The sequence below is a fragment of the Rhipicephalus sanguineus genome, chromosome 3 (genome assembly GCF_013339695.2).
Source record: "Rhipicephalus sanguineus isolate Rsan-2018 chromosome 3, BIME_Rsan_1.4, whole genome shotgun sequence".
In the NCBI taxonomy this organism is placed as follows: domain Eukaryota; kingdom Metazoa; phylum Arthropoda; class Arachnida; order Ixodida; family Ixodidae; genus Rhipicephalus; species Rhipicephalus sanguineus.
In genome coordinates, this window is record NC_051178.1 from 90,396,616 (window position 1) to 90,455,203 (window position 58,588).

General features: G+C 44.1%; 1 protein-coding gene across 1 annotated transcript; it reads left to right on the forward strand.

The window, feature by feature from the left end:
* The first annotated feature begins 1,811 nt into the window (after positions 1–1,811).
* Positions 1,812–34,585, forward strand: LOC119386839 (uncharacterized). Its single transcript, XM_049413262.1, has 4 exons — positions 1,812–1,847; positions 2,378–2,434; positions 4,118–4,257; positions 34,252–34,585. Exons 2-4 carry the CDS (start codon positions 2,383–2,385, stop codon positions 34,573–34,575), a joined length of 516 nt encoding a protein of 171 aa, XP_049269219.1. The 5' UTR covers positions 1,812–1,847; positions 2,378–2,382; the 3' UTR covers positions 34,576–34,585.
* The last annotated feature ends 24,003 nt before the right edge of the window (positions 34,586–58,588 follow it).

Here is a 58,588-nt window from a genome sequence, read left to right on the forward strand (position 1 = left end):
TTTTTTCGGGGGGGGGGGGGTACATGCTCAAAACCTTGACTTTTTGAGAAAAACACTTGTTTTTATTATGTATTTTTTGGTAAAAAACACCTGCTTCACCAAAATTCCGGGGGGGGGGGGTGCGGGGCTAGGACCCCTCCCTCTGGCTACGGGCCTGCGTCCATTAGTAAACCTGTGATGGTGAAATTAACGACATCAGCTTTCACAGAACACAATTTATAAATCTATAGAGAGAGAGGGAGAGAGAGACGTTATTAGAAAAACAGAGATTTTTGCCGGCCTCTGTATACCGCTGGCGTGCTACTCTGTGTAGGGATGGGTAACGGAATTGACAGACTTAAGAAGAGGGGGAAGGAAATAATAATAAAAAGAAAGAATATAACAAAATCTAAACGTATTCACTGTTCAACTTTAGTCTCCCTTTAGGATAGCCCACGTGGCCGAAATTTTCCGGAGGCCGCCACTACGGAGTCTTTGACACCCTGATTTGATTTAAGGCCTTGAAACCCACAAACCAACCAAGCAAGTTGGCCGTGAGAAGCCGCTGGTGGTTAGCAGTATTAATTAAAGAGACGTCTACACTTTCATGTAAAGACAATTGCATAAAATTACACCACTCCCGCTAAAGGGGACCATGAGGCGTTGCGAAGCCGGAGCACTTGCACGATCGCGTTCCGTTGGCGTTCGTTGTACATGCTACCGACCTCGGGCATGCTACCGACCTCACGTCGTGGAACGCAAAGAGGAAAACTACGCGCGTCGTGTATTCCCTCTAGCCTGGCCGTTAATTCTCACAGGGCGAGCGGGGAACGTGGTCGACAGGCGCGCGAGAGGGAGGCAGCGTGGGAGAGGAGAGAGAGAGAGGGAGGGGATGAGCATGCGCTGGCGCTCATCGCGGCGCTGCGCAGGAAAGAATTTCGGCACGTCGAGCCCGCATTTAGAGGAGTCAACCGAAGCAAGCGCTAGACTGAACGCGCGCAGCGCTCTACCACTTGAAGGAGAGGAGACTAGAGGAGGAGAGTAGCGCATGCGCCGCGAGAGCAGAAGCGAGAACGCACGACAAGCGCAAGCAGGTGCTGGTAGAGAAGTGGAGAGAGTAACGCGCAGCTGTTGGAGAGGGAAGGAGGAGAGTTGCGCATGAGTAGTGTTAGTGCGGACTACCACCCCGCGGCACATACCCCCGAGCAAGAGATGCTTCGCATCTAGAAAACCGGCAGAATGTATAGGGTATCCACTGTGCATATCGAACAAGCCTCAATATTCCTCTCGTGCCTCCTCCTTAATTAGGTTATGGCCCGTTTCTTCTACAGAGTGTGGCCTTCAATATGTAATACACGTTCTACTCAAGGGAATCTGCAATATTGCCAACTACAGGACCCGTTCCATTTCAGTGATTTAGGCTTCACAATAGTCGGAACTCGTGTTATAAAGGTCATATTAGAAACAATGGGACCACGATACCTGTAAACGGCTGAGGTCGTAAAAGGCAATTAGAAAGCTATTCCTCAATAAAATAGAGCTTGACTCAACCATACTGAATCGGTCATATCACAAAAAGGAACTACTGCGCAGGATCCTAGATTGTGCCCCAGTGGGCGGAATAACAGGACGTTCACATTAGCTGTATGAACAATAGCACTCCAGACTTCTCTCGAGGTATTTCATGCATGTGCAATGTACATATGATCTTTATCGAACACTGACCTCCTGGGAAGAGCGTATCTCTTCGAAAAAGAAAGGAAAAGGTCACCCAGATAGCAGGGTTTAAAAGGTAGAAGGATCTCATATGCTCCACGCAGTCGAACTCCGGTCATCCTTGGGAGCTTTGCTGTGCACTTCTAAAATTGGTAAGTGGGCTCGTATTTCACGTGATCTGCACCTCCGCGCTCGTTTTCCTGTACCATATTGCATGGTAGACACAAGAAGCTGTGAAAGCGTTACCTACGTATGATGGTTCATATTTATTGACGTATGTAGTGAACAAAATATTCAAGTCAGTATTACCTATATAGATCCTGTGATCTTCTAAACGATGTAACCTCTGGATAAAGAAGGTGAGTCATGCGTTTGCTTGGCTGAGGTATCACTAGAAATCACAGTAATGTCGATCATAACTCCGAATACCAATGGGTCAACCTCCCACGATATGAAAGCACTGCACATCAGTCAACTCTTCCTTGCACATGACATGGTGCACATGACATGGTTTCACATGACATGGTGCTCACAGAACTGTTACTCGTGTATTACTCAATATAATAGTAGTAAATATGAGGTGCTCGTGAAGCTTTCTGCATCAATGTTGAGAATTGAAACCCATTGCGTACATACTGGTTTTTGCATCCCAAAAACTCATAATGTTTTGCACTTCTCGCAGTCATCATGAAGTCGACTTTTGCCGGCATTTGTCTGTTGGGCCTCGTCGTCTTTACAGGTACGTACCAGAAATATTACATTCTCGAACATCCTCCGTTACTTAGGCTGTAGATATATTCACTAATATGAAAAATGGTGCTCTGGTGCATGCAACAAAATGTTGTATCTAGTGGGACTTGGTTTCCATAACGCGGCGGTTTTATCCTACATTGTTCAATTATCATAAAAGTGCACACACACGCATTGTATACTCTTTCTTACGGCGCCATCGAGAAGACGCCAACCACGTGTTGTGGTGTCTGTCATTTACACACTAACATAGCCTTATTCTGCAAATCAGTTCTGCGGAATCACGCCACCTGGCGGGATTACGCAGTACTGATTTGCAATACTCTGTCTTCATGTGCTTCGAGTTGTCGATGAAGTTGCCGTCGCGCTGCAAATTGGTAGTTCCTCGTAAGCTCAAGTTTTCTTTTAACCATGTTTTTACGGCAATGTTTCTAAATGGAGTTTATAGAAGAATGTTTTTGAATTAGAGGTGATATGCGCCTTGCGTAAATCGTTTCAGCGCATCGTGGCCTGGAAGAGTGGAGTACAATGACCGGTACAACGCGCGCGGAAAGAGCCTAGATAGTAATTCACTGTACAATGTTTCTTCTGCTAACTGCCGGCTATGTGATGTGCCGGAGGCCATAGAACAGTCCCTTGTCAGTTGCAAAGAAGCTATTCTCTTCTGGGATGTCCTTCACCGAGCTCTGAAGAATAGTTTTTTCATAAATTGTCACACTATAAGTTATCTTTTGGAAACATCGCGTGATGAAGCGCAGTACGATATGTTTTCCTCATGGGTATGCACAGATGCTACTACAGCGCAAACATCAGAGACGAGGGAATAAAGAACACCACACACACAAACGCTAACTTCCAACTAAATTTTTATTGTATGAGGCACATATTTTCTTTGAGGCACAATTATGTGTCTCAAACAATCAAAATTGTGTTGGAAGTTAGCGCTTGTGTGTGTGCTGTGCTTTTTTCGTCCATCGTCTCTGAAGTTTGTGCTATAGTAATATCAATGGATTACCGACTAGCCCAAACATGCACATTGCTAGGATATGCAGAGCTTATGGAAGAAAAGTATGCCCCTTCTTCAAGCACACACTTTCTTCGAATGGCTGTCCACCTAAAGGCCATTTTTGACGAAATAGACATTATACCGGATTGGTACCACATTTTGGCAAGGTGCTCGGCCTGTTCTACTACGCTTTTTGTTAACCGTCGAGTGTTTCATTAGTAACGCTTGAGCGCTTATTGTCGCTATGTGATTGTACTATTGTTTCATTCTATTTGTGCCCTCTTAATGTGCATTCTAATACTCACTTTAATAAAATTCATGCAAGAAAAAAGATATCCTGGTTAGCTCGATTGGTAGAGCGACCACCCCGGAATTAAAAATTATCAATCTCAATTTATTCCCATCTCCTGGGTTAACTGCGGGAACTGACGTTTTTGGTGAGTCTCCGCAATCGGCCACTAGTCCTGTATGTCAATAATAGGTAGACAAGATGATATTGTTGTGTCGGACATTTGACAGGGCTGCTCAATATCGCCCATTGCATTGCTTAGCGAGACAACTCTCAATTGCAGTCTCAAGTTGACGCGATACCATCCGCTATTCCGCAAAGTACTCTCTTTGAAAAGCGAGAATTTTGATAAAGTGGGTCTCACGTCTTTTTTTCAGCGATGGCACATGCTCTTCCAGAGCGAAAATCTAGTGTTGAGGTTGCATTTGAGAGCGCCGCTCAAGAGGCCATTTACTTGAGTGAGGTCCTTAACGACGTGGCAGACGCGCTAGCTGAGGACGAAGAGCTGAAAGCTCAGGTAAGTGGATAAAAGCAGAGTAAAATTGGTATGCTGTTTCACACATTGTACCCCATATAAATTCTGAATAACATCTGACCTTTACGTGCGAAAACCACGTTACGATTATGCGGCGCGCTATAGTGGAGCGCTCCTCAAATATCGATCACCTGGTTTTCTGTAACGTGCAATGACAGCGCACACTACGCGAGCTTGTGGTATTTCGCTTCCGAAGTATTGCGACTGCGATGGCCGTGATCAAACCCGCGGCTTCCGAGTCAGTATACATACTGTAAGCACATTTATCGTACTTCATCGTTCTCACTTGTACATAACCATCATCATCGCCATTGGGTTGGTTGGTTGCTGTTCTGAGCCGAGGCAGACATCGCGGAATAAACGCTGCTGCTGGCCCTGCCTGGTGAAGTCTTCCTGCGTCTTTCAATACATACATACATACATACATACATACATGCATACATACATACATACATACATACATGCATACATACATACATACATACATACATACATACATACATACATACATACATACATACATACATACATACATACATACATACATACATACATACATACATACATACATACATACATACACGCAGCACTGTGACAGCGAAAGCTGGAGGCTCGGCTTTTCTAGAACCCGTGTTATAAACTCTCTCGGGGCGCTTACTACAAGTACACTTGCCACGTATCCACTACGCCGTAAATTATCGTAATAATGGCGAAGTAAGTACCCCAGTACGCCATTATTCATCGTTCTGCGGAGACGTGAGGTAAACGCAACACAACGCCAACGCATTCTGTGCACTTGATGCTGTGGCTGATAACGATGAAGAAATATGGTCTGAGCCCTTTGTAATGGGTGGGCAGATAAAAACCACCACTCGTTACGCAAATTGTATTTTATGGCGCCTGGTGTTTATTTTACAATTCTACACCGCTATGTTACATCTCTTATAGTGACTTCTTGCCCCACATGACGCCTATGCAGGGTCTTTTTACGAAGGAGTTCCAAGCCCCGGCCTAGCTCTTATTCGGCGAACACATAGTCATTTCGCGAAGCTTGTTGCAGGCTTGTGAAGGCGGTATTGAGTATTTTGTTTGCTATGGAGATACAGTCGGCACATTTGTAATAAATACCATGAAAGAAAAAAAAAAGCGGTGCCGACGTGGCTCTGCGGTGGGATACTCCCACGTAGAGGGCCTCGGTTCAATTATGACTCGATCTCGCGTGGCTGGTTCAAAACTGACCACACGCTATGTTAGACAATAGTTTCACTGATTTATTACAAATCTTTTATAACGTTATATAACAGCTTACATACTGCTGAGACATGCGGAACATGAAAAACATTCCCTTTTGAAAGATCACTACGTGTACCACCCGTGTAATTCGTACTAATGTTAATTTGGCGGCAATATAATCGCGATAGGATATCATTCTTTTTTATTTGCTGCTGCGCGAGAACTTAGTGAAACCTTGAGAAGGTGAAAATTACTGACAAAGTAAAAAAAAAATGGTGCAATACCATTAACATTCTGTTCCGCATAGCAAGTTCCCTAAAGCAGCGCCATGTATTCGTTAATGATTTCTCGAACAGTACATTACAATAAATGTCCACCAGGAGTTCACATGAAACTATTACGAGAAGTGCATCATGTACCGGCTCGGGCTGACATATTTATCCAAATATTTGGTACTAAAAGTTCTATAAATCATGTATCTCATTTTATATGACCTGTGTTTCTATAGAAGCCTCTTTAACTTGCTTTCTTACTTTCAGAGTGACGAGTACTTCATCCGTGATCTGTGGGCCAAAGCAAAGGAAGCCCTGAAAAACGCCACACAGAAGGCAGCGTCATCCCTAAAAGGAGCTTACGATGAAGCCAAGGGTCACATTAAGAAAGCCGCAATGGAAGCCCAGGGAAAACTGAAAGAAAAGGCAGCCGAGATCATGTCCAAGATATTGACCAAGATTACGGGCCAGTATGCCCTCGAGGACTCTAGCAGTCGCATGGATTTTATGAAGATCGTGCTCGATATCATCAAGGCAGCAGCCGAGCGTCTTCTTAATGTCGGCCAGGCTTTGGAACACCTGGAGTACTGACGCAAGCACAGGAGCAGCAAATTTTGTCTCGAGTACAAAAAAAGAAACAAAATACTTGCGACTTAGCCTGGGGGCTTTGCCCCCGGGCCGTAGTTCCTCTGGCCCATAATAAAGTTCTTGCCGTTATAAGCCTTGCATTAGCTTTTCCCTCTCAAATCTCTTGCAAAGGCAAAACGGTATTGTGTAAATTATCCCGCGCAGCAGGGCTCCTTTTCACTTCTAATAAATCTGACGGATCGGTGCATTTTCATGTAATTGTAGAGCTTGCGGCAAAATATCGCTTCGTTAGTAATTACGCATCCTTTCTTGACGCTACAAATACCTCTTTATCATTTACTGAATGCTGCAGCAATATTACACAGTGCTGTTACGACAATTCACTCTGAACCCCAGTTTGGATTATAAATGAAAACTACCGCAAAGAAAAGCTAGGAAAGGATTCAGGAAAAATGAACACACGTTTTGCGTCGACATTAACGTAGAAATGCTTTTCCGCAGAAGGTAAGCTTCCGCATACTCAGGAAGAACTTTCGCGCGAGATCTAGAAAGAACATGAGTATTTTCATCGCAATATGTTTTACAAATGCTTCGTCGGCAACCGTTCCTTTAAACAAACTTCTTCATGAGCGCATGGTATTGCATAAAAACTTGGTTTTTTATTTAGCTTTCATGCAGCCCAACTACATCTAAGCTTTCTTCCATCTAATTTGATTTTATTACAGGATAAATACCTCCTTTCAGTCTTTCTTCTTTTAAAACCCCGGGGCGCCGAAACCGTTAGGACCATGCTTTTTCTGCAAGCAAAGCAGAACGTCACCACCGCCACATGTATGCGTCGTACGTCAACAAGATCAAAACGCCTCAGCAGCGGCGCTTATATTTTGCATTATGAGGAATCTTATTGATTGGTGCTTTTTTAGGGTCGAATCTCCTTATAGCGAGACCTGGTCGGTTGTCGATCGTCAATCCATCCGGCGTACACTGTAGTGTTCCCTTATCGTACAACAGAGGGCGCTGTCCCATAGAGATGCATGCAAACTGCAGTTGGATGATGATATACTAGATGGCGCTGTCCCATCGAGGTGTGTGCAACGAAATAAGGAGGGAAAGGTTTTATGATAATTCAAGGGGAAGCGCTCTGCTGTTTGAAGCAAGGTCGGGCTGCCTTAGAACGCGTAGTTATAAGGCGAGATTCAGTAACGATTTAAGAACAATGTACATGCTACGGGGGAACTAAGGAAAAGATGGAACATGTACTGATTCAATGTGGCGATATTCACCCAGGTATACGTGTGGGCACGAGTCTACATGAAGCCTTGGGTTTTAGGGACAAAAATGGAAAGCCGAACACGTCCGCGATAGAAATAAGTAAGAGGCGGTCAGAGTATTGGTGGCAGAAAAGTAGAGATAAAGTACAAAAATAAATAATGGGGAAAAATAAGGTCATTCTGCCTTAAGAGGCAGAGAGATGGACCGTGAATTTATATTTTTTTGGTATAATAACATAGATTTAATCAGTGTAGATAAGGTATTAAGCTAACTTGAAACAAGGAAGTTTTTTTTCTTCGAGCCTGATGGCAGACATGTCACCGCCCCGTTATAAAGGGGCCGCTCATAGCATCCATCCATCCATCCGTGTGCAATATGGCGGTTGGGTGAATGCACGCTAGATGGCGTTATAGGTGCGGCTGCTCTCAGATTGGCTGCTGCGCCCGTTATCTCTCATTCTCCTTGATCGTCGCCGTACGCCGAGGAGTGCGCTTGCCGGATCGTGCTGCTTGGATGCCCATGGACGACGAGGAGCGCCGAATGCGGAAGGCCGCTGCGTCTCGTGCTCGTCGGCAGGATCCCGAGGTGCGAGCTCGAGAGGCGGTCGCCTGGCGCCGCGCGCGCTTGGCGGCGGCTTCGCGGGCGGGCACCGCCTCGAGATCCACCTGGCGCCGCGTTCGCTTAGCGGCAGCCTCTCGATACCGAGAGGCTCGCTTGCTTGGCGCTCGCGTGGCGGCAGCCAGGCGGATCCCGAGACCATGATTGCTTCAGGACCTTCGCCCAAGCTCTTCATCATTCACCCGTGGATATGCTGCAATTTTTTAAACTAGTATAAGTATGAATCCTTGCTGAAAACGCTTCAGTGCACCAAGAAATAAACCATCAAAAGTGTTAAATAGACTTCACAATCGTCCAATGTCGGAGAAAAGAGTCTTAGGACACTGGCCGAAACTGTCCTCGACACGGATACCTTTGAGAGCGTTGTTGCACTTCTTGCGCACAACTAGTCTCAGAGACAGACTTTAAGCCCCAGGTGGTCATAATTTGTGGAGTCTTTAACTACGGCGTCCGTCATAATCATATAGTGGTTTGGGATGCTAAACCCCGACAATTGTTATCTTATTACAGCTAAGGTCACTGCGCGCTCGCAAATAGAGCGTCGGTATCGCCAAGCAGCGCCTGCTTGTTGTCTTGTTGTGCAACGTGCTGACTGGCTTGGCCGCTTGTACGCGGACAGTGTAGACTTCTAGTCGTCCTTGCCTAAATCAAGTCTATACAATATACAGTAAAGTTAATTCCTTATTGCAGTATTGCACAATGGTTTCACTATTTGCCAAAGCAAGAAAAACCTATCTATCTATCTATCTATCTATCTATCTATCTATCTATCTATCTATCTATCTATCTATCTATCTATCTATCTATCTATCTATCTATCTATCTATCTATCTATCTATCTATCTATCACGTGCGTCAGGAAACCCTTTCCCCAAGTCACGTGAGGCGAATGCTCGGATACGACAGCACGTGGTATGCGGGTATGCGTGTTGAGTATTTGTCAGTCTATGTCAATCCTGGAATGGTGAGAATAGACATTGGAAGTTTTATAACGCGTTTAGCGCTGGCTCTACACGAGAAAGATATGCCGTTTGCTGTAGTTGGCGTTTTCACGTAATGCGACGCTGACAAACGTGCTGCAACGACCCTCAGCTAGTAACCACTCAGCGTAGACATCTCAAATAAGAGAGAGAGGCAAAGGAAAGGTAGGGAGGTTAACTAGGTTGTACCGGTTTGTTACCCCACAATGGGGGCGGGGCAGGGGAGAAAAAAATTGAGAAAGCAAGGAAGAAAGAGAGGACCAGTGATACGCGCACGCACATGTCAGCGTTCATCGTGCACAATTCGACAGTCACCAACGAGAAAGGTGGACCGGTTCCTTTGCGGTTGCCTAAATGTAGAGAGGAATCCGAGGTGTTAAAAAAGGCTTGAAAGGTCTGGCTCCAAGGAATCGAGAACTTGCAGTGCGCATTGAACTGATGGAGTTGTCATTCTGTTGAGGAGAGTGCACATCGTGGTCGTGAGAGACCTCAACACAGCGAGGACTTGTCGGTTTTCGTCGTGGAAATCATCTGCGGACAATGATGCACGTACATTGCGGGGCATTCTTCACTGGCTCTTCATGAATGCGCTGTGGTGGTAGTCAAGAACACGCAACATCCGCCGCCGCTTTCAAACCTCTGCATCTTTTCGGCTCTCCGACTGTGTTAGATAGGAGAAGTCTGGCGGTCTGTCAGAGTAGGAGATTGCGGTATCCGTCCAGATTGGGCAGCAGTAGCCCTAGACCTTTGTCGCTGACGCGAGCGCCGTTGTCTATTTATCGCAATATCAGCAGCCTCTTGATGCGTTGAGCCGTCCCGTACCATCTGTTTCAACACACTACATTCTTTTTTAACTCACGGACAGTCTCTTGATGACGCTTCGTCCGTTCCATGGCAGAAGGGACATTTCAGGGCGGTTGCTCGGCAGGATCCCGCAATGTGTAGCTCTGCACAACAAGGGCCATTCACCAAGCTCCTGCAAACTCTACTGACATGACCCGTTTTTCTTTATTTATGGTACTGGAGTGGTCTTGGTGTAAATGCACAGACCCCTTCACGAAAGTGCCCCACCTTCACGTGAGATGGCAATGTGTCCGTTTGGAAGACAATCTTTAGCCAACGCGAGTTGCCCAGACGTGAGACTTGGACGGTGTTGCTGTGGTCATTAACTGCCTTGATCAGCATTGAAAGGTCGCCACAAGGAATGGAGTTGTCGACACCATTGATTACTCCAACCACCACATCCTTGTTAAGTGTAACGTGAGCTTGGACCTTGATGCCGTCGAAGTCTTTGACCCTGGTCATGGAAAACAGGGATGCCTGGTGTATAACGTCGATGGCCAAGACATTCTTGCAGGGGTTGACTCGAACATCCTTGATTTCGTTTGGCGCAAGAGACTCGAGTTTTATGGAAACGTTCTGCCGATTCAAGTGTCTCAGATTGTCCGATGACGTAATTGGCACAAATAAGACGATGTAGTTCGTTGAAGCAATCTTCCGCCTCACAGTAGATGCGGTTGAAGCTGGTGAAGTACCCAAAAATCTTCGGTTTGGTTTATGAGTGTAAACAGGCGTGAGGTCATCGTCAGACTTGTCGCTGCTCGCCGAGTACAGCTCGGTAGACTCACTATCGGAGATGCTTGAGTTCGCTGTTTCATGAGCGCCGCCTCCACAGGCGAGTCTATTTCCAGTGTAGACAAATAAAATACGGATGGCTGCGCGAGGAACATGAAGAATCGGCCAAAACTGTCAACCGGTAAACAAGGCGCTGCGGAAGAGGCACACTTCGCCCATCTCAAATAAATGTAATGAGTAGGCATTTGTGGTGACGATCACCAAATATCAGTTGTGGGTGTAGTACTTGTCTAACCTCATTCGTACTCACAGTTCCGGCTATGTGCTTTTATGTAATAAATACTGCATGTGCACTCCTATGACTCAGCACGTTATAGTAAAGCGTTGCTCGTCTCCTCAGGCATACGCCAACAAACTTTACATTGTCTCACCGTACGATGCACTTAGTTTCAATAAAGCGGAAATCTGTGCTGCAACGTGAATGCTGGCGTTACATTGCACTCACGTCGCACTAACGTTACGTCGCAGCCACCAGCGTAGTCCACGTGCCTTGTATGTCATAACCAGATAATCGTATTCTGGAAACCCTCTCACCCTCCGATACCAATGTTGCTCCACACCAAACTAAGGAGGTGATCACGAGAGCAGCCAGACGTAGATAGATAGATAGATAGATAGATAGATAGATAGATAGATAGATAGATAGATAGATAGATAGATAGATAGATAGATAGATAGATAGATAGATAGATAGATAGATAGATAGATAGATAGATAGATAGATAGATAGATAGAAACGCTTACAGTGTCACAGGTTTGCTAAGTAATACTTCGCATTTAAAAAATCGTTAGGCAATGTAGTGACACAGTAGAAGCAAGCCTTACAGGCTATTGCTGATGCACCCTACAATGAGCATACGCCTGATCTGTACTTCCTACGTTAAGATTCCGCAGAATGGTCTGCCCGTATTGTCCAATATGGTACGGCACCTTTGCCTTATTGTAAAATAATGGTTTTGTACCGCAGCTGCAACATAAAATCTCCTTGCAAAATATAAAAATGCTTTGTTTTTATTAACAAAACCACACGATAGCTTTGCCACCTATGCATGTGGCAGTCTCAGTATACACTGCCGAAAGGAACAAAAAGTGATCTGTTTGTCATAGCATTCGTTTGACATACCACACCACTGCTAGTATATACAGTCATTCTTAAGTTTTTTGCTTTATAGTTTACAGTTTGTTTCTTGAAATATTATTGTGCAAAAATCTGATTATTAAGAGATTCCAGCTTTAAGCACGTCATGCGCGCTTGCATAACATATCCTGCCACGCTGAAGTTTAGTGCATTGCTTGCTCTAGCCGCAGGGGTGCACAACGTCTGTCTCACGAATTGTGAAGGCGTCGGCAATGCTTGTTCGTAGACTTTCACAAATGGAGCAAATTTCGGATGGCCTTGTGGATCTATGTTGAATGAACATAGTTGTTGAGCTCATCCCTTAATTTCTCTCGTTCCCTAATGTCGTGCCACTCTCCAATATAGGTTTTCTGTTTTAACTGGATTACTGTGGAGAGGTTGAGGTATATATGACCTCGGTTACTCCATTTCCATAGGTTATGCAGCAATATTATCTTTACATCTCCTCTTTCAAAGCTCCTCCGTGCAGGTTTCAACAGTGTTTGTTTGTTTGTTTGTTTGCCCTGAGGAGACTGGCACATACCCACGAGGGGGATTGGCCACACTGACAATTATATATGAAACTTCAAAAAGCAAAAAATAAGCACGAAACGCGATGTAAATAAAAAAGGAAAGAGTTAAGAAGTTGACAAAGCCGCAGGATAACGATTGAAAAAAAATATATATTTAATAATAAAAAGGAAAAAAAAAAGTTGGTATCCGTAGTCGGTGTCACTAGCAGCGTACTCTTCCTGTTGCCTGAATGAACTTGTGTAGCGCAGTTATAATAGCACTGCGGCTTGCCCCAAGCTGATTCGCTCCAAACGACAACAGGCTAGAAGTAGTAAATTGTAAGCCCAGCCTACCAGTCGGCATTTCCAGAAACATTCTACGGAGTGAGGCGAAACGGCGGCATGATAGAAAAAAGTGATCTATTGTTTCTGGTTCATTGCAAACTGCACATAGATTTGTTAAGGAAAAGCCAGATTTATGCAGGTAATAATTTAATCGGGGAACTCTACAGCGAAAACTTGTGAGAGTCACCTCGCATTGACGTGAAAGACATTTGGTGGTGTTCCATGGGAACTGTAAGTGCTGGTAATCCGCTGATTGTGTGAGAGCTGTTTCGGTGTTTTTTAAGTATAACAGTCGTTTGAATCTCTCTCCGGTAATGAAAGAAAAAAGGGGTACGACATGTAACACTGGACCATCTAAAGACGCCGTGGCGAGTGCATCAGCTGCTTCATTTATAGAGATTCCAACATGCCCGGGGACCCATACTAACCGAACCTCTGATATGGTACAGGATACAAGGCTCGAAAATATTCGAAGAAGCTGTGATTGTTTTGCGGACGTTAAATGCATACAAACCGATAAGGCATCTGTAATAATAATAACTTTCGATTTTTGTGAATTTAGTTTTCTAACAGCCAATGTGATTGCCATAAATTCGGCAAGAAATATTGGGGTGAAGTCAGTATGTTGTGCACGGTTTGTATCGTGCTCTTTTTTTTCTCTATTACAATTGCGTGTGCCTTACTAACGATTTTGTACCGGTAGAAAGTGGCCATTGAACTAAGGCCGAAGCGACAGCTTGACGGTGGAGGAAGCATTTTAAAACAGCACAGAAGTCGAAAGACACCAAAGAAGACATAACAACACGAACTCTGTTATGTATTCTTTGTGTCTTTCGTCTTTTGCGCTGTTTCAAAATCAACCGAAACCAACTACCGCAACTCTCCCTTTTGCTGCTGTGAAGGAAGCCATTGGACCGGTGGACGAATCGATTTCGATCTATTTTGGGGTTCGTTCCAGCTCGGTATAAATGTGCGAATAAGCATCTCGACGATTACTCTTTCGATGCATATGGCTCGCGATAAGTGGACATAACATGGCACGGAATTCGGAATTGTCTTTTATCAAGCCAGATATTCCGTCACGCGAATATACTTTGCCCCAGGCATTGTTTACTGGAGTTATGCTAATCCTCCACATTGCAACACTGTTGCCGAAGAATTGTGTAGCTACCGCGCTATATAGCGGAACAAGACGAAACTTCACACGTTGGAAGAAGGTTGTGCATGTGCTACTCGTGTCACTTAACTACTGACAGCCCTTACGGAGGCACGGAAAAAGAGTGTCTTTATAGAGATTCTATCTGTCGATACTCCGCGCAGACCTTTCTTTTCAGTGCACAGCTGGAATTTTCAAGAACATTTCCCCAATTTGAAATTCTGTTTTCGCCTGTGTGATCATAAGTTATAGGTAGAGATTTCTTATATTTTATTTATTACCGCGGCCACAAAATTATATTTCGAATATCAAAATAATAACGAATGCAAATAAAGCACATAATAGAGATATGCCATATAAGCGCATCGTCTATATTCTTTTGGCTCGCCCGTTTCATATAAATAAAGTAGCCCCATATGCAAAAAGCAAAAGAAGTTGAGTTCCCGGCCCTCATAAAACTTGTCGAAATAGCTTGCCCCACGTAAAAAAGCGTTTTTTTTTTTCGAGACAAAATATGCCTAAAATATATGTATGCATAACGTCTGTGGAACAATCTTAAGCACTGTGCAAAGTCCGAGCCCGGCCCGACGCGAGCCCGTCAACTCAAATCCGGCGCGACCCTAAGCCTGGAGCTTCATACCCGCGCCCGGCCGGGGCCCACCATGAAAACGGCTCTACTCGGACCGCACCGGCCCACGGGCCGGGCCAGGCCCGGGTTTTCGGGTAGCCCCGAGCCCGTGCAGTGCTCTACATGAGAGCACCTAGACGTAGGCGGCTACGTATACAGATAGATAGATAGATAGATAGATAGATAGATAGATAGATAGATAGATAGATAGATAGATAGATAGATAGATAGATAGATAGATAGATAGATAGATAGATAGATAGATAGGAAACGCTTAAAGTGTCAAAGGTTCGCTAAGAAATGCTTCACATTTAAATATAATTGGGCAATGTAGTGATACAGCAGAAGCAAGCCTTACGGGCTATTGGTGATGCACCCTAAAATGAGCATACGCGTGATCTGTTTCTGACATTGAAAACTATTCGAGTTGACCACTTATATGAGTATCTGCTTATGTGTTCTTTTACACATGAAGCGATTAAAGGTATTGCACCTATCAGGAACATCGGGAACTTGCTAACCAAACAATCATCTCGCCTAAACCAATACACCGAACATTAGAAAGTTCCGCGACCACGCAGAAATATGGTCTTCAAATAGTTTTCTACTTTCCACCCTGAACACTGAAGAAATATAAAATTTGCGATGCAAACACACGCTACATCCATAAAAACGCATTGCTTTAACTGTTAGTATGACTGTTAACCTTACTCTTATGTCCATTGAATTGTGTTTCCGGCTGTTTTTTTAAATATAAACGGATAAATTCCAATTTTTGTATTGTTTTGCTCTGTGCATTTCTATTGACGTTGCAACAAGTGTATTTATTCCGGATTCTTGTCATGTTGCTGCTGGTATTGTACGGCGACGTGAGACCAGTCGAGCTGCCTTTAAGCAGCTTTTATCGAAACGTCCTTGCTATTTATTCATGTTGTGTACATACGTGGTAATAAGCTTCAAAACTACTAGATGCGTGACAAGTGGAGTGAGCTCGAAGTAGGCTAGCAGCATTTGTCCTTTAAAGGGTGTTTTCTCTTTCCTATCGCCTTCAAGATCTGATCGAGAATCATTATCAGCGTGTTCATTGCCTACCAAACTACTGACTTGGCGGCCACGAAAATCGCACGTGGTGTTCCTTCTCGAATGAAGTATAGAGGACATACCTAATCTCAAAAAGCTATTGTTAGCATTGTCCGTGCCTCAGGGCTGATAGCAAAGGTTGTAGTTCTGCTTTAGAATCGCCGAATACTGACTATAATTTAGGTTCCTCGTGATTGATTAAGTAATGTGCAACGCGACCAGCGCTAAGTTCCGCAGCCGTCGATGTCATGGGGCGGTCTGTCTTGAAAGTGAGGGCAATATCTTTCAGTGGAACAACCACTGTTCCGGACGAATAGTGGAAAATTGTTCATTCACAAGTATAAGTATGTACGTGATCGGCATGCTTCGTCAAAAAGAGGCAGGTATAGCTGTTTCAGTGCAAGCGATGAGAGCTGATTTTTTGTTGATTCTCGGTATACGGAGGGGAACTTCAGGATGAATGAAGCACCAAAGATGAAGTGTTGGCTTAGATGCAGGGCTGAAGCCTGAGAGAAAGTGGGCGGTATATTTTTTAGATGATTTCACAATACAATACCCGGCAAAAATGCCTGGCATGAGCTCCCGAGGCTTCCACCGCAATCTGCTGTTGCATTGGTCCCGAACGAAGAACATAGTCGCCTATTTGGGCGAATATCTTGCAAACCAAGGTAAAGTCTGAGTGCCGGAACTTCTGCGGCCTACATAGCGCGAATATTTTTCTGACAAGTTTGGTCAGTACGGGCACACTATGTCTCAGAAAACCGAGAAACAGCGCTGTTTAGAGTTCCGGACCATCTTCCTCAGCATCCTCCAGGTTTTCCTGCCCAGAAGCTTTAACAGCTGGGATATGCAGCTGTTTCATGTAGGTCACATGCGGGATCCAACAGAGGTCTCTAATAATGATTATACAAAATGTGTTTGGGTTTGGACATAAGACATGATCCACCCGTCAATAGAAACTGCATATTGTGTGTTTGGTTTGCGTGTCGACGCCACATATGCACATTTTTCTGGAGATATCTGAAAGCCTTGTTTCCCAATGTAGCTCACTGTCAACGCTAAAGCATTTTGATGGTACGCAAGTATCTGAGGACGTGGCCCGGCATAGATCCAGGCACATATGCCACCTGCGTAGAAAGATATTTGGTCACACTTAAGAGGCATCCGAGAAGTTCAATGAGAGCGACACTGAATAGTGTAGTGTTTTCAGCGACACTGAATAGAACGCCCCGCCCTGACAAACGCCGCGGCCCACCCACACGAGGCATAGCCTTGTATGGGTGGACCGTTGTCGGTTCACACAGAGTGATATTTCTGTCAGGTAGCCATGAGTCTGTGCTTTACTCGGCTTCTTTATATTTCTGGACCTAAGATTAACTTTTTTTCTAAAACTCAACTTCGCAATGCATATCTCGAGTGCATTGACGATCAGGTAACGGCGTCGAGACGCTATCTGCTAGAGGGCCTTCCCACCGCACACCTGAGGCGCGGTGTTTGCCGAACACAGTTTCAAAGTAGACCACGAATTAAGAAAATTGTAGAGAAGCGTTGGAACGCTGTAATGTGTCGTCCTCTCGCGCGCCTTCTAGTGGGTCACGCTCTTCGCCTCTTCTCGGAGAGCACGTCCCTCGTGCTCGTGCTGGCGAGAGTCTGCGAGTCTGCGCTCCGTCGTGGCTGTCGTCGTTGTGCGTCGTCGCCGTCAATCCCGCCACCAATAAACGCCTTTACAAAGTGGTGGAGGTGCTAAACAACTAGAAGGCGCTCGAGTGGTGGAGTTGCGACCCACTAGAAGGCGCTCGAGGGGACGACCCATTACAATATTCCAATGCTTCTCTACAAAATAGCTTTCTCGATAGGCCTGCATACCTTTAAAACAAGTATATACGGGCACCTCATGCGTCTGAAAAAAAATCGTTTTCATTTACATTGTCGCACGTCGCTGTCTCTGAACAAAAAAAACATAATTTCATGGCTCAATAACATAAATGGACATCCCAAGAACTGCGAACTGCGTTAACTATGTAAGTTGCTTGGTTTCTATTCTTTGCATGAAGGTTTGTAATTGATGTTAAACTGAAGAAGCGAACCAAGAGATATGATTGCACTGACATATTTTCCTGGTTTGGTTCTTTCTGGGGTAAGATGTCATGACCAGTACGCTAGATATAAGAACATTATGTCTCAATGCTTAAGGTACAAAAAACTATGAATGTAGTCAGTGACAAAGCAGAACTGAGATTACTGCAGTAATCTCTGTACCGACGTTTACTAGCATATATGGTCGTGCCTTGGCAGTTCATTTTTTATTGCATCGCTACTATTTTTGTTTCATAGAATTGTATATGAACCACATAAAATGTCTCAAATCTGCTAGTACTCAAGTAAGACTTCTAGCTTTCATATGTCTCCGACATTTTTTTAAAGAAATTCACATTTGCGAAGATCAAGCACTCCTTCGCTCTTGCCTTAGTCACATCTATTCATGGCGCATTTCTCAACGGGGCACGCAAACTAATGCAAAATAACTATTTACGAGAATAACGAGAAAACGACAAAAACTCTTTTTCTCTTAAACCTTAAATCGCAGCCACTCTCTGAGGTCATAGACTACAAATACTTAGACGTCTCAATTATTGACGCCCTTTATTGGAATGCTCACATTGATCGCATCTGCGTATCTTCATTTCCGAAATCTGGAAGGCTGGTTTTATTAAACACAAGCTAATAAATGCACATTACTAAAATAAATTAGTAGCCTACACATCGAATATACAATACGAACATAAGAATGCATGCGCAGTCAGGGACCCCTACAATAAGCGTAATATCGACGCGCTAGAAATAAGTCCATGTGAGGCGGTTCGTTACATATCTTCTAAACGGTGTAGCAGAACTCACTTTCCATCATACTTAGTCAAATATTACAATACAAAAACATTGCAACTGCGTGGGAAAATCCACCGGCTAACATTTCACTTAACATTGAAAAATAAGAATCTGTCCATTCGTGCTGATCCATATCTAGCACCACTAAGTTCAAGACTATCAGGATATCGCCACGCTCCATCCTTTTAAATATTCTTTCATCCTCGGTAGGCTTTCTTTTAGTGTGATCACACTCATTGGCATACCGAATTCAAAGTGCGAAGTCGATAAAACGTCATTTCGTAGTAGGACCCGCGGCCGAATCAGAAAACGTCTCTTTCGTAAGTTAGTTTTCGCATCGGTCAGCGGGCTCTGCTGCTGAAACATCGTGATTGGCTGCAGCATTTCGTTACGACAATTTTTAACGTAAGACGGTGCTTGCGAATACGGGCCCGCTTCGCCACCATGTGGCTGTGCATAAAAATTTATTCGTAATAGGGACAAGCATGCCTTCATACAAATTGTGATTACAAGTTATTTCCTTTATTCGAGACGTCGACAAAGCCATGAAGACATATAAGCCCTAATTTTCGAGTTCTCGAGTGGGTGCAAGCTGCTTTGATTTGGCTAAGCTTTGATGATAAACAGGCTGTAGCAGAACCATTGACAAGCAAAGCCGTCTTGAGCGATGTCACCCAAAATGCGACCAATGACCATAATGATGACGATAAGCGTGATCAGGCTCACCCGGGACAAAAAAGGCGCCTCATATGATAATGATGACCGCGAGGTTGAAAGTGTTGAACGTGAGGATAAAGGCGTTTACGGTGGCGGCAATAAACAATGATGTTGAACGTGTTAAAGCAAAGCTATTAGCAAGTAGAGACCTCGTGAATCGTTGAGATGATGTCGATACTAATGATAAGGAAGTTTTGCTGATGATAAAGGCGTTGATTATGATCGGAGGTGATCACGATTGGCTGTGACGACCGCGCTCAAACATAGGTATTGGCAAGCGAAATTCCCATGTGCAATAAAGAAGACGATCGACGTAGTACAACTGGTGTTTCCAGCGTCAGCATATATGGGTATTTGTTTTCTTCTAGAAATAAAGTTAGGTTTTTCGGCATATTCGCTATTTGGTCGCTATTGCTAATGCATATATATGCAAGAAAACTATTTCCACAACTGGATTTTTCATTCGACACAAATTGGTAAAAACGTAATAAAAGTGCGTCTGAAAATAATGACCAACGTCTCAATTCCTTGATTAAGGCTGTACAATATCGTAACTCCTGTTTCGAAAGGTCATAGTGGAGACAATGGAATCCAGATATGTGTAAGTTGTTCTAGTCCTGAAATTCTATCAGAACGGCATTGTTCAATATAATATAGCGTGATTCAACTAAACTCCTGAGGTCATTTCGCAAATAGGACACCGGAGGCAGGAACAGGGATTGTATTCAAAGGGGACTGATTAGCAGTGCAGTCATATCAGTCGTATGGACAATGGTAAAGAGGACTTGTCTCGGGATATGTGCGTCACGTGGGGTGTATACGTGCTCATTATCTAGCACTGACCTTCTGGGAAAAGCGTATTGATTGGCGAAAGAAAAAAAAAAGAGCTCATCCAGATTACAAGGTATAAAAAGTGGAAGCATCTCATACTTTTCACACAGTCGAACTTCATTTGTCTCTGCAATTTTGCCGCGGGCTTCTGAAGTTGGTAAGTGAGCTCCTATTTTCCGTAATGGAATGACATGAGAAGAACTTTAATGGAGTTTTGAGGAACTGATATTTAGTGTAGCAGGAGCCCCCCCCCCCCTTCCAGGTCTCCTCTGCGTTTTCTTTCCTACAGCACGTTGCATGAAAGCCACAAGAAACTGTGAAGTGTTACCTGCGTAAAAATGGTCAAATTTATTGACGTAGGTGTGAAATAAAACATTCAGGTCAGGATTACTGTATAGATTTATGATCTTTTAAAGATCTAATATTTTGTTAAGGAAGCCGAGTCATGCGCTCGCTTCATTGAGGCACAGCTTAAAATCAGAGTAATGTACAAATTAATGCGGAAGACCAACGGAAAAGCCTCCCATGAGTTGAATGCACTGCAATATAGTTAATGCTTGCTCTTTGCAAGAGTGACATAGTAGTAGTATAACGGATATCCGTAATTTAAGCGCAGCAAAGTGGTCGCAAGAATGGTAATCCTGTGTTACTCAATATCATAATAGAGAAGATGAAGCGCCTGCCAAGCTGTCTGCATCAAAGTTTGAATCGCAAACGTTTACATATATACTGGATCTTGTATCTCAAAAACTAATGATGTTCTACATTACTCGCAGTCGCCATGAGGTCTATTTTTACCGCCATTTGTCTGCTGGGCATCGTCGCCTTTACAGGTACGTACAACAACTCTTTCATTGTAGAAAATGACGAAATAGCATCGTTCACTTGCTAGCGCAAAGCGCAAAATGGTGTTTATGTGAAAGCAACAGATGGCTTTAAGTTGTGGGGCTGTGTTACCAATAACACGGTGGTATTACACAATTACCACCATCATGGCAGAACACACCTACTGCACTTTACTTCGCACGGCGCCATCGGGAAGGCGTCAAATACGTCATGAAGTTCCTTTCATTTTCGCACTCATATAAGCCTTATTTTGCTAGAGATTGACATAAAAAATTAACATTTTATTTGACTACACTAATTCGGCAGACATAAGTTCGTGGATTTAAAAAAATGAGCGCCAATCTGAAAATAGTTCCCTTTTTCAGGGTATATTCAACATGCTCGTTTTGTTGGCCACTAATCGTGAAAGTCAGGTTAGCCTTATGTCAAGCATTTGACAGGGCAACTCAAGGTCATTCATTGTATTGCTTAACGAGACAAACCTCAATCCTAGTCTCAAGTTGATGCGATATTCCCCGATATTCAGCACGATAGTGACTTTCCAAAGCGAGAATTTAGATATCTCTAGTTATTATTTATTGTAGACCACCCGAATTGTACAATAAAGAGGGACTCTCGTTTTTTTTTCTTCAGCGAATGCGCATGCCATTCCGGAAGAAAAGTCAAGTGTTGTAGCGTTTAAGAGCGCCGCTGAAGAGGCGTTTTACTTGAGTGAGATCCTTAACGACGCGGCGGAGGCGCTATCTGAGGACGAAGAACTGAAGGCTGCGGTAAGTGGATAAGAGCAGAGTGAAAGTTCAGAGCGTTTTCACAATCCGTACTGCTTGTAATCTCATGTGCTGCTTCGGAACTGACTACACACACTGTTAGAGAATTTTTACATTTCTTTATGAACATTTCGTAAAGTGTAAAACCTTGCTTATCTCTGCCACATATGGAGTAACAGCAAGGTTGCTTTCTGAAAGATCGCATTGTCTACTCCCCGTGTATCTTGCACTCATGCCAACTCCTACGGCAGTATAAATGGTGATACGATATTCTCGTGCCTCGTTTGCTGCGGCGTGATGAAATAGTGGCATCTAGAACAGGTGGCAGTTATTTCCAAAATGGCGTAATGTTTGGTTACATTGCCATTTTTTTCCACAGATGTAAGTTTCTAAAGCAGGGCCAGGTGTTTAATGATTTCTGGAGCAGTAAACAACAATAAGTGTGCCAGTAGTGTACGTGGAAGCATACTATGAAAAATATGTCAGGTAACGGTGCGCGCACACATATTTCTCCGAGTATGGGGTACTAAAATCTTTCTATAACGTGTATTTAATTTCAACGCCCTGAGTTTCCATAGCAGTCTCTTTAACTTGTTTTCCTTTTTCCAGAGTGACGAGTACTTCATCCGTGATCTATGGGCCAAAGCGAAGGAAGCCCTGAAAAACGCCACACAGAAGGCAACGTCATCCGTAAAAGGAGCTTACGATGAAGCCAAGGAACACTTAAAAAAAGTCGCAAACGAAGCCCAGCAAAAACTGAAAGAAAAGGCAGCTGAGATCATGTCCAAGATATTGACTAAGATTGCGGGCCAGTATGCCCTCGAGGACTCTATCAGTCGCACTGATTTTATGCAAATCCTGCGCGATCTCATCAAGGGAGCAGCACAGCGACTTTTTAATGTCGGCAAGGCTTTGGGGCAACTTGAGCACTGACACAAATAAAGCAGCAAGATAATTTGTATCGTTTTAAAAAAATTGCGTTATGTTTTCTCTCTCCAAACACTTGCAAATGCGAAACGCTATTTTGTAAATTATCCCCCATCACAGGGCTCCTTTTGACCACCGATAAATGTGATGAATTCGTACGCTTTCTTTCAACTACAGAGATTGCGGCAAAATACGGCTTCAAAACTACACCTGTTTTTTTTTTACATCGCATACACTTGTGCATCATTTTACGGTATACACGAGCAAAATTATAGTCTGCATTCTTGGTGATGTATAGTGAGCTCCACTATAAATAATAGATAGAAGCTGACGGAAAGAAAACAACTAGGCAAGAACGGTAGGACGTTTTTGCGTCTACAATAAAGTAAAAGCGTTTAGCGGCAGATTGCTAGCTATAGTACTGTATATTCGAAGAGACCTTCTTTGTGAGAGCTAGAACACAGGTATTTTTTGCCAGTGTGTTTTATAAAGTATTGGCCGGCATCATCTTTTTAAATCATGCTTCTGCGTGAGCACACGTGGTTTCATGGAACCCAGGATTTATATTGGCTTTAATGCAGCGGAAATACATTTAAATTTACTTCCATCTAAATTGATTTGTTTCCAGGGGAAACACCTCCTTTTCAGCCTTTGTTCTCGTACAATTGTTGGCAATGCCGCTATACTGTTATCAGAATAGGCAAAACATAGCGCAGTTCGAGCATAGCCTAGCAGAGCTTCCCACATCCATTATTAAAAAGAAAACAAAACGCGTGAAAAAACGTACCCTCGGGGAAAATATGGAGTCATTATTCACTAAAAGTCCGTGTTGTTTCGCTTAAAAGATATAGCGAACGCTGGCGCCGCGAAATTGTATGAAGCGAGCACGTACCAGCGACGTTAGCTGTTTTTAGACGTTAGCATCGAGCTAACGCGAACTCACGTAAAGTTAAGGCTTACTCTAAACCTAATGTCACATCACTGTCACAACAAATGATTCTATATATGCAATATAGGGGTCGATAGACCGCGATATAGAAGGAAATTTTACTTACATGCATGAGTATTTAAACGACGTATTGTGTTGACAAGAGCTATGTAGGAACGGACACCCGTGGAATGGCAATTACCGCTTCAACTATAGTATGACGGAGGAACGTCATCGCCTGCTTGGCTTAGAAAGTACCTTTGTCTTAGCAGTAACCACAGCCTAATATTAACACATTTTGGAAGAAACACACCCTTATTTTGTTTTATCGTACTGAGGAAGCGATGAGGCAACGTGAAGGCAGCCTCAGTAGGTATTAGATTTCAGAAGTGAGTTATCGCGCCCAATGTGACAGTGGGTAAGCCGTTTTATAATCTTCTTAGGTAGAGCAAGACAGCACTATGCAAAGCGAGGCTACGTGATAGAGATGGAATGCCATCGCAGGAGAGTTAGCCGCGGGGTCGGTAAAAGAAGGAAACCAGGTGTCGAGACGCAGAAGCGATTTTGACACATAACATAGAAGAGATTGTTGGCAGTCGCAACGTAAAATCTTTCGGCAAAGGTCGAAACAAGGCACCGTACACAAAATGCAAATATTTATTATAAGTCCTTATTCACAGCTTGTGCAACTATGTGATTCGTGCGTGCGTTAACTTCCTTTTCTTTGATGTGAGAGCAATTAGCTATGGCAAATATAGGAGAATCAGCGTGGGTACACACAATGTATATTCATCAAATTGAGGAGGAGAGCCAGGACACAATCAAAAACCTGGTGACATGCTTATTGCTGAAAACAAATACAAAAACCTAAGACAGCTTCCACCAATGCTGCCAAGCCTGACGAAACAGCGGATCTAGGCGGCCTTCCTTGTTTCTCTCTATTTTACTCTTTTTTTCTTCATCTCTTTCCCTTTCTCTTTGCTTTTTTGGCAAGTGGAATATTTCTAGACGCTGGTAAAGACCAGTGTGCTGGTTTAATAATATAGCGTACCAGAACAACAAGCATTTTAAACAAGGCTGTACTCATTCTTAAAAAAAATCGAATGCTCGAAGTGTAAAGAAGGCCCCAAAACACACAGATCCTTCGTTAAATATCTGATTTTGCACCGAAACCGTGCACCACGTACATGAAGTAAATACTGAAGGAGATGAGAAGGTTAGTCTACTTGAAACGTCAGTTTCGCGCAGTAAAATAATAGAAACTTTAGAGCTCCCTAATACCGCACTGCATTTTTATTGATATTGTGCATAGGAGAGATGATGTCATCACTGTCCCCGGCTACCCCGGTTCTCACGGCAAATAGCTAAACGTACAAAAAAGAAATGTAATAGAAGCTCGCCATGCAGTAATGTGAGCGTCTTATAAGTGATCAATCAGCTATGAGAAAAGAGCTTTAAATGTTGAGTACCTGCCTCAAGATAGCCTTCCTCATAGACAGCTTATGAAATGGAGTCTTGAACATTTTACAAAATTTGGAAAACCCCACAGAAATACACGCGCCGCTGTGACAAAGTGAAAAAGAAGCTTCAAGCTAGACGACGAGATACGTTTCAAAAGAGGATTTGGCGCTAGGCCTGTTGGTACATTGTTTGAAAGAACAACGGCCTCTCGCCTTGAAGGTCGCGTACAGAAGAGGACTGAATCACGAAGACAAACGCTGTGACCAGCAACAAAATTAATTCAAACAAGAGGCTTCGAAAGGAAATCAATGTGCACATAGGTCGCAGATAACCAAGTATAGAGATAAAAGCATGGTGAATGAGACAGTATAATAAAGCATTATTAAATAAGCCACCTCATCGCATGGTAACGATAGGGAGAGTACGCTTAGGCTCCGATTATGACGGTGTTTTCAATTTTGACATTCTTAAATCAGTAGCCTCTCGCATTTCGTGGTTATTCTACCGATAACTTGAGTATTGCTGAACACGGGTGAGCAACCGAACATTCAGCAAGTCGCAGACTCTATGCAAGACAAAGGGAAAACTTGTCTGCTTGTTGCAGTGTGCGGTTGTTGACCCGCCTCAATCAAGCACCAAATGCCAATGTTACACTCTGATAGTTTTTGTGCCACACTGGTGATGATGATTATGCGTCTTATTTTGTGGAGAAAGGGCCAATGATGGCCAAAGAGGGCCAAACGGTGTTTGATGTGTAGGAGATGATGAGGTCAATCACAATGACAGTGTGTAACGTTGGCTGTATATGAGCCTAAAAACTTTTGATGTAGATTGCGTTAAACATAAATACCTGTTATAAGAATGTTATCATTTCTGTAACATACAATGAATGTGCAAATATGGTATGCATAAATGAACTTGTCAAAGGAAAGTGGTATGAAGGTAGCACAATATACCTCGTCAGGGCCCTTGGAAAGAAGGACGACGAGTACGTGCTCTATGGTGTACAACTATCGCAGCAGCGGCCTCTCAAGGGAGGGCGTGCTACCAATTTTAAGGATAATATTATGCAGTATGGTGGTTCTGTTAACAAAATTTAGGACTACGTCTGTGTCAAATATTTGATCTCTTCCGAGGAACATTGCTGGGTGCAATGGAAGGTTTTCTCGGTAAGCCTGTTGAAACTACTTTTTTCTATGAGGTTCAGTTTGCAGACACTGTAGAAGGGCGTGAAGAACTGTAATGCTTCACAACATGCATTGCAAGTGGGAGGGTCCTCACCAATCAGCAAGTAGTTATTGGTACTATAGGTATGAACTATTCTTAAGCGGCAAATGACGACCTCACTTCGGCTGCACTTTGTCGTTGATGGCCGGTTACCTAAATAGGGTTTAACTAAGTGAAGTTTCTTTGATGTTTCTCTGTCCCACACGTTCTGCGAACAGCTTCTGAGTTTAGTGCGGAAGGGTGGTATCAAATCTGGTATCACAGCTAAGGAAATGTTAACACCTTTCATTCCTGCCACCTTTCTTCGACAAGGACATTCCCTTCAATCCCCCTATGACCAGGCACCCAACAGAGAGTGACATGCTGGTTTAACGCTTACATGTCGCATAAAACAGACTACAGATAGTTAATCACTAGAGTTTTATTCTTTTGGACTATTACTAAGGCTTTAATAGAGAGTCAGTAAATATTACGGCCTTTTCAAACTGAAGGCTTTTTATGTGCTTTGTGGCAGCTGACAAAGCGAAGGCCTCTGCTCTAAAGATGCTTATTTCCGGGTGCATGACTCCCGTTTGTAAATATGACGGGCCAATCGCTGCATATGCTACACCAGCATGCAACTTGGACGCATCTGTGTGAAAAGCTGGACAAGCATACCTCTCTTTAAGCTCAAGGAAATGCATACGGATATGCGTCTCTGGGGCATGTTTCGAAACTTCGACAAATAGCATCCCTCAGTCTATCTGTTGCCCCGACCGGGGCGACGGAAAGTTCGCTGGGGCCAATAGCGCATGTGTGAAGAGTGGGATTGCCATGTGTTCACAGAACCTCCTCACGCGCAAAGGGTTCTCTCACTGTAGTGCGCTTGCGATATAGGGCCGAGCATGCAGTGTCGATAATGACACAGTGATAAGGATGATATATGTTTGAATTCACCTTTCAAAAGTATGCAACGGTAGAGTATTGCCTCTGGAAATCGAGCGACGATTCGTTGGGTTCAACGTAGAGATTTCGCACAGGATTGGTCCTAAAAGCACCGGTGGCAAGGCGATTGCCTTGATGATGAACCGGATCCAATACATTCAGAGCACTTGATGCCGCAGAGGCATACACAAGGCTTACCGTAGTCCGAACGTGATCTAACAAGACTTTTGTGCATATTCAGTAGACACTTTGTGTCGCTGCCCCAAGTCGTGTCTGAAAGTATTTCGATTATATTCATAGTTTTTAGACATTTAACTTTAAACTACTTAATGTAGTCGAGGCAGGTGAGGTTTGAGTCTACTATTAGACCTAAAAATTTGTGTTCTGTGCTCACAGGTAGGAACTGTCCGTAAAGCTCGATGTGAGGCTCTGGAACTAGACTTCTCTTTCCTGTAAAAAGGACGCAAGAGCTTTTCGCGGGGGTTAAGCTTAAACCCGTTTTGATTAGCACATTTTGGCACTTTATTCAGACCCAGTTAGATATGTCGTTCACAGATGGCGATATTACATGACTTAAATACCATTTGCGCATCATCCGCATATGCGAAATAAAACATATTGCGTAGGATGAATTACGCAGGTAATTAATTTTTACAATAAAGAGCGTACAACTTAGTACCCCAACCTGCGGTACTCCAGTCTCCTGCACATATGGCTTAGATACCGCATTACCGATGTTTACTCGTAACGTACTAGTGCTTAGGTAGCTTTCGATAACGTTTAACACATTTCTACGGATACCAATTGCTGACAAGTCCTGTAGAATTCCAAAGCGCCACGGGGTATGATATACCTTTCGAGGTCAACGAACACTGCCAAGATTTACTGCTCATGAACAAATGCCTCGCCTGTGCTAGCCGCAATGCGGACAAAGCGGTCGGTTGTTGAACGGCTCTCTCTGAAGCAACAATGGTGTGGATCAAGCAAATTGTTCGCTTCAACATAATGCAAGGGACGGCGATTTATCATTTTTTTTAATAGTTTCATATGCAACTCGTGAGCGCTATCGGGCGGTAGCTTGCTTATGGATGTGGGTCTTTGCCCTGTTTTAAGGTTGGCACGATGATAGCCTCTCTCCATGTGGGTAGGAAGATATCCGGTGACCTAAATATTGTTAAGTAGCGCAAGCAGTGTCATCTGAGTGTCTGCATGGAGGTTTTTGATTATATCTTACACGACTCTGTCAGCTCCGGTGCTGAGCTTTTACATGTGTTTAACGCAGCTCTGAGCTCGGCCATGATAAAAGGACGGTTATATGGCTCATTTTGCTGACTGTTGCGGTTGATTGCCTTGCATTATTCGATTTCTTTGTATTTACGGAAGGATTCGGTGTGTTGCATGGAGCTAGAAATGCTCTAAAAATGGGCACCATTAGCACCTGCATGCTCTTCCAAACTGTTTCCTTCCTCACCTACCAAGGGCAACACATAGGTTTCCTGTCCCTTCAGCCTTTTTAGCCCTTTCCATACCATCCTATCCTGCGTATACGTATTGATGCCAGAGATAAATTTCTCCCACCTTTGTCTCCTGGCTGGCTGTCGGGCCCTATTATTTAGCCTGTTTAAATTCAATGAGACTTTCAGCATTTGGATAACGACGTGGTATGCCCCAAGCTTTATTTTGCTTCTTTGGATCCTTTCTGCAGTCTTCATTCCACCAGGAAACACGTATTTTCGATGAATACCATTTGCTTCGGGGATGAAGCTTTGTGCAGAGTCAATGATAAAAGCAGTAAAATAGATACCTGCGTCGTCTATGCTTAAATTCTTCAAGAAATCTTGCGACAAGCGAGTTGATTCCGGTGAGAGTCGACGACAAAGCTAGGTCCCAATGTCCATGATGTGTACGCTGAAGTCGCCGACTATTATATAGGGTTTGTGCTTGTAGGTGTTTTATATTGTTCTGTCACAATTATGAGTGATATTAGTCTATTGTCAAACCTGATATTTCGATTTTGCACGGTACTGTGCCGTGCGCACAGACGCCAAACGGACGCAAAAGCCTCGCCATTAAGGTGCTTCGCCCTAAAACACTGCTAAACCTCTAAGTTCTTCTGTTGATTGTCTTGGCTCCTTAATATTTCAGCCCTCGCCGTTCTTTCCCAATTTAATACCCGTCAGCGAAACATGCCTTGACTCTATTCAAGGTCCGCTAAATGCGACTAGAAGTTAACGGCTACTTAGTAAGGGATTTTCAGGGTAGGTCGGAGGTGGGGCGTTTAACAGAAAAACGTTTTAATACAGACAACTGATCAAAGGAACCGTTCTGATAGTGTTGGTGCATTCCATTCATAAGTGCCGATTTGGTCACCAAACTAATTTTTGACATGCCGTCGCGAGTTCTATCCAGACAGGCGAAAAATAACATCATGGTCAAATAACAAATTGGAACATGGGATGAAATAGCAGCGGCCCTAACCACGTAAATTACTGGACCTTCAGTTTTTCATGGTTATTAAGGCCTTAGAATAAGCTCTTAGATGCCTCATCAAACGCGAATAGTGACCTTCGGTGGTGTCAACACGAGTGATGCAAATAAATCATCATCAAGAGATGATGCCATCGAGCGGCAAAATATGTGACGTCATCATGACGTCATTATGATGTCGCTTTGTGAAACCTTGACCGATCAAGGAGGCAGCGCAAAGAAAAGGTGAGGTGCAGAAAGCTTGCGATGTCTGCGATTTTGGAGGCATTGGCACTGCGTGGGACACACTTCGTGAAAAAATTGAACGGCTAACATTTCATGTAACTCCCAAAAATAAGAATCTGTCCATTCGTCCTGTTCCATATCTAGCACCAATAAGTTCAAGACTATCAAGACATCGCCGTGCTCCATCCTTTTAAATATTATTTCTTCGTCGGTTCGCTTGGTTTGAGTGTGATCACACTCAGTGGCATACCGAGTGCAAAGATCGAAGTCGAAAGAACGTCGCATGGTAGTAGGATCCGGGGCAGAATCAAAAACATCTCTTTCGTAAGTTAGTTTTCGCATCGGTCCGCGGGCTTTGATGCTGAAATCTCCCGCATCGTGATTGGCTGCAATAATTTCTTACGATAATTTTTAGCGTAAGACGTTGCCATGCGGCTGTGCCACTTCGCTACCATGCGGCTGTGCATAAAAATTTATTTGTAATAGGGCCAAGCACGCCTTCTTACAAATTTTGATTAGAAGTTATTTCCTTTATTCGATACGAAGAATAAGTCATGAAGACATATGAGCCCTAATTTTCGGCTTTTTGAGTGGGTGCAAGCTGCTTTGATTTGGCTAAGTTTTGATAATAAATAGGTTGTAGCAGAGCCATCGGCAAGCAAAACCGTCTTGAGCGATGTTACTCAATAGAGAGTTTGAGAATTGGGGACCCAAGCCGCTGGGCCCCAAGCTGCGTTGGGCAGCCTGCTCTTGCGTTCGGAAGATCAGCAGAGTTTGAGAATTGGGCCAACGCAGTCTGTGTTGGGTCAAGCGCACGGAGCGCCACGCGTGACGAAATTAAAATCATGCAAGACGCGGTCCATATACTGCTTCGTGGCCCGCGATGCGTCTGTGTCTTCTGGCTGGTGACCCAAGACGCCTTGGGGCCCCACGCTAGTTTTCGAGTTTTGCGTCTTCGGTGAACGCGAGCGCAAGCGCCCAAGAGTGGCTTGGGTTCTGCGCATGCGCCCTGGCGGCTCGCAAGCTTCTTGGCTCCCCAAGCTCCTTGGGGCCCCAATTCTCAAACTCTCTAATATGACGTCCAATGACCACAATGATGATCAATGAGCGTGCTAAAGCAGACCTGGGACAAAAAAAGGCGCCTGAGATGGTGATGATGACGGTGAGGTTGAAAGCGCTGAAGTGTGAGCATGAACGCGTTTACGCTGGAGGCAATAAAATATGTGATGAATGCGCTAAAACAGAGCTATTAGCAAGCAGAGGTCCCGTGAATGGTTCTGATGATGGTGATACTGATGATAAGCAGGTTTTACTGATGATAAAGACGTTGTTTATGATCAGAGTTGATCACGATTGGCTGTGACTACAGCGCTCAAACATAGGCATCGGCAAGCGAAATTCCCATGTGCAATCAACAAGATGATCGACATAGCATAACTGGTGTTTACAGCGTCAGCATATACGGGTACTTGCTTTCTGCTAGAAATTAGGCTCTGTTCTTCAGCGTATTCCCTGCTTGGTCGCTATTGCTAATGCATATATGCACGACATTTATTTCTACGATTGGATTTGTCATTCGACACAAATTGTTCGAAACGTAATACAAGTGGCGTTTGAAAATAATGACCAACGTCGCAATTCGTTGCTTAAGGCTGCAGAATATCGTACCTCATGTTTCTAAAGGTCATGAGAAAATGGAATCCCGATACGTGTAAGTTGTTCTAGTCCTGAAATTATATCAGAACGGCATTGTTCAATAAAACCTAGCGTGATTCAACTAAACTGCAGAGGCCATTTCACAAAAAGGACACCAGAGGCAGGAACAGAGATTGTATTGAAATGGGACTGACAGCAGTGCATTCATATCAGTCGTACGAACAATGGTACAGATGACTTGTCTCGAGATATGTGCAGCACGTGGGGTGTATACGTGCTCATTATCTAGCACTGACCTTCCAGGAAAAACGTATTGATTGGCGAAAGAAAAAAAGAGCCCATCCAGATTACACGGTATAAAAAGCAGAAGCATCTCATACTTTTCACACTGTCGAACTTCGTTTGTCTCTGCAAGTTTGCTGTGGACTTCTACAGTTGGTAAGTGAGCTCCTGTTTTCCGTAATGCAATGACATTAGAAGAACTTTATTGGAGTTTTGAGGAACTGATATTTAGGGTAGCCGGAGTCCTCCACCCCCCCCCCCCAGTCTTCTCTGCGTTTTCTTTCCTACAGCACGTTGCATGAAAGCCACAAGAAACTGTGAAGTGGTACCTGCGTAAAAATGGTCAAATTTATTGACGTAGGTGTGAAATAAAACATTCAGCTCAGGATTACTGTATAGATTTATGATCTTTTAAAGATCTAATATTTTGTTAAGGAAGCCGAGTCATGCGCTCGCTTCATTGAGGCACAGCTTAAAATCAGAATAATGTAAAAATAATGCGGAAGACCAACAGAAAAGCCTCCCATAAAATTAATGCACTGCAAAATAGTTAACGATCCTTCTTTACAAGACTGACCTAGTAACAGTATAATGGATATCCGTAATTTAAGCGCAGCACAGTGGTCGCAACAATGTTACTCCTGTGTTATTCAATATCATAATAGGGAAGACGAAGCGCTAGCGAAGCTGTGTACATCAAAGTTGAGAATCAAACCACTTACGTATATAATGGATTTTGCATGTCAAAAAATAATATGTTCTACATTACTCGCAGTCACCATGAGGTCTGTTTTTGCCGCCATTTGTCTGCTGGGCATCGTCGCCTTTACCGGTACGTACAACAACCCTTTCATTGTAGAAAATTGCGAAATAACATTGTTCACTTGCTAGGTTATTGGATGTTCACAAAAGCGCAAAATGGTGTTTATGTGAAAGCAACAGATGGCTTTAAGTTGTGGGGCTGCGTTACCAATAACGCGTTTGTATTAAAAACATCACCACCATCATGGCAGAACACACCTACTGTGCATTCTTTCTCGCGGCGCCATCTGGAAGGCGTCAAATACCTCATGTTGTTTCTTTCATTTTCGCGCTAATATAGCCTTATTTTGCTAGAGATCTACATCAAAAAACGAAAATTTTATTTCACTACACGAATTCGGTAGACATAATTTTATAGATGTAAAAAAATCAGTACCAATCTGAAAATCGTTGCCTTTTTCAGGGTATATTCAACATGCTCGTTTTGTTGGCCACTAATCGTGCAAGTCAGCGTTATCCTTGTGTCGAACATTTGGCAGGGCAACTCAAAGGCGTTAATCGTATTGCTTAACGAGACAAGTCTCAATCCCAGTCGCAATTTGATGCGATATTTTCCGCTATTCAGCGTGATACTGTCTTTTGAAAGCGAGAATTTAGATAACTCTAGCCATTGATTTAACATAGACTACGCGGAATGTACGATAAAGAGTGACTCTTGTTTTTTCCTTCAGCGAATGCGCATGCCCTTCCCGAACAAAAGCCAAGTGTTGACGTAGCGTTTAAGAGCGCCGCTCAAGAGGCCCTTTACTTGGGTGAGATCCTGAACGACGCGGCGGAGGCTCTAACTGAGGACGAAGAGCTGAAGGCTGCAGTAAGTGGATAAGAAAGAGTGAACATGCAGTGCGTTTTCATAGTCCATACTTCCTGTAATCTCATGTGCTGCTTCGGAACTGACTACACACATTGTTAGAGAATGTTTCCATTTTCTTATTGTCAACGTTTATTAAAGTGTAAAAACTTGCCTATCTCTGAAACATACGAAGTGAGAGCAAGATTTGCTTCCTCAAAGATCGCATTGTCTTCTCACCGTGTAACATGCACTAGTGCCAACTCCTACGGCAATATAAATGGCCAGATGACATTAGGAAAATTTGCAGCGCAAAATAACACAGGGACGAGAAGGGAGGACACAACACGTGCGCCTTCTCGTCCCTGTATTATTTTGCGCTGCAAATTTTCCTAATGTCTTACCAACAAGGCCGAATTTCTCCCCTTGGCCAGATGACGTTCTTGTGTCTCATTTGCTGCGGCGTGGTATCTAGAGCAGGTGGCAGTTCTTTGCAAAATGACGTAATGTTCGGTTCCATTGCCATTTTATCCACAGTTGTAAGTTTCTAAAGGAGGGCCAGGTGTTTATTAATTTCTTGAGCAGTAAGCTACACTAAGTGTGCCAGTGGTGTACCTGGAAACATACCTTGGGAAATGTGTCGGGGAACGGTGCGCGCACACATATTTCTGCTACTATTGGGCACTAAAACTTCTATATAACGTATATTTGAATTCAGTGCGCTGAGTTTCCATAGCGGTCTCTTTAACTTGCTTTCCTTGTTTCAGAGTGACGAGTACTTCATCCGTGATCTGTGGTCCAAAGCGAAGGAAGCCCTGAAAAACGCCACGCAGAAGGCAACGTCATCCGTAAAAGGAGCTTACGATGAGGCCAAGGAACACTTAAAAAAAGTCGCAAACGAAGCCCAGCAAAAACTGAAAGAAAAGGCAGCTGAGATCATGTCAAAGATATTGACTAAGATTGCGGGCCAATATGCCCTCGAGGATTCTATCAGTCGCACTGACTTTATGCAAATCCTGCGCGATCTCATCAAGGGAGCAGCACAGCGACTTTTCAATGTCGGCAAGGCTTTGGGACAACTTGAGCACTGATGTAATAAAGCAGCAAGAGAATTTGTGTCGTGTAACAAATATTGCTTTATGTTTTCTCTCTCCAAACAATTGAAATCGCGAAACGCTATTTTGAAAATTATCCCCATACCACAGGGCTCCTATTGACCTCCGATAAATGTGATGAATTTGTATGTGCTCTATCAATTGCGGAGACTGCGCAAAATATGCGTCATACTTACACCGGTTTCTTCTTTTACACGGCATACACTTGTGGATCATTTTAGGGCATGCTCCAGCAAAAGTAGTCTGAATTTTTGGCGATGCATAGTGAACTCCAGCTTATGTTTGAAAGAAGCTGACGGAAAGAAAACTAGGCAAGAATTAATAGACGTTTTCGCGCTTACAATAAAGTAAGAACATTTAGCGGAAGATGGCTAGCTATAGCACTGTATATTCGAAGAGACCTTCTTTGTTGGAGCTAGAACATAGGAATTTTTTCCCAGTGTGTTTTAAAAATCCTTTGCCGGCATCATCGTTTGAAATCGTGCTTCTGCGTGAGCACACATGGTTTCATGGAGCCCAGGATTTACATGGGCTTTAATGCAGTGCAAATACATTTAAATTTACTTCCATCTAAATTGATGTCATTCCTGGGGAAACACCTTTTTCCAGCCTTTGTTCTCGTACAATTGTAGGCAATGCCGCTATAGTGTTATCAGAATAGGCAAAACATAGCGCAGTTCGAGCGTAGCCTGGCAGAGACTCGAGATCCTTTATTAAAAAGAAAAAAAACGCGGAAAAGAACGTACTCTCGGGAAAAATGTGAAAAAGCCGCGCAGTTTCGCTTGAAAAAGATATAGCCAAAGTTGGCGCCGTCAATCCGTATGAAGCGGGAAAGAACCAGCGACGCTAGACTGTATTTAGATGTTAGCAGCGAGCTAACGTGAACACGTGTAAAGTTATGGCTTACTCTGAAGTTAATGTCATATCATTGTCCTCATAAATGATTCTATATATGCAATAAAGGGATCGATAGACCGCAATATTGAAAGAAATTTTACTTGCACGCATGAGTATTGAAATGACGTATTATGTTCGCAAGAGTTATGTAGAAAGGGGCACCCGTTGGATGGCAATTACCACTTCAACTATAGTATGATTGGCGGAGGAATGTCATCGCCTTCTGGGATTAGAAATATGTCTTTGTCTTAGCACTAACTACAGCCTAAGGTTAGCATATTTTAGAAGAAGCACACCCTTTGTGTGTTTTCTCGTACTGAGGAAGCGATGAGGCAGCGCGAAGGCAGCCTCACTCGGTATTAGATTTAAGAAGGGAATTCTCGTGCGAGAAGTTATGGTAGGTAAGCCGTTTTATAATATTGTTAGGTAGCTACCTGACAGTGACGTAATGCCACGCCGCAGGGTTAGCCGCGGGGTTGGTAAAAGAAGCAAACTAGGAAGTCGAGAGGCAGAAGCGATACGGAGACATAATTTAGAAGAGATTGTAACCAATCGTAACCAAGAATATTTGAGCAAAGGTCCAAACAATGCATTGTACATAAACTGCGAATATTCATTATAAGTTCTCACTCACAGATCTCACTCCAGTTCTCACTCACTCACAGCTTGTCGAACTGTGTGATTCGGGCGTGCAATAACTTCGTTTTCTTTGATGTGAGAGCAATCAATTATGCCAAATCTAGGAGAAACAGCGTAGGTACACACGAGGTATAGTCATCAAATTCAGGAGGAAAGCCAGGTCAGAATCAAATACGTGGTGACTTATATATTGCTAAAAAAAATAAAAGTAACTTAGGACAGCTTCGACCAGTGCTGCCAAGCCTGAGGCAAAATTGGAGCTAGGCGGGCTTCCTTGTTTCTGTTTAATTTACTCTTTTTAAATGCGAAGCGTTTCTTAGCGAACCTTTGAGCGTTTCTATCTATCTATCTATCTATCTATCTATCTATCTATCTATCTATCTATCTATCTATCTATCTATCTATCTATCTATCTATCTATCTATCTATCTATCTATCTATCTATCTATCTATCTATCTATCTATCTATCTATCTATCTATCTATCTATCTATCTAGCCGCCTACGTCTGGGTGCTCTCATGATCGCCTCCTTAACTTGGTGTAGACCAAAATTGGCATGGGAGGGTAAGAGGATTTGACGAATATGACCGCCGGGTAATGACATGAATGAAGTGAAAATCCTGTCGCATAAGTCGTCAAACTCTTTCCTGTAGACACGTGTGGCACATACCCGTTTACCACGGGCCGCGGCATACGGGTATGCGCCACATGGATGAAAGAACTTTATTGTTTGTCCGGCAGATTAACGGCCCGGGCTCAGGTCTCCCATGTCGGGACGTGAAGGCCTTGCCTCTCCGCCGCTTCACGGGCCTGCTGGACTGCCCAGAGTTGGTCGGCGAGCTTGGAGCTGCGCAGAGCGGCTTCCCACCTCGCCGAGAGAGCATCGGGATTAATACGTTTGGCTTTAGCCTTGCATTCCCAGAGCATATGCTTAAGCGTAGCTGTGTCTGTCTGGCAGACCTTACAGATGCTGGTGTTATAGATCTCGGGGTATATTCGGTGATATAACAGTGGATTAGGGTAAGTGTTCGTTTGCAGCTGTCGCCAGGTAACCGCTTGAGCTCTGCATAGATTGCCACGAGGCGGAGGGTAGCATCGCCGGGCCAAGTAGAATAAAAATTGGGTTCCTAGAGGGAATCAAACCCAAGCATTCTGCGTGGCACTCAGGTATTCTACCACAGAGCCACGCCAGGTTTTCTCGACTCCGGATGAGTACATTAGCAAAAGTTACGTATGATATTCCATGATTCCACCATGAATTGCACTTAGTTTCGATAATACTGACGTATGTAATCTAACATGAGGGCTGATGTTAAATCACAGCATAAGTTACCCCTTAAAGGCCAGTATTGACGACGTGCCTAGTAAGCTCACGATGTGCACACAGCTATTCCACTTACAAAAACATGTCGATCCACCTCGTACCGCTTGGCTCATAGCCATAAAATTCCGCATAGAAGTACTCGCTGACTGTGTAAAACCGATTCCCACAATGCGTAAGATATCCCAAATTTTTTTTTCATCTCTTTCTCTTTCTTTCTGCTTTTTTATCTCGTTTTCGTCCATTTTTCTTGCTATTCCCTTCTCTCTCTCTTTCTCGCTCTTCATTTCTTTTCTTGTCTTTCTTCCCTTTCTTTTTCTCTCTCTATTTCTCGCTTCCTCTTTCTTCCTAACTCTTTCTCTTTATTTCTTTCGCTCTCTTTCTTTGATTTTCTCTCTTTGACTCTTTTGTTCTCCCTTTGTCTTCTTTCCCTTTCTTTCGCTCGATGACTTTTTAATGGTTCTATAAATGTGTGCGCGTGGGATATTTCTAGACGCCGGTAAATAACAGCACGCTTATGTTATAATATACCGTACCGGAACAACAAGTATTTTTAACAAGGCTGTACCCATTCATAGAAAAAACTGAACGCTCCAAGTAGGTTAAAGAAGGCTCCAGCACACACTGATTATTCGTTAAAGGGACACTAAAGGCAAATAGTAAGTCGACATTTATTTTTGAAATAGTGGTCCAGAAACCACGCAGTGCTACTTTTGTGCCAAGGAAGTGCTTACTTTTAAATAAAATCACGTTTTAGTGGTCCGCATCGTGTTAGCGCACTTCACTTCACCCGCCTGAAAGCGGCCTTTCCCACGTCACTGTTGTCGTGCCCAATGTTGCCCGCCTTTACTGCGCGACGGCGTGCACTGGCGGCGTGCTCCATTCGGGCATCCGGCAGCATCACATGCATCAGGCATTTTGGCGAACTTTCTGTCAGAGCGACTTTTCCGAGTCATCTGACACACGCGGCAGTACGCGATACCGAAACTACCACTCAGACGCGACCGGCTAAGCGAAGCAGGACGCGGGTGAAGAGCCGTTCGGCAAAAACGGAACTTTTGAACCACGCGCGCCGTTCCCCATGGCAACACCAAAGAGGTTCTTTTTTCCAGGAATCAAACAGAAACGAACAAGCAGCATTTTATTACGTCTCTTCATGCACAGAAAGTTCTTTTTTTTTATTGCAGCTAGTTTAATTACTAGTGAAGAATTGTAGTCGGACTCTCTCACGTCATCGGGATTACTTTCAAAATGTCCCACTCGTGGCGCTCAACTTGTGATACACTTAGCTTAATTTCACGGTAAGTAGGGCACTGCTGTTGATAATATTGCCGTTTTAGACGTTGTCATACATTGAGCTTTCACTCTGACATAAATTGTTATTTGCATTTAGTGTCCCTTTAAATGTTCCATTTTGCACCGAAACCGTGCACCATATGCATGAAGTAAATCCTGAAGGAGATTGAGAAGGTTTGTCTACTTGAAACGTCAGCTTCGCGCTGTAAAGTGATAGAAACTTTAGAGCTTCATAATACGCTACTGCATTTTTATTGATATTGGGCATAGGAGATATGATGTCTTCACCGGCACCGGCTACTCCGGTTCTCACGGCAAACAACTAAATTTACAAAAAAGAAATGTAAAAAAAGCTCTATTTTGCAAGTGCTAGCTATGACAAAACACATTTAATTTTGAGAACCTGCATCAAGTTAGTCTTCCTCATAGACAGCTTATGAAATGAAGTCTTGAGCATTCACAAAATTTGGCAAACCCCGCAGAACGACACATCCCGACACATCCCGACAACGACACATCCCGAACGACACATCCCGACAAAATGAAAATAGAAGCTTAAAGCAAAATGTTATAATTTTCGCAAGTTCTCATAAGCACATTTCATGCCACAAAAGTAATGTGTTTTCCGTGTGCATCTTGCACAGACCACTAAGAACGTACAATGATCTGTTTTCACCTTCGTCCGTCACTGCTGCGACCTTGCTACATTCGACGAAGCTTCTCGTAATCATATTTTCAACATCCCGATAGATGTACGGTTTATAGTTAAGCTGTAAATGGCTATGTTTTCGCGGATCGCATCCGCAGACAAAATAGGCGTAGAACGACAAATTTCCGCGCTCATCGCTCCTCGCTTCTCGCTCCCTTGCAACAGGTTCCCACGCAACCATCTGATCGCGCCCTCGCCAACGCCGATGCCTGTTTCACACGTGGTCGCTATACTCGGCGGCGGTAGGAATGCGTGTGGTTAGCTCGGAGGAAGAACAGCCGGAATTGAAGGAGCGCCAGTGTGCACAGAAACCTGTCTGTACGTGTCTGTAAATGTCCCCAATACTCGCCTTCGGCTAAGGGGTCATACAGTGTTTGCAATCGATACGTATTTATTTCATGCGAATAAGCTTCAAACTTCAAAAAAAAGCGCGAACGGTTGCGAAAACGATGTGATAACGATGCCACAGAACACCCAGCTGCAGCCGCTGCCTTCATCGGCTTCTATCTTCAAATATTGGAAGGGCTCTTCCTTTATTCTATAAACAATGCTGCCTTGTTTCATGAAAACTTGGTATCTGCTTAACTAAAGCCAGGAACGTATTTGACGGTCTCGGGTACATCTTTTTGAGTAGCTTACAGAAATACCAGTTGAGTCCTCGAAGTTAACATAACCTTGTGCCGTTCATATGCGGTTTTGGATATGCTAACAGCGTAGGTTGTCAACATAAACGACACGCGACCACTATTTAAGGCGAAAGTCTGAGATGGCGCATCAAACGCGCATAGTGAGCAGTGGTGCTTTTCGTGTCAGCATGAAGTGCTGCTAAAAATCATCACAATGAGATGACATATTCACAACATCTAAGAATGCTAAAATTTGTGACGTCGCTATAACTTCCCATGATGATGTTTTCATGCATGACATCGTTCTCTTGGCTAAAGGCGGGCCGATACCGTAGGCGCTCCAAAACCACGTAAGGTGCAGGAAGCTCGAACACCTCAGACCTCGCAGCCACTTCAAAACCACGTTAGGGGCAGAAAGATTCAGGGGGGATCAATATAGTCAACTGCAAAGAGGAAGAAGAAGAAAAGAAGAAGAGAATAATGTCTTCGAGTCGTCTTAGGCCAATTCAAAAGGACAGTGTGATTTCTTTGGTCAGCCTCAAAGACCTCAGTCTGGACATTCAGAGAGTAGGAAGCAAAAAGAAAACTTCTCCATAACAACTGCTAGTGGAATGTCTACCCCGGTCAATCAATCAATGTAGTCACTATAGTTGAGAATCATGAGCAATGAACCGTCGAGCAAATTTTACTGCTGCCTTGCTAAGACCACAACTGCCGCACTTGAATTAGTTCGAAATGCAAGTAGGTGGCCATGCACTTTTGAGTCCTCTGAAAAAACTCCAGCTACACAAATTATTCCGGAGTTCCTCTACCGCCTCTGTCATAGTTATATCACAGTTTCTGTCAATGCGCCATAACTTTCAGAAAAGTTCTTTTTACTCTAAGAAAGAGACAAAAAAATCTTTCGCAGTTTGCACATCCCGGCAGGCAAAACTCAGATAAGCACGAAAATAACCCAACAAGCAGAATCTGCAGCTCACAATGGTGACGATAAAATTCAAACGTGGCACATGCCCTAGATGAAGTGCATAAAATAAGATGGTTCATGGGAACTGGGAAAGCATAGACACCATCAAAGCCAACGGCGACGGCCCAGGGACAGTCCCACTTCGTTTGGCTATTAGGTGGCAATGTTCTACACGTCGGCAGTGTCAATGCACATAATGAATGAAGTAGCTGATAGATAACGCTTGGCGTTCCGCAACGTTGTGTTTCAGGCAAAGAGCCACACGCCTCAACAAAGAAGCATTACGACAAAGCCTGCCGCGTTTTTATAAATTGAGATGACATCGTATAGAGGAGCCACTAGAGCTTCCCACATATTATGTAGATGTACGTGAAATAAACAGCAGGGACTATAGGTTTTGAAGTTGACAGCAGCCTTTAAAAAATCAGACATGAAAATAATCAATGTTTAGCAACTGCATTTGAGTTAAAACTAGTAAACCAGTTATCACAGCATGGACCTTAAAGCAAAAGCAGGCAAGCATTAGTGTTGATTACGGTATCTGTACCAACAGTTTATAGAAACACAATACGGCGCCTGTTATTCATATAAGCATGTAAATATTGAAGACATGCGAGAGGAATGCTATGTATCAAACGTATCGTCAAGAGTCCGGCCAACAAAACCACAAGCATCCTGATGATATAGCGCATGGATGACAATTTTGTTTCCGCGAAGCTACAGACAGAAGCAGAAACGCCTTTTTTTTCTTTTTTGAGGTGATTGTATGGCGCCGATGGTGTCATGACATTCTTTATTGTGAGGTATGAAAAGAATAAAGCCTCAGCTCTAGTTGCATGAGTCTTAACGCAGGTTTGCCTCTGTAGCGGTGAAAGAGCAAGGCATTCACCAGTGCGACCATCTCTTGGTGCGAGGCGCGAGCGCTGATCGCGTGCTGTGGTTGCAGAGCCTTTGTTTCTGGCTGTACCTGTGGTCAGCCTGCTACCAGACGTCGTCAATAAACCCCCTTTCAAAGTGGTGAAGGTGCTGGGTAGTTAAATCTGGAACTTCGAAGCCGAAAGCTGCCCACTGCGCCGACAATGCCTGATCAGACCACCGAGCAAGGCACCGCCTAACAAGGCACGGCCCAGTCGCCACTAGTCATTGTGCCTACCACCCTGCGCCAACGCGACCCCCCCTTCTTCAACGGCACCGAGGACCGAGATGTGCAATAATGGCTGCTGTTATTTGAAAAGTTGAGCGCCGCCAACAAGTGGCACGACCTCTCGAAATTGGAGTATGTCCCATTGTATCTCAAAAACGTCGCCAGCCTTTGTTTCCACAACCACAATTCGGAATTTTCCATGTGGGCCACTTTAAGATCCTCTTGGCAGCAGTGTTTGGTCGCCCCGCAGTACGCAAGCTCCGCGCCGAACAGCACTTACGCGGACGTGCGCAAAAGCAGGGCGAAAACTTCACCAGCTACATCGAAGATGTTATCGATCTATGCAAGCGCCTGAACGCTGAGATGACTGAACAAGACAAGATCCGACATATCTTTAAAGGCATCGACGATCATGCCTTTCAAATGTTGCTGGCGAAGGACCCACGTACCGTGTCCGAGCTTGTGACCTTGTGCAAGAGCTTCGAAGAACTTTGTATGCAAGGTGTCTCAGTTCGGAGGTCGACGACAGCACATGACTGCTTCGCCGCCCCACGCTGAATCCGGAGCTAAACGCGTTGGTTCCTCACCTTGTTTCGGACAGCGTGTTCTCGGATGCATTTCACGGTTCTATCGACAGCGATCTCGCTCCGGCTCAACGAGAGCCGCTTCTTACCCTGCTGCACGAGTTCAGACGTTCGTTTGAATTCCCCCAAGCAGCGCTAGGTCAAACAAACACCGTTGTTCACACAATTGGCACTGGAGACAATACTCCTTTTCGCCAGCGCCCATATCATGTGTCACCAGCGGAGCGTCGCGTCATTACAGAGCAAGTTGACGACATGCTACAGCGCGGAGTCATCAAGCCTTCTTGTAGCGTTGGTCTTCGCCGGCTGTACTCTTAAAGAAGAAAGATGGTTCCATCCGATTCTGTGTGTTCTACAGGCACCTAAACAGCATTCCGAAGAAAGATGTTTACCCTCTTCCCCGCATAGACAACGCGCTCGATTGTCTCCAAGGTGCCGAATTTCTTTTTTCGCTAGACCTCAGTGCGCGTTATTTGCAGATCCCAATGGCCGAGCCTGATCGCCAGAAAACATCGTTAGTCACACCGGATGGCCTCTACGAATTTACAGTAATGCCATTGGCACTTTGTAATGCGCACGCAACGTTGGAGCGAATGATGGACAGCATTTTACGTGGTCTCAAATGGGAGATATGCTTGTGGTATCTTGACGCCCTTCACGTTTTTTGACCTGATCTCACCATGCATCTCACTCGTCTGCGCAATATTCTCCAGTGCCTTACCGACGCAAGCCTTCAGCTTAGCCTGAAGAAATGCCACCTCGGGGCTGGGCAACTCACCATACTTGGTCATGTCGTTTCAAAAGACGGCATCCTCCCCGACGCTGACAAACCTCACGCTGTTGCTGAATTTACAAAGCCGACTACAATTAAAGAACTTGGGAGCTTTGTGGGGCTTTGCTCGTGTTTATGTCGCTTTGTGCGGAACTTAGCTTCCATCATCTCCCCGCTCACCAAGCTCCTTCCTGTCCCTGCGGATCTTTCGAATTGGACACGACCTGTGACGAATCATTCACTATACTGCGCCAATTGCTTACTTCGCCACCCATCCTGCGCCATTACGATCTAACTGTGCCAACCGAGGTACACGCGGACGCCAATGGCGTTGGACTTGGTGCAGTACTCGCGCAACGCATACCTGGTTTTACGGAGTATGTGGTCGCCTATGCCAGCCGCGCCCTCACTAAGGCGTAAGCCAACTACTGTGTAACCGAAAAGGAGTGTCTCGCGATTGTGTGGGCGTTATATAAGTTTCGCCCCTATCTCTACGGCCAAATTTCGACGTGGTGACTGACCATCGTGCGCTCTGTTGGATGGAGTCGCTGAAAGATCCTTCTGGTTGGCTTGGACACTGGGCACTTCGCCTGCAAGAATTCGACAGTCGCGTCGTCTACCGATCAGGTCGAAGGCACTCTGACGCAGATGCTCTCGCACGATCACCCGTGAAATCAGATGAAAAGGAAAGCTCAACCATTGACTTTCCCCTCACTGCTGTTAGTGTCACCGATATGCCATCTGAACAGAGAAAGGACCCTTGGATTGTCTCTTTCTTGAATATGCTCTCCGACTTCCCAACTTTCGGATACCCGCGGGCTCTTCGCCGCCAAGCAACGCATTTCGCAATACGGCTCGCGCTGCCATACCGTCGCAACTATCAGGTGGCGGGTCGTAAATGGCTGCTCGTCATACCCACCCATATGCGGTCTGATGTCTGCGCATATTTTCATGCTGAGCCGCAGCATGCACACGCTGGTGCGCTAAAAACGTATGAACGGATCCGCGAACGTTACTACTGGCGGGGTATGTACACATTTGTGCGAAAATACGTTCGCTCATGTTCATTGTGACAACAACGGAAGACATTTCCTCATTCATCCGGTCAACTGCAGCCTTTACCATGTCCTGCATGCCCATTTGACCGTGCTGGGATGGACCTATACGGCCCACTTCCGTGCTCTGTTGCTGGTAATCGATGGGTGATTGTAGCTGCCGACCATGTGACAAGATACGCAGAAACGGCAGCGCTACATTCGGCTGGTGCTCGTGCCATTGCTACCTTCATCTTGTATCGGTTGGTTCTTAGTCATTGTGCACCACGGAAGCTACTGAGTGACAGTGGTCGCGTGTTTTTGTCTGAAGTACTACAACGAACGGCCGAACGGAACTTTTCAACCGCACACTGGGAGACATGCTTACTATGTATATTGATTTTCACCACTCCAATTGGAATATCATTCTCTCTTCCGTGACGTACGCATAGAATACTGCGACGCAATCCACAACAGGCTTTTCCCCATTTTTTCTTTTGTATGGCCGCGAACCACGCAGCACCCTCGACACAATATTGCCGTAGAATCCAGACGCCTCACAATTCAGCCCAGTTTCCGAAATGGCTGAATATGCTGTTGTCTATGCTGTGTTGAATATGCTGAATATGAGTGTTGTCAGCTCGCACGCTCATTCACCGCGGATAATCAAGCCCTCCAAAAAGATCGCCATGACCGTGAAGTGGTCCAGGACACTATCCCTGTCGGCTCTCTCGTGTGGCTTCGACTGCCTTTTCACTCTCCTGGCCTGACTCCCAAGTTTGCACCGAAGTATACCGACCCTTACCGCGTCATCAAGTGCCCCTCTCCTGTTACCTGTGTGATCGAGCCGGTCAAGCCGTCCACGGACAAGCGCCGTCTTGGTTGTGAGATGGTCCACGTCAGTCGCCTCAAGCCATGTTACAACCCTCCTGTTTCTCGTCACCTTGAGTAGCCAGGATGGCTCCTCTTCGTCGCCGGGGTAATGAAGCGGTGAAAGAGCAAGGCATTCACCAGTGGGACCATCTCTTGGTGCGAGGCGCGAGCGTTGATCGCGAGCTGTGGTTGCAGAATCTGTTTCTCGCTGTACCTGTGGTCTGCCTGCTACCAGAAGTCGTCAATAAACCTCCTTTGAGCCTTCTCAATTTTTAGCGATCCAGTGGTGAGTAGGGGGCACATGTGTAGACAGGGGAGGGTGAGATCCTTGAAGCTTGGGATGCAGCAACTTGCTTTTTCAATGATTAAAACAAGAAAACTGACTCTTCAATGTTTCAACGCTTAGTTTCTTCGGGGTTCTAGCATCAGTGCTAATTGCTCGATCATTACTAGACGAAAAATTCACCGACGATTATGATCTGCCTTATGCGAATTCTGAGCGCAGCTGTTTAGGTGTTTTGATTTTGCGATATATTGAGTCACACAATTAGAGCGAGGCATATATGTATGTAAAATTACATAGCACGCCATGAGTAGCGTGAATGGCGCGGACAATTTCGTGTAAACCATTCTACGTTGTCACAAACGAGCGCTTGATAAAGCGCGCGTGCGGCCGCTTTCAAACGGCAGCGGGAGAAGGCGGCGCGAGCCGCTCGCCAAAGAAGCGCGAACGACGGAAAAACAAGTATCAAAAGACGCCGACGCGCCGCACCCTCCTCACCCATTCGAGCCAGACGCAGACGACGCGATCAAACGCCCAGCAAAGCCTGGATGTTTCTAGAAGGAAGGGGGGGGGGGGCGCATCCCCGAGCGACGCCGCCGCGAGTACAACCGGCGAGAGAAATCTCAAACTATCCTTAGCCTTGGCTGTACTGCACGCCAAAGAACCCTCCCGACGCTTCTAGAAACCGGGGATAAAAGCGTCCAAACGACGACGAGTAGTGAGTAGTAACGGAGTGAGCGAGTCAGTCGGCCCGGTGATGGTGAAGTTATGCTAAGTGGGGCGCTGTTAGCCAAAGAAGACGTGTTTATGATGGTGTGCGGTCAGTCGATCGTCGATCTGGAAAAAATGGATGTCGACGCCGTGTGAGCCGTGACAAGTTACGGCGACGGTTGAGCTACGACCATCGACGCTGGAGCTGGCGTGAGTGTTCCCTTGAAGAGAAGCATTCGTTTACCGTCCAAGAATTGTGTACTGGATACGCCGTTGTATGTTCGGGACTTTAACTGTCCTTGAATAGTTGTAATGCATGCGATTGCATTTGTAGCGTGTGATCTGTTTGTTTAGCTCCTGTTGTGTAGGCACCATCTGAATGATACTGTGAAGTTGTAACTGGTACCAGCCCAGTGTGCGTGTTTCTGATATATGTATTGCTTTACCCGAGAATAACTTTCGTTTTCGTTTGTGTTATCGACTCTCGGCTCTGACTCGGTCTTTGGACCGCAACCGGCGTTCACTGGCGCACCACAGGACTAACTTTAAATTGTCCGCGCTTTCATGGTGCGCTTTCGGAGGGCCGAGACGCCAGCCCTTAGAATCCGCCCTGCGATTGCCAACCCGATTAACGGGACAAGTGACACACGTCAATCACCGCAGACGGAGCGTAGCGGGAGGCAGCGCGCTGGCGTGCTCCACAACAGCCGCCGCAGACAGGCCTCCCTTCATGGAGCGCTTTATTTCCATATATGGTATCGGTGGACGCCCTCGCCGCATACCTTAGTGATAACGTCATCGGCGACCGCACGACAGCGCGCACTACTGTGGCGCCGCAGGTGGCCGCCGCGGAACATGTCGTCTCGCCACTATCGCTCCCTCCTGCTCGCGCTCTCCTGGCATTCGCCGTCTTTCGTCCTCCGCTGCGCTCCGCGTTCGCTCTCGTTCGTCCTCGTTCGCTCTGCCGGTTACCATGACGCCGATGCCACTCAACGCAGGAACGGGAGCCTCATAGCTGCGCTCTAAAATCACCGCCTAAGGGCTCCATATCGACGGGTAACCAGCAAACCTGAAAAGTACAACCCCGGTTGAAACAATGGCTTAATACCGGCGCTGCATTGAAATCTTTCGCATCAATTGGTTACGTCTGTCCAGGAATATTAATTGATGTTTAGAGCCCATGTGCTCGCTTCTTCATTTTTAGCGATCAAGGGGTGAGTAGTATTATTACTACAAGGGGTGAGGTAAATATTACTGCCTCTTCCAACGCAAGGCTTTTTATTTGTTTGTGGCAGTTAACAGAGCGAAAGCCTGTGCTGTATAGGTGCTCGTTTTCGGGTACATAACTCCCGATTGGGAATATGACAGGCCAATCGCTGCATATGCTACACCGGCATGCGACTTGGACGCGTCAATGTAAAATGCTGGACAAGCATACTTCTCTTTAAGTTCAAGAATATGGATACGTATATGTGGCTCTGGGGCATGTTTAGAAACTTCGACAAATGGCATGTCACAGTCTATCTGTCGCCACGACCAGAGCGTAGAAAGCTCACTGGGGCCATTAGCGCATATGTGAAAAAGTGGGACATCCATGTCTTCACAGAACCTCCTCACGCGCCATGAGAAGGGCTCTCTCACTGTAGTGCGCTTACGATATAGGGCCGCACATGCAGTGTCATTGATGAGAGATTCATAAAGATCATGTATGTTTGCCTTCAGCTTCTAAAAGTATTGCCTCTCGAATTCGAGTGACCATTCGTTGGATTCAACATACAGACTTTGCACAGGACTGGCCTTAAAGCACTGGTGGAAGGCGAATGCCCAGATAATGGACCGGATCAACGGCACCGGACCGGTGCCGCTGAGGCATACACAATGCTGCCGTAATCCAAATATGATCTTACAAGGCATTTGTGTTAATTCATTAGACACTTTGTGTCACTGCCTCATCGCGTGTGTGAAAGTATTTTGATTGTATCCATTGTTTTTTTATTGTATCCATGGTTTTCACACATTTAGCTTTAAGGTATTCAATGTGGGGAAGGCAGGTGAGTTTTGATTCTAGCATTAGACCTAAACATTTGTGTTCTCTTCTCACAGGTAGGAACTGCCCTTATAGCTCGATGTGAGGCTCTGGAAATAGACCTCTCTTTCTTGTAAAAAGGACGCAAGAGCTTTTCGGGGGGTGAACCTTATACTTGTTTTGATTACCCGTTTTGACATTTTATTTAGACCCAGTTGGATATGTTGTTCACAGATAACGATATTACATGACTTAAATGTCACTTGTGCATCATCCACATATGTGGAATAAAACATATTGCGTAGCATAAAATTACGCAGGTAATTAATTTTTACAATAAAGAGCATACAACTTAGTACTGCACCCTGTGGTACCCCAGTCTCCTATATATATGGCCTAGATAGCGCATTGCCGATTGTTACTCGGAACGTACGAGTGCTTAGGTAGCTTTCGATAACGTTTAACATATTTCCACGGACACCAATTGCTGACAGGTCCTGCAGACTTCCGAAGCGCCACTTGGTATCATATGCCTTTTCGAGGTCAAGGAGCACTGCCAAGAAGTACTGCTTATGAACAAATGCCTTGCGTATGCTAGCCTCAATGCGGACAAGGCATTCGGTTGTTGAACGGCTCTCTCTGAAGCCACAGTGGTGTGGATCAAGCACATTGTTCGATTCAAACTAATGCAACAGACGGTGATTTATCATTTTTTGATATAGCTTGCATATGCAACTGGTGAGCGCTATCGGGTGGTAGCTTGTGAATATACGTCGGTATCTGCCCTGTTTAAAGGTTGGCACAATGATAGCCTTTTTCCATGCGGCAGGAAGATATCCGGTGGCCCAAATATTGTTAAGTAGCGCAAGCAGTGTCATCTGAGTGTCTGCATGGAGGTTTTTAATCATATCGTACACGACTCTGTCAGCTCCCGGTACTGAGTTTTTACATGCATTTAACGCAGCTCTAAGCTCAACCATGCTAAAAGGACGATTATATGGCTCATTTCGCTGACTGTTGCGGCTGATTGCCTTGCATTATTCGATTTCTTTGTGTTTACGGAATGATTCAGTGTAGTGCATTGAGCTAGAAATGCTCTCAAAATGGGCACCAATAGCGCCTGCCTGCTCTTCCAAACTTTTGCGTTTCCAAAAAGGAAACGCAAAAAACAGAAATAATATCCAATAGTTAAAATACATATATTGAAACAAAGTAGCAAAGTACAATAACTAAAAAAACTATCAAAAGTAATTAAAATACAAATGATTCATTTGGATGATATAAAAGAAGAAGCTGTATAATTAGCAATATACTGAATTTAATACATTTACAAGTAAAACAGTTTAATGGCATATTTGAATTAAGAAAAGAGGACTTTTTGACAGTCAGGCGTAAAGCATTCCACAGTTTTATGGCAGTGAATGTCGAGGTCTTTTGCCGTAGTTAGTATGTACAATGGGCAAAAGAAAATTAAAGCTCTGTGCAAACCTGCTATTATTTGTATTAGCAAGATACCTGGAATCAATATAATCGCATGAGAGATGATTATTAAGCAGTTTATGAAACATAATAGTGAGATGTTACCTAAAGAAGCCTGTTATATTTATTATGTTGTGTTCACGAAGTAATACAGACGCATTTATAAAGAAGTTGCTGTTAGTGAATTTGCGAATGGCTTGGTATTTTAAGTGCTGAATAGATGGTAAATGGCAGTGTTCACGTATTACCCCAGGATACAATGTCGTAGATATGGGACTGTGAATGAAGACAAAATATAATGAAAATAACGCACCCTTAGAGAAATATGATTTTGATCTAACTGGTGCTCCTATACCGAATGCACATTTATGTTTAATGAAAGCAGTGTGATCAGAAAACGTAAGGTTACAATCTTGTTTAATGCCCAAGAAATACAAATAGTTATCGTCCGGGATGATATGACCATCTAAAATTCAATCAGATCAGTTTGGTAGTATTTTGTGCAGATTTCTGAAAATCATAAACGTAGTTTTGTTAAGATTGATGAATAATTGGTTTGAAACACACCACTTTACAATTCGTTCACGTTCACCGTTTAGATTACAGACTAAGAAGAAGATGACTAAGAAGAAGACTAAGAAGAAGAAAACGAAGTAGATGAGTTACACAAAGCTTGCAATGCCTCAGATCCTGGAGGCAGTGTAAAACCACGTTACATGCATAAAGCTTTTGCAGGTTGGCGGGGGAGAGTCAAAAGATCGTCGGAGAAGAAAAATAAGGTGCCTCTCGCCTTCGAGTCCTCTTATGCGATAGAGTGAGTTTTTTTTATCAAGTCGTGTGAATTAAGAAGGCTTAAGGGGCAGTGCATAAATAATTGACTTACGTATTATACTCAGCTTGATAACAGCGCAGTGGCATGTATCCTATTTGCTCTTCCGGTCTTATAGCGTTGCTTCCTGCATGATATCAAGAACTAACCAGCACGAATGCATACCCTTCTGCAGTACATCTTGTGGTTCGGCGGTGAGATGCAATGATGTTAAGCTAGAGATGAAATTGTGATGTCTTAGCGCTCATAATACAAAGGCTAGTAAGGCAGTGACAGAAACTAGAATGAAAGTCTGTGAGTAATCAACAAAAGTGAGATAGTTTCTTATACATTCGTCAAGGACGACTTGAAGGCGAAAGCGGTCTTCATTTTCTTCTTTCATTTCGCAGCCGACTGTAGGGATCCCTCCGCGAAACCTTTCTGCACAACGTGAACTTGAACAGTTTCCGGGATCAAGGACATTGCAAGTATTCCGTCCTTCAGGTGTTCTTGCCGTGCGTCCAGTATTAGTTGACCTTTGGCCGAGCGAGATGTCAAGTGATGACGTCATCATGTGTCGTCACTTTTGATGACTCATAATGTCAAAAACTTCGGCGACTTGCAACGTCATGATGAGGTCATATCATGGCGTTATCCCATGATGAATATTTTTGGCAGAATATGGTGTTGCAGTCGACACCATGGACGGTAAATTTTCGCGGTTGAAGAGACGCCTGTGGCTTTCGCCTTAAAACAAGTTCAAAAGTATATAAAAAACTTGAAATTTGGTGAAATGGCGCGTAGCTGATGAAAAGCTTTGTGCGCAAAAACCAGACAATTCACAAGACGAGAAAGAGCACCCGCCCTGTCTCTCGTCTTGTGAATTGTCTGGTTTTTGCGAACAAAGTTTCCCATCTTCGAGAGTATAACTTCCGTACTGAAGGAGCAAATACACCGAAGTATTCTTTCACGTGCAGCAATTTCTATTGTTATTGTGCATTTAATGTAGGTGTAACAACGTGCTTAAATGAAGGGTGTGCAATCTACCGCGGAGAGATTTCAGGATGAAAAATGGAATTTATGTAGTTAATCTTAAGCAATAATATTTCAGCAGGTTTTCATGTGATACATTACTTGCTAACTCAGTGACGATCAGTGAAATTTGATTGGGTGCTCCATTATATCATTCTGATTCCGTAGTAGCTTGCACAAATTAGTGTTTCCGCTTTTAGCGCAACAAGAGAAGCAACTCCATGTGTTAAACACTGGTTTGGTTACCGTAGCGCTTCATCACATGTTAGCGGAACAGAAACAGTTATCAATAAATAGTCATTGCCTCTGCGGGTGTTGATGCCGCAAGGGTGACTGCGGAGGGTGTTTTCCTCTTTTTCACTGGCATTTCTGAGAGCGCCTTTTCAAGCAGCATTGACAACAAAATGTTTACAATGTTTTTCATAAAAGTTCAATAAAAAATACTGTTCACGGCCTCTCTCGAGATATGTACAATATGTCGGTTCTTTGTGTGCTCTTAATCTGATACTGAACTTCTGGGAGGAATGAAGTCATTCGAAAAATAAGAAAACAGCTCATTCAGGCTACAGGGTATAAATGTTAAAGCATCGCACATGATCCACACGGTCGGTGCTTGTCTATTTTTGGAAGTTTTCTCTTGACTTCACTCCTTGGTAAGGGAATACCAATTACGAGGATAACTTCTTGCGAGTTTACGATGAAAAACGTTGCATAGGAAGCACAAAAAAGTGCCAAGCATTACTTGGGTAAAAACAGTCATCTGTGCTGAAATACGTTAAGAAGGAAATATGCAAGGCAGGATATTTGCCGATCATTGATAGGTCTTGCGATATTCTTCACTTAGGATGTCTTGCTAAATATGGCGAGTCATGTGCCCGGTTGAATCAGATATACTCGTATATATAAAATCAGTGTAATGTGCGGGATAACGTAGAAGAAGAAGTTCTAACTGTCATTAAAATCAAAGGGCTGTGAAACAAATTGTGCTTCTTTACAAGATAATGTAACAATATAGGGGGTTTTCATGAATACCTTTAGCTAGCTCATCGCATTAATATTCTGTATAGCGTTAATAAATATCAAAATGGAGAAGTTGAAGTCCTTCAAATGCTTGTTGCAAGAATTTTTTTAATTTAACGCGATATTTTCTGTCACGATGGCTTTCTACATGAACTAAACTTACAATGTTTCTTGACTTTCACTGAGTAGCGCATAAAAAGTGGATACAAAAGACAGAAGCGCCGACAGCACAAGCGCCTACGCATGCGCAACTCATTCGAAGTCATGCATCTTTAGCAACCTGCCCAGCTTCCGCAATTTTTACAATGTTTACCGTTCGCGCAGTTATCATGAGACACATTTTCGCCGTCTTTTGTGCCTGGGGTCTCGTCGCCTTTAGTGGTATGTACAAAAATTATTTCGTTAGAAAAGACAGCAAGGTAACATTTTTCGATGGCTTAGGAAATATGCACATTGATGTACACAAACTGCAGTATTAAAGTGAATGCTACCAATCCTGTAACCTGTGTCTGTGATATCCATGGCGCCGTTTTGTTATCCTCGAATTCTTAATGCCATACCAACCATAGAACGAAGAAAGGGCAGTTTTTCAGGGCTCGTTTTTCTTTGATAGACACAACAGTAATTAGAACTAACATAGAGAAACCTAAGGGAAGTGTAGGGGATGGTATTTTGTAGTAATTATGATGCAAATGTGAAGAAAGTTAAGTGGACGAAAAGATAACTTGCCGTTGGCAGATACCGAACCTGCGACCTTCGAATAACGTGTCCGATACACTACCAACTGAGCAACTTCGGCGGTCATCTCCCATCACCTTTATGGGGTATATGTGCCTTTCAAACTTGGGAGTGTTAGCCACTGCCGCTAGTAGCCATGACGGCGAGTGTGGGACACTATTTTATTGCGATAGGAATTATATGGACAGTCTCGGCTGGAAAATGTCCGTCCCCGTCGCCGTCATACACCGTATATGTATAAGTATCTATATATATAGAAAAGCCGCAAAGAAAAATAATTCAGAAATTCTTTCAGACGCGCGGAATCGAACGGGCGACCTCTCGCTTTGCAGCCCGCCGCGTTAGACGTTAGGCCACGACAGCACCGTCTTTCAGCCTGCTAACGACGAGCTGTTTATATACACCATGTACTTCAGCATGCTTTCTTAGTTGCCGCATAGATGGCGCGACGTGCGCGCGTGTGGCGCGCTTTAAAGATCGTCGCCCCGCTCCGGCGAATGCCGTTGCTCTTCGCTCTACAGAGCGTGGTCGCTTTCGTGCGCTTATCTCAAGGAAAGAAGGGGCGGCCGGTGAAGTGCTTCGCTTCGCTCGCTGCAGCGGCCGCGTTTGCGAAGGGAGCGCGCTGTTCAAACAGAAATAAGTAACAACTGTGACAATTAGTTCGCGCTCGTCTTGTGTGTACCTGTTCGTTCGTTTCGTGCGTCGTGCTTTATGTTTGAGCAGTGCGCTTCAAGCGTCGAGCTGTGACGCATTAGTTCGCGCTCGTCCAGTGTGCGTTCTTTTCCTGCGTCCTTTGGGCTCGAGCGACGCGCTGGCAATTTCGAGCTGATTTCCGTTCTTCGCATTACATTACAATTTATTGCTATCGCATTCATTGCTTCGCCGTTGCGGCGAAACTGTGACTTTTTTCTGCCTGCTGACGTCACGAAGCACGTAAGCCATGATGCGAGCATTCCACACTCGCCGCCATGGATACTGGCGGCGTTGACTAACGCTCCCAAGTTTAGAATGCATATACGATATACCCCACAAAATGTAGGGGGGATAACCGCCATGGTAGCTCAGTTTGTAAGAGCATCGGAAGCGTTATTCGAAGGTCGCAGATTTGGTCATGCCGACGGCAAATTATGCTTTCTTCCACTTTATTTTTTTCCCATTTACATCATGATCACTACAATATAAGATCTATGTTTTCCTTGCGCTTCTTGTCTTTCAGTTCTCATTAATACCGATCATACGCCATTTTATCTCTACCTCGCAGCGCCACCGTAAATGTTTCATCCAAGACTTGTGCCTGCATTTGTGCAGCAACTGTCTTCCTTTGCTAAAAGTTTACACCGATAGAGCAACATTTCCTGCTGTTACCTGCACTGGGTCCACAGCTTTATATGTAATTCAGAATACCCTACTAATCGGAATGTGGACTTCTTTCGCAGTATTTAGATATGTTACAATTGTACCGGCAGTCGAATATTTCCTTCAATGTTGCGCAGCACTTAAATCAATTGCTCAATGTCGTCCTTTCTATAGCTTAACGGGATAAAGCTCAACCCTTGCCAGAAGTTGTTGTGACAGTTTTGGCAGGAAAACACCATTTCAGCATTTTCAGTCAGAGAACTTCAATACTGCGAGCGAATGATGTGTCAGACATTCCAGAAGCTATACGATGAACTGTGGTTCTCGTTTTTTTCGCACATGCACATTTTGTGCCTTAGAGAAAGTCAAGCACTGACGTAGTGTTTGAGAACGCTGCTCAGGAGGCCGTTTACCTGAGTAAGATCCTTGATGACGTGGGAGAAGCGCTAGCTGAGGACGAAGAGCTAGCTGAAGGCCCGAGGTGAGGGCATAAGACTAAAATTAAAGTGAAACTTCACCACACGAATACTTTCACAAAAGTCTCTTCATATTTGTTTGTTTCGAGATGCACCAGCATGAATAAAGAAGACAGCTGAGTTCCCTCGGAGCTTTAGAAGTATGTTTTTTAAGAGCATTGTAACTATTCGCTCGAGTGTTGGAATAAGTGTTTTGTGCATGAAAAAACAGTCATAAGAAAAGCTTATGAGGCGTGCCTAGATTTGAGCATTTCATCTCACTGGTCCAGAAATAGAGAGAAGGGGAAGGCAGCGAGGTTAACCCGATGGTAGTATAGCGTACGTTGGTCTACGATAAGGTCGGAATACAGGGAAAATTAGTGAATGCATTACATGTCAACGTTGCCGTTTTTTCACAGTTTCATACGCACATAAACTATATATATAGAACAACAGATGGCCAAATTTTCCGGATCCTTCAACTACGGCGTGTCTCATACTCATACTGTGGCTTTGGCACGTAAGACACATATAGTTAATAATAATACTATTATTATTATTTACATATATAACCTGCACAGCGCTGAAGCACACCTGCAATACAGGATAGATAACGCCCTCTGAAAGATCATAACTAATAACCGCTGTCTAAATAGAGCTCACGCCACCACCCAGGACTATAACATTGCCGACACGGTACCATTGCGCCTTATTTGCTGCTGCAGGATAATACAATTAAAGCTGAGGAACTCTTGCTTGCCTAAGGAAATCCATATTGTTCTGGAACAAACATACTGTTTCCACAAATGTAAGTGAAGAAAACAGCGTCGTGTCCTGATTGAAATTTTTTGTAACAATAAGAACAACAACAAATTACAACAAGTCAGCAAGTGGGGGGAGCACCGTGAGGAGTATGACAGTTCTAGATACGGGCATACATCTATGGGTATATCGGATGATGAAAAATATATATTACACGTATTTTCAGTTGATTCATGTTACGTAGCCGACTGCATGCCTTACATTTATTTCTTTTTCAGGGAGACGAGCACTTTATCCATGTTCTGTGGGACAAAACAAAGCAATCTTTTAAAATGCAACTGTGAAGGTGACGGTATCCGTAAAAAGAGCATACAATGTAACCAGGGACAACCTTACAAAAAAAAAAGCCGCCAAGCAAGAGCAGGAAAAACTCAAAGCAATGGCCGTTGAGATTACGTCCAAGATATAGCCTATGTGCTCTCGAGGATTCCATCAGTCGCATGTACCTTATGCAGACGCTGCGCGACCTCATCATTGCAGCAGTCCAGCGACATTTTAAGGGCTGGCAAGGCTTTGGGACAGCTCCAGAAATGGCGTGTATAATGTAGCGCGGAAATGTGTGCTGTGTCAAATTCAATGTGTTATATTAAGTCTGTGTAATTTATTGAACGTAATATAAATATAAAACTATAATAAAAATATCCCATATTGCAGGAATTGTTTTTACTCCTGGCAAACATAGTCGATTTCTACATGTTGTGTGCTCTCTACAGACAATGCTTAATTGTGGCAGCCTAATTACAGCTCAATTTCTGGCAGTGTGCACCCGTTGATCAATTCCCGCATGCGCCAGTGGAAATAAATACTGCAATTTTAGGGTTATATGCTGTAATATAGCTAGAATTGCAAAAGAATACACGCATCTCCACGAAGTGAATCATGACGAGTGGACGGAGCTCCAGGTAGTGTCTGGATCAGTAACCGTACCTTACCCGAGCGTTGCCCCACATAATGTAAATTGCGTTAAATAAAGTTACATGAAGGGACATAAAGTGACATTAAGAGTCGACGACAAAGCTAGGTATTATTAATATTATTATTATTATTGTTATTATTATTATTATTATTATTATTATTATTATTATTATTATTATTATTATTATTATTATTATTATTATTATTATTATTATTATTATTATTATTATTATTATTTTTGTTGTTGTTGTTGTTGTTGTCATAGCTATGTGCCATAAATGCTGTAGTATGAAGAAAATTTCGACACATCCCACGCATGCTGGGAATCGATTCCGTGTAAATAAGTCAGCGAGCAACTGCTTACGGCTCATTTTTTGGCTTTCAACCAAGTGCCCCGTGAAGTAAATAGACGTCTCTGTGCAAAATGAGTAGTTCTGTTCATATTGTAGGCAGCCTCCGTTAGACTTGAATTCATAAGTGGAGTTACTATACCAAATATGACAGTCGGTAAACCATCTTATAGCCTTCTTAGGCACGGGAAGACAATGACACGCAAAGTGGTGATTCGTCATGGTGCGGGAAACGGCATCGTGATCGTAGTAAGCTACCGGCTTGGAAGAAGAAAGAAGCTAGTAATTGTGAGGTAGAAGCAAATTTTACACACAACAAGGAACTTCATTTTTTGCATGGGTGTTTAGACAACTTGTCTATAAATCTGCAGTTGAGGGGTAGAGTAACTTGCTTTTCGTTTACGTAGGAGCATTGCGCTTTCGTATATATATTTATGAGAAGTAGCGCAGTTAAAGTTTGAATTAAAGCCGTCCCAGGACCAATGACTTGGTGAGAACTGATTACGGAAAGATATCATCACACCCATTCCCATGGCTTTTATGAACGGTACGACTGGCAGACGAGCTAACTTGCTCCCCATAGACGACGCGGGAAATTAGCCCGGCATGTTCATGCTAACAACAACGGATCACTTTGCACTGGTATTACGTGTATTATTCGAGGCCAGAGTAAGGAGTGTATTGCTCGAAATGCGAGAACTCACCGGGGCCATAAAAGCGTCGCAAATGCCATATATATCACATATGTGCCAAAGCATCTGCAGTCACAATGTGAAGTGATCGCGCGAGAATGATACATTGAAGTTCAGAAATGACGGACACTGTGGTTGTAAAGTTTCGTGTTTATATCAAGGAGACCGATTACACTAACTTTGGATGGAAAACAACGTTCTAAATAGTGGCCCTGCGTGAAACTTTTCTGACACGTCTTTGAAGAGCAGTGTGCTTAATCAACACGCCACGCAGTGGCAACAGATCTTTTAAAGCCGGCTCCTCTCACTGTCAGGAAACACAACACGAGATGTGTTTTAAAGGTGACGGCTTCAAAAGCTTAATGTTCGTAACGTAATTTAACTTGAGCAAGAATCGAGGTCCTACATAAAATGTGTCTATTTCACAAGCTCGCCATAA

What these genes read in the sequence shown, in the direction of transcription:
- LOC119386839 (XM_049413262.1), top strand. Translation starts at nt 2,383, where the DNA reads ATGAAGTCGACTTTTGCCGGCATTTGTCTGTTGGGCCTCGTCGTCTTT. An exon ending in GGGCCTCGTCGTCTTTACAG is followed by an intron (nt 2,435 to 4,117) that starts GTACGTACCAGA and finishes TCTTTTTTTCAG; the next exon opens with CGATGGCACATGCTCTTCCA. An exon ending in ACGAAGAGCTGAAAGCTCAG is followed by an intron (nt 4,258 to 34,251) that starts GTAAGTGGATAA and finishes TCCTTGTTTCAG; the next exon opens with AGTGACGAGTACTTCATCCG.